Raw genomic sequence first — 72,089 nt, 5'->3', positions numbered from 1 at the left:
AAGCAGGAGGAATTGAGCTCTAAAACTTTCACTGAAGTTTTCTGTTGCACCCCACAGACACTGAACTCTCCTGGGTGATGGGCTGGAAGGAAGGAGTGGGAGGCAAAACCAAGTCTGCTCAAGGTAGCCAATTATTATTTTTACCCCTTTCTAAGGTTGGCTGCATATAAAGCTACATATAAAGCTGGTACAACAAAGGGCTATAATTCACTTGTAGAGAAGAACTAGAAATTAATTTGTTGTTCAGAAGGGGAGTATCTGAAAGGGGGGAAGGTGAGTGGAAGGTCTTAGAGCGAAACCCAGACTCTGTGACCCCTCTTCCCATTAGGTGATGAAGCCTACTTGCTTTCAGATGTTTTATCCAGAATACCTCCAAGCTCCAAGTTCATGTGAGGTTTCTTCCCAGTTTAGTGTTTTAGCTCAAGGATTAAAAAGTAGAGCAGTGCACTCATTTTAAGGAAACAGCTTATCTTTCTTTACTGTATCAACATTTGTTTTCCTTTGCTTAACCACGAATATGGAAAATGGTCACCTGCTCAAGATTCTCTCTACTTTATAGAAATCTGCTGCCCTTGATTTTGGTGTGATTTGGTGAGAATAGCACATTGCTTGGAGAAGCCACTGGTGACTGGCTATGATGGTCATTAGGACATCACACAGGGGTTTGCTGTCACGTTCAGAGTGTGTTGAAAACTCAGCCCTGGGTTTGACAGACACTTTCATAGTATTGGAGAAATTACATCTCTTCATAATCAAACTTCAGTATTCTATTGATGCCTCCCAGGGACAAGGGGTGCGATTAAAGTTTCTGCCAAAATAATCAACTTGCTATAAACAACAGAAGAGGACATTGATATGCCAGTGAGTAAAAGGGAAAGCAAAGGAGAGGAAATAGATTTTCAAAAGGCACCAGGAAAAAGAGCATTCAATTCAGTTAGACTCTACAGAAATCTACTGAACATCTACGTGTAGGGCACAGGACAGGACGAAGCCTGGGCGTAAAAAAAAAAAAAAAAAGACCAGATAACATCTGGATGCACACACTCCATTCTAGTGCCATAATCAGTGCTTCTAACAATCCATCCCACATTTTTGTAAATGTCCTTATTGAAATATAGCTGACTTACAGAAAAGCCCATGAGTGTACAGCTCTATCAATCTACACAAGGTAACCCCTACCTGGATCAAGAAACAGGATATTACCAAAATTTATTTGCTGCCTTGGTTGTCCTCTGATGCCTTCAAACAACTGTTTCTGTAATTTTTCCAGCTTGGCTATTTTTGCTATTGGCAGGGTTAGTCTCTTACCAGCTAGCTGTGCCCTCATCCTTCAGCAGAATTTCATTATGTACTACTGAATTCTCGCAAAACCCTGTAAGGTGGCATCATTATCCTAATTTTCAATTTTAGGATACTGAGTTTCAGAGACACATACTTTACTCAAGAACACCAGCTGGTAAGTATCAGAGCCAAGGTTTAAACTCCAGGATTGACTCAGAGTACATGCACTTAACCACAATAGTACAGTGCTTTTCAAATAAGACACAGCCTGTGCATTAGAAGCTCACAGTCTTGAAGATATATTATAATATTACATGTAAATTTGGATACCAACTTCTTTCTCTATCATATGCACACATATATTGTATACAGATGAATTACACAACATATATTGTCTCATTTAACCATTACAGTGTATTGTCTCATTTAAGCACTGTATCAACCCTACGAGGTAGAAATCATTCTTCATATATTATGGTTGTTAAGCGACTTTCCTAAGCATGTCACCAATAAGTAGCCTGACTCCAGAGCACTGGCCCCTCCCAGCTCTCTGTCAATCACCTGTCCCTCACCCACACCACCCATGTAGTCAATGGATGTCTGTGGAATAAAAGAATGAAAGATGTCAACACTCACTGGTGACTTAAGTTGACAATAAAACAGGACAATACCGTTGTTCTGAGATCATTCACAAAAATGGAATGGGATGTGCTTAAATGTCAGCCCCGGTGAGAAGAGACAAAACCCCTTGATCGAGTTGCCTTCTCATTCTTTATCAGCAACTAGGAACTGGCGTGACCTATTTGTCTTGATGCAACCCTCTTCTTACCGGTCCAATCAAAGTCATTCTTTAATCTAAGAAGGGAGACATTCAGAGAAAGGGAACTAGCAGGTTCCTGAAGGCCAGCTGTGTGTGCAGGAAACTATCAATAGTTTCATCATTTCATCCCCACAAAGAACCTGTGAGGTAGGTGTAAGCACTCCCATTTTACAGATGAGGAGTCTGAGAATCACAGGGGTGCAGTAATGTTTCCAAATTCACATAGATAGAAGCGGAAAGACTTGGGAATTGGATTCTGCCATCCACTTCAGAGTCACATTCCATTGTAGGTGCTCCCCACTGTTCTGGAATCTTAAGGTCTTCAAAGGCAGTAACTCTCTTGAATCACCAGGATACCACGCAGTGCTGGCACACAGGAGGACTGACCAGTTACCACTAATAGATCTCTGATGCCCAGTGCTGGCATCATGCCAACTCCCTGCCAGCTCTGTAGACGTAAAACTCTGCCTCGTATTCACTTCCCATCCTAAAACGACTCTTGATTAGTTTGTCCTCTTGATAAGTACCTGTTCTCTTAAAACTCAAATTCTCTTTCATATTTTATCCTTCTGCCCCTGGGGAAAGGTTTCTCATTTCCCTGCTCAGACAGCCAGTTTAGGGAAGTTGTACACGGGAAGGTTGTCCACTGCACTGCCAACCACGCACAAACACGAGCTACATTTGGAATTCACAGCACAGGAAAACATCCAGCCCGATAACAAAGCATCTGCAGAGGCTCAAAGAAAACCAGATACAACATAATCCTTTTCTTGTGCTAATTACACTCTCATTTACATCCTCACCAAATTAATTCTCTTTGTTTCAACCTTAACTAAAGTCAAGGAAGCCTTCTTGGGCAACATTATTCACATGTATTTGACAACCCTAAAATGACAAAATGCTCTAATTCCATCCGCTGATAAAAGCCAATTTGACACCAACACTAACCTGTTATTTTTCAAATAACAATGGTAGCATTTAATTAGAATTTAACTTGGCTGCTTGCTTTCACTTAACAATGTACGTACACTGGTGGTTCCCTGACCAAAGGAAATATTGACATTCATTGTAAATGCTGCATTTTTAAAAGAGCTGCACACTAGTCCTGTCTAATTATGCATAACGTTCTGCTATTAAGTGCTAGTATTTCAAGCGGCTTGAAGGGTCACCTGGTCTTTAGTCCTTCCTATTATGATCGCAGGTTATGTTAAGTCTTTGTGGGGCTACCACAATTGCCTTGTAAAGCTTACTTCTATCGGGGGGGCTTCGCTGGTGGCGCAGTGGTTGAGAGTCCGCCTGCCGATGCAGGGGACGCGTGTTCGTGCCCCAGTCCGGGAAGATCCCACATGCCGCAGAGCGGATGGGCCCGTGAGCCATGGCCACTGAGCCTGCGCATCTGGAGCCTGTGCTCCGCAACAGGAGAGGCCACAACAGTGAGAGGCCCACATACCGAAAAAAAAAAAAAAAAAAAAAAAAGCTTACTTCTATCGGCAGACCCTACAGAAACCCTCCCAAATGACTGATTATATCTCTTGATCCCATTTTAACTAAAAAGATAATATAAGAAAGCATCTAGCATCATGCCTGGCACACAGTAGGTGCTTAGTAAATGGTAGCTATTGGCATAGTAAATGTTTCATAAGTACTTTGGGATTCAATCATTACCATAGTCTTGAGCTACATATTGATCAGAGAAGTTCTCTTTCCCCTCCTGGAACTCCTTACATCATCTGTAACATCCACCCACTGGTTTATTCATGCCACACACATTTACATAGCACCTGCTCTGTGTCAGGCACTCATTCTCTCTAGATATTGATCCCCAAGGAAATGCTGCATGCTGTATCTCCCTCTTGGAGATTCCCATTGATATATTAGAGGTTCTAAGAAGTTCTATAAGGAATACATAGACAGATAAATGAGAGATAGGCAAAAAATGGATGGATGGATGGCTAGATAAATTGATTCTCAGTATTTTCCTTACTTGTGGAAACTTTAAAAATATCTTTACCATCTCTGTTTTTTTTTTTTTAAACACGAGGCCTTCTGTTCCTTTTTTTTTTTTTTTTTTTGCGGTACGCAGGCCTCTCACTGTTGTGGCATCTCCCGTTGCGGAGCACAGGCTCTGGATGAGCAGGCTCAACGGCCATGGCTCACGGGCCCAGCCGCTCTGTGGCATGTGGGATCTTTCCGGACCGGGGCACGAACCCGTGTCCCCTGCATCGGCAGGCGGACTCTCAACCACTGCGCCACCAGGGAAGCCCTACCATCTCTTTTTTATTGAAGTATAGTTGATGTACAATATTATATAAGTTACAGGTGTACAATATATTGATTCACAATTTTTAAAGGTTATATTTCATTTATAGTTATTGTAAAATATTGGCTATATTCCCTGTGTTATACAATATATTCTTGTGGCTTATTTTATTTTATTTTATTTTTATTTATTTTTTTTTTTGCTGTATGCGGGCCTCTCACTGTTGTGGCCTCTCCCGTTGCGGAGCACAGGCTCCGGACGCGCAGGCCCAACGGCCATGGCTCACGGGCCCAGCCGCTCCGCGGCATGTGGGATCTTCCCGGACCGGGGCACGAACCCGTGTCCCCTGCATCGGCAGGCGGACTCTCAACCACTGCACCACCAGGGAAGCCCTACCATCTCTTTTTTATTGAAGTATAGTTGATGTACAATATTATATAAGTTACAGGTGTACAATATATTGATTCACAATTTTTAAAGGTTATATTTCATTTATAGTTATTGTAAAATATTGGCTATATTCCCTGTGTTATACAATATATTCTTGTGGCTTATTTTATATATAATAGCTTATACCTCCTAATCCCCTACCCCTTTTTCGCCCCTCCCTCCCTTCCCTCTCCTAGCCAATAACCACTAGTTTGTTATCTATTATCCGTGAATCTGTTTCTTTTTTGTTACATTCAGGAGTTTGTTGTATTTTTTATTTATTTATTTATTTATTTTTGCGGTACGCGGGCCTCTCACTGTTGTGGCCTCTCCCGTTGCGGTGCACAGGCTCCGGACACGCAGGCTCAGCGGCCATGGCTCACGGGCCCAGCCGCTCCGCGGCATGTGGGATCTTCCCGGACTGGGGCACGAACCCGTGTCCCCTGCATCGGCAGGCGGACTCTCAACCACTGCGCCACCAGGGAAGCCCTGTTGTATTTTTTAGATTCTACCTATAAGTGATCATACAGTATTTGTCTTTCTCTGACTGACATTTCACTTAGCATAACGCCCTCCAGATCCATCCATGTTGCTGCAAACGGCAAAATTTCATTCTTTTTCATGGCTAAGTAGGAACGCTTTTTGTCATGAAGACCTATTACCACCCTGAGACAATGGCGTTCTTAGGAACACGCTTTGGGAAAAAGTGCAGGTGCATATCCATTACAATGCCCCATACCCCACGTACAGGCATAGTTATCCATACATTACAAATTTTCAGAGCATACTCATTAAATTTGATACTGGACAATATAATTGATGCAACAATGAGTTTCAGGTGAGGCCTGAGCTCTAGTATCAAGACCACCCTATCTCTAAAAATGCTATAACCAGGCATGTTTGCCCATGACAACAAATTTGAGAACTGGCCTTCAACCCAACACAGACATGACTAAAGACCCAGCTGGTCCATTAAGTCCATTGCATAACGTCTCTGGGTCTCAGAGTGTCTAGTGGGGATTAACTGAGATAATGCACAAGGAAGACCAAAACTTCCCCTGAGATATTTGCAAAGGCTTTATTCTCTCGGGTCCCTCTACTTGGTCCAACCTATAACACTGTCCTGACACCTGTTCTGTTCACAATCTGTCCCTCAAGACCTGAATGTGTAAGTCAGTCTTTCCCTTAATTGGGAAGAGGATGGGCCAGGGATAAAATGTTGGCCAGTGGGAGCCAATAACGTTTTTCAAGCTCAGGTTCACACACGTATAAAGCATTTTTATCCCACCCCAAGCATGAGACCAGACAAAGGAGAGACAAGGCAAGAATGAAAACAACTCTAGTTTAAATATCAACATCCTGTTCTTTAAATGTACCTCAGCCTCACACCACCTGTACAAGGCTCTGCATCACCCTTCCCAGTAATTCTTCTCATGCTTTTACACAGAACAAGTCAGCTTTTTCCAGCACCCACTTCCAAATTAAACTCCACATCTACCTGCTCTCAGAAGGGCTTTCCCATGGCACGACCTGCCCTCATTAACAGACAATTATACATAAACAACAAGGGCCTACTGTATAGCACAGGGAACTATATTCAATATCCTGTGATAAGCCATAATGGAAAGAATATGAAAAAGAATGTATGTATATATATATATATACACACACACATATATATATGTATAACTGAATTACTTTGCTGTACAGAAGAAATTAACACAACATTGTAAATCAACTATACTTCAGTAAAATAATTTAAAAAAAAAACAACAGGCAATTATGCCCTCGGATAGCAAAGCTTTCCTCTACCTGACCCTTCAAATACACAAATCCCTAAGGAAGCTGGTGTCATGGTTGTAAATGTTCTCCAAGGAAGCAGCTGGGATGTGAGACTGTATTTCCCAAACTTCAGTCATTCAAAGAAGACCTTCGTGATTTCACCACATATTTACACCATCTCTATTCTATGACAGAATAATGGTCCCCAAAAGGTATTCATGTCCTAATCTCAGAACCTACGAATGTGTTCCCTTACATGGCAAAAGGGATTTTGCAGATGTAATTAAATGAAGGATCCTGAAATGAAGAAATTATCCTATATTATCTTAGTGGGCCCGAGGTAATTACAAGGCACCTTATAAGAGGGAGACGAGAAGGTCAAAGTCAGAAAAAGGAGACATGACAACAGAAGCAGAAGTTGGAGTGATGCAAGGAAGGGACCTCAAGCCAAGAAAGGCAACATTAGAATCTAGAAAAGGCAAGGAAACAAATTACACCCTTCACAAGAATTAGCTCAAAATGGATCACAGACCTCAATGCAAAATGCAACTTTAAAACTCCTAGCATAGGAGAAAACCTAGGTGACAGGTATGGTGATGCCTTCAATAGGAACCTATTTTAGGTAATGTATTTTTTCAAGACTATCTTTTCAAGAGCAGGGTTAGGTTTACCTAAAAATTGAAAGGACGGTACAGAGATTTGTCATAAACTCCCAACCCACACACATGCATAGCCTCCCTGTTAGCAAGATCACTCCCCAGAGTAGTAGCTTTTTTTTTTTTTTACAGAGGATGAACTTACATTGACACATCATAATCACTCAAAATCCATAGTTTATCTAAGGGTGCTATGGGTTTGGACAAATGTGTAATGACATGTACCCATCAGTATGATATCATACAGAGTATTTTCACTCCCCTCAAAATCCTCTATGCTCTGCCCATTCATCTCTTCTCCTACCTCCCCCCGCCACCAACACTGATCATTTTATTACCTCCATAGTTTTGTCTTATCCCAAATGTGATATAGTTGGAATCATACAGTCTGTAGCCCTCTCAGATTGACTTCTTTCATTTAATAATATGTATTTAAGTTTCCTTCATGTCTTGTCATGGCTTGACAGTGCACTTCTTTTTAGCTCTGAGTACTATCCCATTGTCTGGATGGACCACAGTTCATTTATTCATTCACCTACTGAAGGATATCTTGGTTGCTTCCACGGTTTGGCGAGTATGATTAAAATTGCTCTAAACATTCATGTGCAGGGTTTTGTGTAGACGTTAAGTTTTCAACTCCTTTGGGTAAAGACCAAGGAGGGTGATTCCTGCATCGTACCTGAGAGTATGTTTAGTTGTGTGAGAGACTGCCAAACTGTCTTCTAAAGTGGCTGTACCACACTGCATTCTCACCAGCATATGGTGTCGTTGTTTCAGATTTTGGCCATTCTAATAGGTGTGTGGTGAAATCTCATTGTTTTAACTTGCATTTCCCCAATGACATATGATATGGAACATCTTTTCATATGCTTATTTGCCAGCTGTATATCCTCTTTGATGAGGCATCTGTTGAAGTCTTTGGTCCATTTTTTAATTGGGTTGTTTATTATCTTATTGTTGTTTTTTAAGGGTTCTTGGTATATTGGCCAACAGTCCTTTATCAGATGTGTTTTTTGTAAATATTTTCTCCCAGTCTGTGGCTTTTCTTCTAATTCACTTGATATTTTTGTATTTGAACACAAGTCCATGTGCCTGAAGCACAGTGAGGCCAAATACCAAAACGTCAGAGCTGGGAAAAGAGAAAGGCTTATTGTAGGCCAATGAAAGGAGACGGGTGGCTCATGCCTTAAAAACCCTGCACTCCTCGAAAGCTTCCAGCAAAGCCCTTTTATAGGAAAGATGAGGGAGGGGCATGGTTAGTTGTTGCAAACCTCTTGGTGTCAGATCCTTTTTTTGAGGTCAGGTCACAGTCAGGTCACAGAGTTCACATAAACCTCCTCCAAAACAAAGGTTATTCTCTGTTCTGACAAGCTAACACATATATATGGAATCTAAGAGAAAAAAAAATGTCATGAAGAACCTAGGGGTAAGACAGGAATAAAGACACAGACCTACTAGAGAATGGACTTGAGGATATGGGGAGGGGGAAGGGTAAGCTGTGACAAAGTGAGAGAGTGGCATGGACATATATACACTACCGAACGTAAAACAGATAGCTGGTGGGAAGCAGCCGCAGAGCACAGGGAGATCAGCTCGGTGGTTTGTGACCACCTAGAGGGGTGGGATAGGGAGGGTGGGAGGGAGACGCAAGAGGGAAGGGATATGGGAACAGATGTATATGTATAACTGATTCACTCTGTTATAAAGCAGAAACTAACACACCATTGTAAAGCAATTATACTCCAATAAAGATGTAAAAAAAAAAAAAAAAAAAAAGAAGGGGCTAGGTCCCAAGGCTCAACTTTTCCCCTCTGAGGTCCAGGCCCTGGCTAAGAGGAGAGGGTCACTGCACGGGCCGGGTACCCGGCCCAAGAGCATTTGTCCAGCACCCAGTCTGGATCCTCCTGCCCGGGCCCAGGCCTGGCTAAAGAGGCAGATGTCAGCTGTCGGCGCCCTCAGGGCCAGGTCCCCAGACCCTGCCCAGCCGTCATCACTGAGGGAGCCAGGCACCCAGGATCTACCGGTCCTTAGGCTTTTCATTTAAGCTGGAGAGAATCACCTGTATAGGATCAATAGGAGCAAATACCCAGCAGGTGAATTCCCAGCTCCCAGCAGCCCTTCTCTGAGAAAAGCCCTAACTACAGGGGTGGACCTGAAGTAATGCTGTGCAGTGTCCTTACGCCTTAACCCTGACCTCTGGCCACCTCCTGGGAGCAGACAACTGATCTCAGCTGTACCAAATTTTGAAAATTGAACAGAGAGACGGAAGCTGGTTGAAAATGTTACCTTAATGGCAGTGTCCATATACTCCAGCTGCTGAGGCCTCCGTGGACTGTGACCCATGGTGACTGCCACCACCATTAGGTCGACGAGGTGGGGATGGGGGGGAGAAGGGTCGCTGCTGCTTCAAGGCCTGGGCCCGGCCAGAGGGCGGCCGTGGTGAGGGCTCTGGAGCTCTATAGGACACAGCCCTCAGGCTGCCCCCGGGCCCCCCAGCTCACCCGCCGGCCCCAAGGCCAGAGGGCCCGGAGGGCCCCGGGAAGAAGGCTGCAATCCGCCTTTTGCGCACTCTGTGCCGCGAGAACCACACAGACTGCCTGCACAGCCATACTTCCGCCCGCGAGGCTCAAGGTCTCGCGATAACAGCTGCGTGCCCGCTCCACCTCTATTACATTTCCTTTCACAGAGCAGAACTTCTTAATTTTAATGAAGTACAGCTTATCAATTATTTCTTTCATGGATTATGTGTTTGGTGGTGTATCTAAAAAAGCATCACCATAACCAAGGTCATTTAGGTTTTCTCCTATGGTATCTTCTAGGAGTTTATAGTTTTGCATTTTACATTTAAGCCTGTGAAATCGGGAAATGATCCTATATTTTGAGTGAATTTCCTGAAGGATGTAAGGACTGTGTCTAGATTAATTTTTTTGGTCCAGCACCATTTTTTTGTTTGTTTGTTTGTTTTAAATTTATTTATTTATTTATGGCTGTGCTGGGTCTTTGTTTCTGTGCGAAGGCTTTCTCCAGTTGTGGCAAGCGGGGGCCACTCTTCATTGTGGTGCACGGGCCCCTCACTATTGCGGCCTCTCTTGTTGCGGAGCACAGGCTCCAGACACGCAGGCTCAGTAATTGTGGCTCACGGGCCCAGTTGCTCCGCGGCACGTGGGATCCTCCCAGACCAGGGCTCGAACCCGTGTCCCCTGCACTGGCAGGCAGACTCTCAACCACTGCGCCACCAGGGAAGCCCTGTTTGTTTGTTTTTGGTTTTTTGGGTTTTTTTGCGGTACGCGGGCCTCTCACTGTTGGGGCCTCTCACTGTTGTGACCTCTTCCGTTGCGGAGCACAGGCTCCGGACGTGCAGGCTCAGCGGCTATGGCTCACGGGCCCAGCCGCTCCGCGGCATGTGGGATCTTCCCAGACCGGGGCACGAACCCGTGTCCCCTGCATTGGCAGGCGGACTCTCAACCACTGCGCCACCAGGGAAGCCCCGAGACTGGGCTTTTAAGACGTCGCAAGCTTGGTCATGTTTAGGAAGTATCTACTACTTTTTTAAACCTGACTTTCCACTTCAGTGAAGAAAGTACACAAGAGGATGCAGGGGAGAAAGGGTGAGAGGAAGGGAGAAAGGGTGAGAAGAAAGGAGGAAGGCAGGGAGAGAGAAAAAAGTCAGGATGCACAGCAGCTAGTCTCCAGTGCTTGAGGTTATGTATCCATCTTAGACCTACTCAGAGAGCTGAGCAGAGGCCCCACAAGGAACAGCAAATTGAACCAGTTTCACACGCTGGTTTTCCTCACCAATATTCCCATCTATTGCCAACGCCTGCCCCCTTGTGGACATTCTTCACACTGCTCGGATTTTCTAAAATGCAAGGAAGCGGAAAGCCTCACAGTGGAAAAAAATGTTTAAGCTTTCAGAGGTTCCCCAATGCCTGCAAGACAAAATTCACTAAACAAAGATCCTTCATGATCCAGCCCCTGCCAACCAAGACAGCCAGAATGGACTAAGACAGGGATGGATACTGAGCTTGGACATATCATGTTCAAGTTACCTCTGGGACACCCAAGTGGAAAGGGTGAAAAGCAGCTCCTAGGAAGATTTAGCGCTGGAGTGTGGAGAGATGGAACAGGATGTTGAAAAGGACCTGGTGTGTCAGTTTTTCTGTTGATGCCCACAGGTGAGAACGTGATAGGTACTAGGTCCCCACATGCCCAGACACAGCATTAGATCATTTATGCAGGGCCCATCGAGAGCCTGGGAAGTCATTACCAGAGTCCTTGACACTGACCTCCAGTCTGTGACAGAGGAGAGATTGCAGAGGGGGAGACAACGTCTTGGGTGAGAACTACTGGAGAGCTATGGCACTTCTCTTCCCTTCTCTGTAAGTGAGAGGAGGCAAAGGCTTATGTTTTCCCACAGGCCAGATGTGGGCCATGTAAGAAGGAGCCAACCTCGAGGCACCTTGTAAAGGACACCACCCAGGAGAATGGCCTGGAAAGACAAAGTGGCCCAGCACAGAAGGGAACCATGGCAGGTTAGCAGCCGAGGGTTACACCTGCTCAAGGAACAAACTATATTCAGGGTTGCTGGTCAGAGGACTCCAGCAGGGATGCACCCAACAAAAGAACTAGCATTTAAAACTCTGCCATTCCCAGACAGCACATGTGGCTGAATATATCTGAGCTAGTCCAGCACATACTTCCTGTCCTGTACCGTTCCTGGAACCAACTTCCCAGCACCTTCGGAAGTGGATACTCCAGCCCCAATCAAGCCTCCAGATGAATGTAGCCCCAGATGACATCTGACAGCAACTTCATGGGAGACCCTGAGCCAGAATCCCCAAATTAGCCCCTTCCAAATTCCAGACCCACAGAAACTGTGGGAGATAATAAGTACTGTTCTTTTAAGCCACTATTCGTTATGCAGTAGCAGACAACTAATACATGACTCTACCCTACAACTATGATTCAGATCTGGGGAGGGTCCCAGGAATCCATTTTTAATAAGCTCCCTAGATGGTCCTTTTGACAACTAACTAAAGTTAGAGGAAGAAGAGGACTAAGGCAGTATCTGGGAGCCCTGACATTCAGTGCCCCCATGAAGCTTACAGTCCTGTGGGTGCAACAGGCAATAATCACACATAATACTGTTTTAGGGTTTTGGATTTTGTTTTTATTGAAATATAACTGACATATAACATTGTGTAAGTTAAAGGTGTACACCATGGTGATTGATACACTTATATACTGTAATATGATAACCACCATAGCTTTCAATAATATCTCTATCACATCACAGAATTATCATTTCTCTTCCGTGGTGAGAACATTTAAGATCTACTCTTTTAGAACTCTGAAGTATATAATATAGCAATATCGACTACAATGCTTATGCTGTGCATCAGATCCCCAGAACTTACACATCTTCTTGTTGCAAGTTGTTTAGTTATTATTGTAGACTCTGAGTTTGAAGGAGCTAGGAGTTGTCTGGGGCATCAATTTCCAAGAGTCATTGAAATAGCACTGAAAATTACTTGCAGGTAAGCAAGCCAATCACACTTCCACCTAAGCTGACAGCTCCACCAAGTGGATATTTCAAAAACTCCTCTCATCTGAGTGTTTCCCTTTTCTACACTTGAAGTCACAAGCAGCTAAAAGCCCAGTGTCACCACGGGCTGAAATGCTGATTCAGAACTTGTTCGCCTCTCTGCTGCTAACCAGCTATTGGCCTCCTAAACTGCAAGCCCCTCCATCTGCCTCCCGAGAAGTCTGCTTTAGAAGATCAGACAGGAAAACTGTGAATTCAGAACAAACACTACAAAAAAGTGATGTTGCAAAAGTATCTTCAAAATATTGGGTCTGCTTCTGCCTGTGGAAATAAATATGTTTAAAAAAAAAAAGCATTCTGCATGAAGTTTTTATTAACCAAAAATCTATTTCTCCACAACAGATAATTTTCACATTCCTTGAGGATTGTCTCATATCAATAAGAATTGTTTGAAAATGTGGTCTTTGATAATGGTATTATATTTGTTATTGGCATAACTAAATTGTGCTAATCATATGGCTTATTTGCAGGCTGCTGTAATGTAGTGGCTGAGAACACAAACGTTGAGTCGAAATGCCTGTTCAGATCCTGGCTCTCACTACCTCCTAACTGTGTAAACTTGGGTGAGTAACTTCTCTCTATGCCTCATTCTTCTCAACTGTAAAATGGACTTAAAAATAGGAGTTTCTTCAATAGAATTGTGAGGATTTGTTAATCCTTGTAAAGCCGTACCTACAGCATAGAAAGTGCTCAATAAATGTTAGCTACAGTGATTACTTAACAATACTTTATTGTTGGTTTTTTGAGTTGTTTCAAAGATTGCAGTAATTAATGATGCAGGAATTAATATATTTGTTATATTTCTTGTCCTTGTTTCTTTTTTTATTTTATTGAAGTATAGCTGATTTACGATGTTGTGTTCATTTCTGCTGTACAGCAAAGCGATTCATATATATCAACATATACATTCTTTTTCATATTCTTTTCCATAATGGTTTATTACAGGATATTAAATATAGTTCCCTGTGTTATACAGTAGCGCCTTGCTGTTTATCCATTCTGTCTTGTTTCTGATTATTTCATAGAATCTAAGATATGGGATTACTAGATCAAATGGTGAAAAGTTTTAAGAGTATTGATAGAGTATCAAGTTATTCTCCTAAACAGTTCTATGTGGCCCTCCCATCAACAGGGTTCAAAAACACATATCAGCACGTGCTTTAAACATAGTTGCTAGTTTGTGTTGGGGGGTGGGGGGAAGAAATTTTCCTCTACCCTTCTAGGTTCTTCTAGCTGGTCTAAGAATTAAATTGACATGAGACATATTAAAAGGAGAAAATCAAATAGAAGTTTAATAACATGTATGCATGGGAGAGACCCAGGAAAATAGTAGTAACTCACCGAAATGGCCGAAGTCCTCACCTTAAATACCATCTTTAGCTAAAGACAAAAGAGAACATTGAGGGTAGTGGTTGGGGACTTCAAAGGGGAGAAAGACAATTCACATGAAGATGAAAAAGAAAATGTTTGATAAACAAATGTTTGCTAGGCCCTGCAGAGACAAGGGACACAGAGTGGACTCTGATCTCTCTCCCACCACACCCGGCCCATATTCTTTGCAGATATCTCTGGTGGTAGCTCTATTCTGGGAACAGTCCCTTTATCTAAATTCTTTAGGCAGCTAAGGGAGAGGTCAAAAGAAGGAATTCCTGAATCTTCTTCTTCTTAAAGATAATCATCCTAAAACAATCCTCATGCCAAAGATATACATGTTTCCATGGCAAATTTGCTCCCCTGCATTTACCTAGTACAACTGCCATCTCATTGTTTCAGTTTGCATTTCTTAAATAACCAGTGAAGTGGGACATTTAATTTTTCTCTCAGTCAGACTTCTAGTCCAAATTACTTTATCCAGAGATAACATAATTTGCAAAAATTTTAGTAAGAAATTCTCCCTGAAAATGGAGCAAATGTATCTCTAGGAAACTGAGGCAGAGGCCAGAAAGGGACTTGCTTAACTTGGGAGTATTCCTCAGGACACAGTCTCTCAATGCTAAGAACATTCTAGAAACACAGCAGGTTTCTACCCATAATCCCCTGCACACAGGCTGGTCTGGACCCCAAGACAACAGAAGCCTCTGGCTGAGCAGGATTCTCTAGCTAATGTGCTTCCCTTAGCCTCCATGGAGCTTCTTCCCCCTAGAATGTCCCAAATGGTATTTATTTTAAACTAAGTGATAGAGTGTCACAATAGAATTGATCTATGGGGAAAAAATTGGACTCAACCCCGATTTTTTTCCACCAACAGAGACCCAGAAGCAGAACCCTCCCAGCCCTCTTTCCAAGCCCCAAGAGAGGCTCTCAGCTGCACTTTGGATGAAGTGTCTGCCTTTGCATTTTCCTTAGACACAGTACTTCAGCCTTTCCATTTTCTAGGGTTGTAAACAGCTGTGACTTGAACACACTTAGAGTAGCAGCACTGCTCTCCCCAGGTCCCCGGCTGAGCTGACCTGCCACAGAACGAACATGGTCACACTGGGAGGGTCTCTCTCCAGTCCCAGGTTATTCGGCTGCACTGATCCAGCCCCTCAGGAGTGTCTGGAAGGGTGAGTGGTGATACTGCCACCACCTCCCTTGAGTGAGAAGTGAACTTGAGGACCAATGACTTTGAGGCAAAGTAAAAATGCAGAAGTCAAAACATACTCTTTCCTAAAATAGGCCCTGAAGTGAAGTATGATAATAAGAATAAATAATCATGTACTATTTCACTGAATACCCACAGCTACTCCATAAGGCAGATATGATCACTCCCATTTCACAGATGAGGACCAGCCAGCAAACAGAAACTACTCAAACAGGGGGGGATTTAATAAAGGAAATAAGCCATATGGGAGGTGGAAAAATCCAGAATCCAAATATGGGATGGTGAGGTGACCCAAAGATTAGCAACAGTGGCAAGCCACTGCTTCCCCAAGGGCTGAGAGCCAAAAAGAAGAGCCCAGTGGGCAGGTCTGCAGGAAGCCACAGGGGAGGGGCTGGCCGGTGGGAGCTGGGGCTGTGGAAGTGATACTGCCATGGCCCAAGATGCCACTGCCCCCAGAGATGCCACCAGAGGCAGGAGGGGACATGGAGATACTGTGGTTTCTCCCCTCTCCCCCACTTCAGTCTTCCACAAGGGACCCCACTGCCAAAACCTATAGGAAGACAGTTGGCAAGGGAGCCTGGGAAAGGCAGGTCCCTGCAATACAGAGCAGGAAAGAGAAGGGCAAGGAACGGGGCTGAGAAAAGAGACCAGTTCTGGCCCATTGCTCATGGTCCTTCCACTACCATGTGGCAGAGCCAGGTATGCAAACAAGGTGCACTTGAGTCCATCAGCCTGGGAGAGGCAACAAGGGAGATGAGAGGTGGACAAAATAGCAGATGGAAGAAATAAGATGGTTTAAAAACTGGCTGTGGGGCTTCCCTGGTGGCGCAGTGGTTGAGAGTCTGCCTGCCGATGCAGGGGACATAGGTTCGTGCCCCAGTCTGGGAAGATCCCACATGCCGCGGAGCGGCTGGGCCCGTGAGCCATGGCCGCTGAGCCTGCGCGTCTGGAGCCTGTGCTCTGCAATGGGAGGGGCCACAACAGTGAGAGGCCCTCGTACGGCAAAAAAAAAAAAAAAAAAAAAATGGCTGTGGGAAGGGAAATGACAGTCTTATGTCTCTAGCCAGGATATCATACAAGCAACAAGGGGTGGGGACCTGTGGACACCTGGCTCCATCACTTACTTGCATCACGTACTAGGAGCACACTGATTGGTTAACTTCTCCAAGCCTGCCTTTCTTCCACTCATTCAACATTTACTGAACACTGAGGATGGGGTGATGCAAAATGGAAAATAATGCTTTAGGAGTTCAGGGGAATCTAACCTTCATCCCTCCTCTCCTCTAAGTTCCTAACCTTTGGGAACAGGCAAAAAGAGACAAAAGGTGAGAGAGAGGGCAGGGGAGTGGGAGACCTACACTGCCCACAGTCCATGTGGTGGCCTGGCCCCTGGTCCATATGGCCAGCCAGTCACTCTTCATGCCCAGTCTCTCCAGTTGGATAAATCCCTCATCCTCCTCATCCTCCTCCTGCGGCAAGGACCTCAAGAGAGGAAAAGATGTGTCCCTGCAAAAACTGTCCCTGGATGTGGACCCCTTAAGAATCCGTTAGGAAGAGGAACCAGGAATGCACAGGCTGACCTCCGAGCTGGTGAGAGCCCATCTGCGGAGGCAGCAGAGGCCGACCTCTGGAGTGTGGCAGGAAATGAGCACCTGGGACAAGGGTGCTTCAGGTGAGCTCAGGTGAAGGCAATCAGAAAATGCCATAAACCAGGCTGCAAATTACATGCCTCAGATCAGCTCCCCGAGAAAGGGCTTCAGCAATAAAGTAAATCTATGAGAACAAAGCAGACCCAAAAGCCTGGTAGACTTTTTTAGATTCTGTTCAAGGATAAAGTTTAGAAGATTCTAACAAAGTTAACTCCTTTAACTGAGTTAAAGTCGTCTGTACACCCATTCCTCTTCTCCCCTGCTCTCTTTTTTTGTTTGTTTTTGTTTTTGCGGTATGTGGGCCTCTCACTGTTGTGGCCTCTACCGCTGCGGAGCACAGGCTCTGCACGCGCAGGCTCAGCGGCCATGGCTCACGGGCCCAGCCGCTCTGCGGCATGTGGGATCTTTCCGGACTGGGGCACGAACCCGTGTCCCCTGTATCAGCAGGCAGACTCTCAACCACTGAGCCATCAGGGAAGCCCTCCCCTGCTCTCTTAAGCTCACTCTAATCTTTGACCCCCACTGATCTACTGGAAGTCCTTATCAGCACCATCCGTGAACTCCCCACAGCTAAGTCCAATGGTCAGTTTCTAGCCTTTATCTTCCTTCACTTCTCAGCAGCATTTGGCATTGCTGTTCATTCCTTCTTTCTTGGTACACTTTCTTCACTTTACTCCCAGGACTGCACATTCTGCCTTACTGGTTGCTCCTTCCAGTGTCCTTTGTTGATTTTTCCTCTTCTTCCCAATCTTAGAGAGCTCAGTCCATGGTCATCTTCTCTGCACACATTTAATGTTTTGCTAGTGTCTTAGTTCAGGCTGCTATAACAAACTACCATGGATTGGGTAGCTTATAAAACAACAGAAATGTATGTCTCACAGTTCTGGAAGCTGGAAGCCTGAGATCAGGGAGTCAGCATGTCTGGATCAGGGGTCCTGGTTAGGACCCCCTTCTCAGCTGCAGCATGCTGACTTCTCATTGTGTCCTCCCGTGGCAGAGAGCAGAGTAGAGGGAAGCAAGCTGTCCCATGACTCTCATAAGGGCACTGATCCCATTCATGAGGGTTTCACCCAATGATCTCATCTCATCCTAATTATCTTCCCAAGGCCCCGCCTCCTAACATCGTCACATTGGGAGGGTAGACTTTCAACATATGAGTTTTGGAAGGACACAAACATTCAGTCCATAACAGCCAGTGTTTTGCCGCACTGCTCCAAGGTCACCTTCATGGGCTGCTCTGCAGTAATGGTGGTAGACCCTGTGAGCCTTCCTGCACAGTTGACATCAGGCAAAGTTTTGCCAACAGAGAGTGTTGGAAACCCTGCAAGAAGAAGGGGCTTCTCCTCCTGGTTCTGGCGTGTTTCCTTTCTGCTCCTGCCACATGGATACCACGTGCATGTGGGAGACATGAAGCAGCACTCCCAGGGACAGCTTTGCCTTGAGTTTCGGCAGCACCCCACGGGCAGGATCCCCAGGGAGTCTCAAAGGCACCCCAGTGGGAGTGCTTCTAGCCTCGGTCTACCTGCACCTTGACAGGGTGTTTCCTGCTTCCCCAGTGATTGTAGAGCAACACTGGCCCAGGAAACCCAGCGAAGTTCTCTGCCATCCATGGAGCCACAACCATCCTGGCTCCAATGAGGTTCAGATCCCAGCCTTGGGGAGGGGTCTGTCTTCCAAATGTGTCTTTCCTTGAGTACTCTCCCCCAGCCAAAAGGTATTGTTTGGGGTTCTCTTTGGTCCTTTATAGTTAATCTCTTGTTATTCAATAATTCTTCATGTTAAACTTGCCCTGCTTACATCGCTGTGTGGTTTCCACCTCCTAGATGCCATTGACACACTCCCTTAGTGATCTCAGCTAGTCTCCTAGCTTTAAATGTCAACTGTATGCTCAAGACCCCAAGTTTTCATCTCCATCCCAGTTCTCTCTCTTGAACTCCAGACTCAAAATACAATTCGACATCACCACCGGGATAGGAAAAAGCAAACCTGTAAGTCCAAAACTACATTCCTGATATTCCCAGCAAAACTTGCTCTATCCACAGCCTTCTCCGTCACATTTGGCAAAAAACTCAATTCTTCCTTCTGCTCATGTCAAAAACCTTGGGAGTCATCTCTGACTCTTCTCTCTCACCCTCACATTCTGTCCGCCAGGAAATCCTGTTGACTCTACCTTCAGAATACACTTTCCTCTCACCACCTCCACTGCTACCACCCTAGCCACCATCATTTCTTGCCTGGATCATCACAACAGTCTCAGGATTATCTTCAACATAACAGCTGGAGCAATCTTTTAAAATATATCATGTCACGCCTTTGCTCAAAATCCCCACAACGGCTGCCAAAAGTCAAAGCCAAAGTCCTTAAAATGCACACCACCTTACATTTTCCATTTTCAAACTGTGCACCAGGCACCCCAGGGAATTCACAGGGTCATCACAGGATAGTTTCCATCTCCTAGGTTAACATAGCAATATCTGTCCCACTGTGACTATTAGATTGTTAGGATCTAACTATTTATAAAGCCACTGTTAGGTATTTCCTTTGATGTAGGGGCACCATGAAAAATTGCTAAGACACTAATGGCACCACGGACCTAGGAAGTTTGGGAACCTCTGCACCACACGATCATGTCTCTGGTCTCATCTACAACAGCTCCTTTATTGACCCTACTCACTCCACTCCAGTCCCCAAGTTCTCCTTAAGCTCCTCAGCCATACCTGGCACACTCATGTGGTGGGGCTTTTGTCTAAAACACTCATACTTCAGATATCCAAGGAGCTAACTTTTGCACCTCCTTTAAGATTTGCTCAAATGTCATCTCTTCAAATGAGGTCCTCCCTCACTGTCTTAGTCAGCTCTGGCTGCCATAACAAAATACCACAGACCGGGCGGCCCAAAGGACTGAACTTAATTTTCTAGAGGTCAGAAGTACAAGACCAAGGTGCCAGGTGATTTGTTCTTATAAGGACTCTCCTGGCTTGCAGATGGCCACCTTCTCACTGTATCTTCACGTGGCCTTTCCTTGGTGTGTGCACTGAGAGACAGACAGAGAGAAAGCAGTCTCTGGTGTCTCTTCTTATAAGGACACTAACTGTATGAGATCTGGGCCCCACCCTTGTCACCTCAATCAACCTTACTTACTTCTTTAGAGGCTCCACCTTCAGCCACATTGGGGCTTAGGGTTTCAACATAGGGATCTGCAGGGGGGGACACAAACATTCAGTCCATAACTCTACACTGTCTGAAATTGCAACCTCACCTCCTCAACATTCCTTAACCCCCTTACCTTGCTCTTTTTTCCTCACAGTTCACACCTTTTTCACCTACTCTAACTTATATTCAGGCTGTATTTCATTGTTTATTGTGTCTGCCCTCAGTGAAACTCTATTGAGGGCAGACAGAGAGCTTTGCCTACTCCATTCATTACGTGTCATACATTAGCACCTATTACATAGCTGGCACTCAAAACTTACTTGTTGAATGACTGGCTAAAGCATAAGAGGAAAAACATCCCACCTTCCTCACACCCGATCCAACTACATTCTCTTGGCATGTCACCAGATTGTAAGGCCTAAGGAAAGGAAAAGAAACACATCTAAATAATCAATGATAAGCTCTGGTTTCTAAATGGAATGAAAACGTCTCCTGAAATTAATTGTATCCTCAGCAAGTCACTTAACTTATGGGACTGTTTCTTCATCTGAAAATGGCAACCATCTATCTCAAGTATTTTGGGGAGGATGAGATGGAAGACTGGGCAGGTAAGGTGCTGTGGCTTCCAGCTGTACTGCTCTCTGGCTGGGGGTCTTGGGCCACTTGGGATGCTATAACAAAATACCAAAGACTGGATGGCTGATAAAAAAAAAGTTGATTTCTCACAGTTCTGGAGCCTGTAAGTCTGAGATCAAGGTGCCAGCAGGGTTGGGTGAGAGCCCTCTTCCAGGTCACAGACTTCTTATTGTGTCCTCACTTGGCTACAGGGCTAGGGATCTTGCTGGACCTGCTTTTAAAAGGGCACTAATCCTATACATAAGGGCTCAGCTCCCAATGGCCCCACCTCCTAACACCATCACATTGGGCATTAGGATTTCAAGATATGAATGTATGAATTTTGGAGGGGACACAAAACATTCAGACCATACCATTGGGTGACTTTGAAGAAACGAGTCCTATCTTTCTGAGCTCACATCTTCTTTCCTATAAAAGTTGGATAATATCTCCTTGAAATGCAGTGTCAAGAATCAAAAAAGACTCCTCAAATAGTTACACACACGGGGCTTCCCTGGTGGCGCAGTGGTTGAGAGTCCGCCTGCCAATGCAGGAGACACAGGTTTGTGCCCCGGTCAGGGAAGATCCCACATGCCGTGGAGTGGCTGGGCCTGTAAGCCATGGCCGCTTAGGCTGTGCGTCCAGAGCCTGTGCTCTGCAAAGGGAGAGGCCACAGCAGTGAGAGGCCAGTGTACCGCAAAAAAAAAAAAAAAAAAAAAAAATATATATATATATATATATATATATATATATATATATATATATATATATATATATATAGTTACACACAGAATTACCAGATGACTGAGCAACCCCACACGTGGGTATATAGCCAAAAGAACTGAAAAGAGGTACTCAAATACCTGTACAGGAATATGCATGGCAATACTATTCACAGCAGCCAAAAGGCAGAAACAACCCAAATGTCTATCAACAGGTGAATGGATGAATGGAGTGTAGTATATACAAACAATGGAATATTATTCAGCCACAAAAAGGAATGAAGTGCTAATAGCTGCTCCAAAGTAGATGAACCTTGAAAACATGCTAAGTGAAAGAAGCCAGACGCAAAAGGCCAGAGAGTGCATGATAGTATTTACATGAAATATCCAGAACAGGTAAACTCACAGACAGAGAACAGATTGGTGGCTGCCAGGAGCTGGAGACAGGGGGAATGAGGAGTGACTGCTTAGTGGGTATGGGGCTGGATTTTGGGGTGATGAACATAGTTACAGAACATTGTGAATAGACTAAACGCCACCAAATTTTTTCACTTTAAAATGGTTAATTTTATGTTGTGTGAATTTTACCTCAATAAAAGAATTTTAAGAATTGAAAAAGAAAACACATGGTAAAAGCCTTTATGAATAGCAGCCATCTGGTGACTGGGTTCTGGGCTTATAGTTCTGCCACTTACTGGCCATAAGGATGGAAAGTCATTGCTCTGGGTCTCAGTTTCCTCATCTGTAAAATGATGGGGTGCACTAGACCACTAATTCTCAATCAGAATGGCCGGTATCATTCACGTGGGGCACTGCTTCTAAATGCACAGGGCCATCCCCCCAGCTTCAGTTTCTGATACGCACAAGAAGGAAATGTGCCTCTGTCACTGTGCTGAGAACACTTACTTCAGGATTTGAGTCCACCCCCCTTTTCGAGAACGTCAGGAAAGACCACTAGCAGCCTGTGATTCTAGTACCTTCATCTATGACTGCTTATAAGATACGTTTTGATTAAAGAAGACAACACAGTAAATGAAGTCCATTTATTAAGAAGATAAACTCCCAACAATCACAAGTAGTTCTCTTGCACACTTGGCAAATGCACAGGAAAAAGGTACCTTAACAGAGTCCACAGGATTTTGCTTACACTACAGAAGGAGTTTTATGGCAGTTTAATTCGAGGCTACAAAAACTACGGCTGTGACATAAACATAACATTCAAAAATAACTCAGGGTCCAAATGTCCCTGACCCAACAAATCTCTGAACTAGTCAGGTCGACACAGCCACTGGCAGGGACACAGAAACAGAGCCTCAAAATCAATTCAACATGACGCTGGAGCGGAGGGGGCCGTCCTGAGACCTCCTAAATTCCATGGTTAACACAGACAGACAGTGCTATCTATCTGTGGGCTCCACATGTTTTTATTTCACATAAACCTATTACACTGTCCTAGGAGAACAAATGCACATTAGATGAGAGAAAGATAGGACTCACTGTCTCGTACCACGAACAGGACTACAGGAAATGCAAGGCCGGATGTGGCTACACTAATAGATTAATGACTTTTCTGACAGGCACCTCACAGGCAATGAAACGTAGCTTAAAAATACGCTGGGGTAAGCTCCGTCCTTCCCTTTGTGGTTACCACCTGGATTAGGCTTCCTGAGCTTGGTCGGTTTTTCTCTGTGATCCAGTCATGGAAGGTTCTAGAACAAAGAAGAGAAGCTTTACATTTTAAAAGGAAAAATCTGGACACATGCTTAGAGTCACATTACTGGTTGGGCGGGTCGGGGGTGAGGGCACAGCAGCAGCTGTAAAAAAGCCTCTAAGGTCTCATGGACACACACTTAGGTCCCTGATCATTTCAGAACTTTACTCCTAATTCCTGAGTGGTTAGATTTGGCAAGGTTTTTATTTTGCTATTTTTCTGCATTGTTGGAATCCTTTATAACACGGTGGTACGATTTTATGTGATTAAAAAAAGATTTTAATTAGTTCATTCTAAGAGACAGACATGGGCACAATACTTGACACTTAGTTTATATCACTTCCCAGAATTTAAGAAGAGAAAAAATTTATTATTATTTTTTTAACAAATATTTGTGGAGCACCCACAGCTGTGCCAAGCAATGGAAAAAGATGAAAGAACAGATTATTACAATAAAACGCGTTCGGTGTTGGAATGGGGCATTTAATAACCAACTCTGTGTGGGGAGGGGCAACCAACCATGCCTGGGGAAGACGGGAGACCTCGTCTAAGAAGAGAGGAATGAAAAAGGGCACAAGGAATTCACAAGGTTTAACAAGTAGCTGATCATTTTTTAAATATTTACTCTTAGTGCTGAGTATACCATCCCCTCCAACAAACCCCAGGTGGGGCCTTGGCCCTTCCTTCGCCGGAGAACTCTCAGGACCTCCCGGGATCTTTAACGCGGATAAGCAACCTGTTGGACCACAGCTGATGTTCAGCTGTCCTGTCATTCGAGTTCCCCCTCTGGGGGTTGAACACGTGAAGGGAAGTCACGCAGGCTCAAAAACCCAAGCGCTGCTCCAACTCCCTGAAGTACTGTCATGTGTCCTGAGCTGTCTCTGGGGGCAGGGCTCAGGGGACAGCTCTGAAGGAGACCAGTCACAGCTGGATGTGCAGAGGCGTATGTGTTACTTAGGCAGGTTAATAAATGGTCTTACGTCTCCCCTCCTCCTCGTCAGCCGTCTGGAGTGGGTGGGAGAGAACGCCATTCTAACCATGGACAGCCAAGAAGGTAACATGCTCACAGACATTGCAGAGCCAACTTTATATCAACTTGTCACGTGAGTTTTCAAATACCACAAATGGGTGAGCATGATTTCTGGGGCAAGGCATGGCTGTCCCAGCCCACCCTCTGTCAGTTGTGGCCCAGCACTGAATTACACACATGGCCCCAGATGTTCCATCTAGGGTCCTGGGTCAATGTCTCTGTCAAGAATTGCTGGCAGTAGTGGCCTTTAAAAAGACACTCAAATGCAAACACCATTCAAGAGTTGTTCCTTCCACAACTTCAAATTTTTTTTTCTTTTGCAGATCCAGCGTTAAGCATGATACCGGCAAAGACAGGAGTAACTGTTGGGGCAGTGGTTAAGACCGAGGGCTCTGCAGCCACACTGCCTGGGTCAGATTCTGGCTTTGCTGTGTGACCTAGGGCAAGTTCCTTAGGTCCACACTCCCCATGCCTCCGAGCCCCCAAACCTTAAATAAAGACGACGGCACCTCCCTCACGGACCTGCTATGAGCATTTAATAAGATCATGGTTATGAAGTGCTTAAACGGTGCCTGGCATGTAAGTGCTATGTAAGTGCTTGTTCCAAACACAGAAGTCCCAAATACCTCCCAATTCCATTTAAATAAGATGTAACCTCAGGCCAGAAGCAAGCTTCTTCTCAGCCCAAGCTTTAGAAACATCCTGTGCAAATAGCCGTCAAAGCGGCTCAGACACTGGCTCTGCTGGGTGAGTCCGTCCCCACTCCATGAAGGCAGGGCCTGCATCTTATTCCTCATCGTCCCCGGGCCCAGCAGAGCCCCTGGCCCGAGTGGGTGCTGAGTGAACACATGCTTAACACCCCCTTAAATAGAGGAGTGCGGGAAACTGAGATCTAGGCAAAAACAAAAGAGCTCACTCTCTCTGTGACCTTGCAGTGCCACCCATACTCACAAAGGGCTGAATGTGATTTCGGGGACAAAGGATGCTTCCTGTGGGTTTGTGGCCTGGCATTAATTCAGGCATGTGGGCCCAGATGTTCCACCTAGATCAGCGGCAGACTCCATGCAGCTACTCCTCTTTAACAGACAGAACACGGTTTACAGGCTCCAGGTTTACCTAGCCCATGCTATGGGTCACACACAGTGCTCAGACCTTGGCACACACTTCCACGTCTTACTCTCCTAACGATTATCACCGACCCCCATTATACAGGCACGGAAACTGAGGCCTAGAGCAGTTAAACAACATGGTCAGATTGGCCAGCTGGTGGGTGGAGGAGCCAGGATTCAGGTCGGCACCATCAACCCCTCCACCCCCTGATATTGACAATGAGGTACAAGGTGCCCTCAGAGGTCAGGCCCTCACGAACCCCCCAAGCTGATAAGCCAAGATAACACGGGCCTGTCCTTTCTCCCTCAAGAGGCAGAGAATGGAAGCTGCTGAGTCACCGAAATGATTGTGATACTCACTCGACTAGGAATTCCAAGGGCGTCCAGGAGCCGAAGTCGGCCTCAGGCATTGATTTCCTGTTCATCGGTGTGTCCAGGGTAACCCTGCGAGCACAGAGATAAGCATGTCACGTGTGCCTCCCCCTCAGAACAACAGCTGCCCGGCCCTCCTTGGCCAGGAAAGTACATGGAGAGATCACACGAAGATAATCGGAGAGAGGCCGGGAAGCCGTCCACGGTTACAGAGATCACATCCCAGCCTGACTCAGCCAAGCGCTTCAGAACTCACCCTTCAGGCAGACAGGAACAAAATGAAAGGGCCACGTTTTGCCTTTTTTCTAAAACACTGTCTTTACTAAAGTAAACTGTTCTGCTGTTTATGTCTCCATTCACTCCCTAAAATGCGGCAGACTCATTTCTCAGGTTTTTGTAAGTGTAATCACAATATTCCTTTAAATATGGGGAAAAGACAGCCTCATCCTTCATTTTGTGGCTGTTTTCCATGAAATCTTCCAATTTTCAGCAAGGGAAAACAGAATTCAGATATGTATGACTTTCCCAAGAACCTTCAGGCCTCGGAAATCATTTAAAACAGCCGTGAGACCAAGTCACAGAATCACAGAAGCCCACAAATGAATACGTGGACAGCCCAGTCCCCTAGCAGACAGACATCCTCTTTACAGGAGCACAGCTAAGAGACAAGCCATTTGGTCCTGGAATCCCTCCAGAAACGTCTCCCCGTAGTTTCCCATATTCTTCCCCAAGCTCCCCCTCCCCCATCCCACAAACCTAATACAGTCTCTCTTCCACACCGACCTTATAATGACTTGAAAGACAGAACTACAAATAATAAAATTAAATGTGTAAACTATTTTTTAACAAGGATGGAGGGAGGGACAGAGAGAGGGAAGGAAAGAAAACAAGAAAGAGGCAAGAGAGACCCATCCCATTAGCCAAGCAACCATTCTGGAAAGGCCAGGATAATCCAAAACCTAAACAAGTATCTTCAGGGCCTCTGGTGAATTTCAGAAGCCAAGGTGATGGCACACATGTGCCCCTGGTGTAGAGTGACTCTAGGACACATGTGAACTCTCAGCCGTGGGGCAGAGGTGGGGGAGACTCCCCAGCACTTACGGGAGCACGGCGATGGCAGCAGAGCCCGACGGCATGCCGCTGTCCTTCCCGGCCAGGCTCTGGCAAAGCTGGTGAACCGCACCCTTGGCCATGCCATAGCCAATCATCCCTGGGAAATAAGGAGAAAGCATTTCAGTGACCACTGGCCGCCACTGGTATGTCCAAAGAACACCACGCCAGGGTCCAGAGGAGGACGGGAAAAGAGAACCAGGGACGTTCATGGAGAGAAAGTGGAAGGGACATAACCTTCTATTTGCCTGGTACTTAACATTTATCACAGAAGCCATGAGGTTAATCCTATTTTTATTGCTAAGGAAACAGAGGCTCGGACAGGGTGAGTAATATGCCCAGGCTCACACACAGACTCGCAACGAGGCCATGGAGAGGTTAAAAGCCAAGCAAGAGTTCTGAACCCTTGTATCGCTTGTGAGCAGCCTGCACACACCCACCCTGGGTGCCCCATGGGTCAGCAAAACCGAGCAGTCATTTGAAGCGCAGGCTTTAGAGTCAGGCTGCGCAGGTTCAAAGCCCAGCTCTTCCACTTACCACTAAAGAAATCCAGGCCGGTTCTCAAAACCTTTCTAATCCTCAGTTATCCCAGCTGTAAAATGGGGATAAAGTACTTAATTCTAGGCTCAGGACAGGGTAGGACTTCCTTAAGTGTTTCCCATCAAATTAACAGAAGTGCTATGGCCTGGAGTCCAACTCCTTGTTTAAAGTATACCATCTGGGGAAATTCCTTAGCGGTCCAGGGTTAGGACTCCACGCTACCACTGCATGAGGCACAAGTTCGATCACTGGTCCGGGAACTAAGATCCCACAAGCCACGCAGCACAGCCAAAAAATAAAAAAATAAAGTATACCATTTGAGCAATTGTGACATATGGGCATACAAGCTACCTATTAGCCTTCCTTTCCTCCCACCAGTCAGCAAATGCTTGCTGACAGAAGTAAGGCATGCTGTCTTTTATTGAAGTACAGTTGATTTACAATGTTGTGTTAATTTCTGCTGTGCAGCAAAGTAATTCAGTTATACATCTATATACATTCCTTTTTTAATATTCTCTTCCACTATGGCTTATTACAGGATGTTGAATATGGTTCTCTGTGCTTCACAGTAGGACATTGCTGTTTATCCAGTCTATATATTGAATACAATAGCTTATTAGGACAGGGGGTTCCGTGTGAACCCCCAGACACATGGCAAGTGAGGTCTCTCTCCTCTCCAAAGTTCCCCACAGCACCCAGCTGTAGGTGCACTAAATGCAGCCATCACAGTAAGGAAGAATGGTTAATTGCTGTCAACACCCCTCCACCTTCGGAAAACCACTACTTCCAAAGGTCAGCAGTGCCCTTAAAAACCCCAGCAGGCATGCTGTTTAAAGAATAACAACTAAGGAGGCATCAGAGGTCCAGGGGGAGGTGGGGCTCACAGCCCAGCCAAGAAACCAATCACTGAACCACTTCCACAGTAACCTCAAATTGCAAAAGAGGGTCAAGGTTTCAAAAAGTTATTTAGAAGTACAAGAAGAATATTTCACCAAACCTGGCTTCTCTGTTTAATTAGGGGCAGGAGGCCAACAATGGCAGGAAGATCTAACAGTAATTAAAATAAACCAGTGCATGAATCTCATTCGTTCAGCCCCTGTCCCCAGCAAACTCCTAGGACTCTCTCTTCATTCCACTCAAACAGCATGAAAGCAGGGAAAGAAACAAGCAGCCAGCAGCCAGCAGCCCTAATGGTTTAATTCCACAGAATTCTACACAATGCGGGTAAGGGCATCATTGGCAAGATATGGAAAAAAATGTATTTCATTAAGAAGATAAAAACTGTCTTTCCAATTTCAAAATGATCAGTGTAGTCCCTAAGGGCTGATTTCCAAACATAAAACAGATCCTTAGATGGTAAACAAAAGTGATCACCATCACTTCGATACAGTTTATGCTCCAGTGGACAGTCTACAAATACAACCTTGGAAATAGGAGGGTGAGGGTTTTCTCAGTATCTTTCCAAGTGAAAAATTTTCCATTTTTGAACAACTCTTCTTAGGTTTGAGGGACTCTTAAGCCTGTTCATCACCTGCTTTCACAGAGTTCCCCAGATTTTTCTGGGGTCCGAATCAGTTAAAAGATTTCATGACTCAAAAAAGTTTAACAACATCTAACTAACGAGCTGAAAGAGGAACAAATTTATTAATATCTGAAGCAAGAGTAAGTGAGAAAAAGTAAGCCTGGAGTAAATAATAATAATAGTTCACATTTACTACTGACTCTAACACCTTTTCTAAACCATTTACATCCACTAAGATGTTTACAAGTCACAACTACCATATAAAGGAGGTATTACTATTTACCTTCATTTTACAGATGACAAAACTGAGGTTCAGAGAGGTTAAGTAACTTGCCAAATATCACACAGCAACTAAATGGCAAAACCACAATACAAAACCAATCCGTGTAGTTCCAGATCCCATAGTCTTAATCAGTATCTGAAACTATAAGCAAAGAATGATATTTACAAACCAAAGGCAAGTAGAAGACTGTTTTGTCCTTCAGAAAAATTAGTCTTTCAGTCCTAGAGTTTTTTTTCAATGCCAAACTATTACTCATTTCTCTATTTACTTTCTAGTACCTCTGCTCTATGTCACCTTTAATAAAAATCAGATCTTAACCCAACTAGCATCTAACATATGCATAGCTTTAATCATTGCAATAGCCACGGACTTGTAAGATCACATGCTCTGAGAAACATGATAAGAAAATGAGTGGCAAGAAATTACTAATTTGTAACAGCCTTACAGTTAAGTTAGTTACATTAAAATCGAAAAAGGTGCTCAAGGTTTCCACCACTTACTAAAGAGATCCCAAAAAACCTCCCCCCTTTTTTTAAATAAGAGTTCAATGTAGGTAGTCGAGATAAGACAGTTTCTGCCTCCCTGTGCTAACTCCCTGACCCCCTGCTTAAATTCTTTTAGCCCGATCCCAAAGGGAGAGTGATGGGTTGAATTGTGCCCCCCAGCCAAATTCAGATATTGAAGTCCTAACCTCCATACCTCAGAATGTGACTGTATTTGGAGATGGGAGTTAAGTTAAAATGAGGTCATTAGGGTGGGTCCTAATCCAATACGACTGGTATACTTCTAAGAAGAGGAAATTTGGACACAGACAAACACAGAGGGAGGACAATACAAAGACACAGGGAAAAGACAGCCATCCACAAGCCAAGGAGAGAGGCCTCAGAAGAAAGCAACCCTACTGACATCTTCATCTTGAACTTCTAGCCTCCAGAACTGTGAGAAAATACTTATGCCACCCAGTCTGTGGTACTTTGTTATGGCAACCCTAGCAAGCTAACACAGGGAGTACAAAATGCAAAGGGAACTTGGATCTGCATGATGTAACAAAAAAAGCACAGAATTTAAAAATGATCAGGGTTTCAATTCAATGTACATTTGCAACTTATTTTTTGCATAACCCAGACAAATTACTTACCCTCTCTAAGTTTTAGTTTCCTTATCTGTAAAATGAAAAAGATAATAATGATCTCTACCCCAGGATTAAATGCGAATATATAATAAGACTTACCATGCGCCAGGCACTTTGGACATATTAATACCTCTAACACCTTATAACTACTCTTCAAGGTAGATATTACTGTCACTATATTACAATTAAGGAAACTACAGCAGAAATATCGTCAAAGAGAACAAATGATTTGTTCTAGGTCACACAGCTAGGGTGAAGAATCTACCTCAGCGTCTCTCGCTCTACAGCTCACACTATCCTTGGGACACATGAACACAATGTGACTACTACCTAGCTGATAGCTACTGCAACACCATTCATTCCCTGAGTGCATCACAGATAAATAAACAAGATGAGGGGCTGCCAGATTACAGCGGTCCTTCACCACTGCGAACATGAGGACAATGCAAATGAAAAGATCAGGAGTTTTTCCCCTAAAAAAATCTGGGCCTAAAAGGAAGCAAAATCCATCAAACTGTAAAGCACCTGAGAGGGTAAAGGGCTTTAATAGTCCTCATGTCACGGAAGTGTCCAGCAACCCCAGCAAGCGTTAGCATTCCCATTTCACAGACAGGGAAATGGAGGCTCACCCGGAGTCCCATCCAGGGCGGCCTTGGCCCCTGCCAAGGTCAGGAGGCCTCCTTCTTTGAGGTGCTTGGTGGCCAGGTGGCTGGAGATGGTCGACGTCCACATGCTCTGCTTCCACATCAGGTCACAGTTTTTAAAGAGAGCTGAGCAAAGAAACACATGAGGTGAGCATTCTCAGGGAAGAAAATGACAGGTGAGCTCGACTCATGGCGCCCAACACTCCAGGAAGCCCTCACGGCCACTCCGTGTCTACAAGGAGATCTAATACAAACAGCCCAGGGCTTGCGGTCAGAGACACGGGTTCGAATCCAGGCCACATGATCACCTGAGTCTCAACTTCCTCACCTGTAAACTGGTAAACGTAAGCCAATAAATGAGGACTGTTGACAAATATGCAGGACTGGCTTTAATTCAAACATTGTCCTACTTTATAAAGGGCATTAGATCTATAATTAGAACCTATATATCTAAGTCAGGTTTTATCTGTGATAAAAGTCTCAGGGACTATTACCATCTGGACATAAAGAGGGCTTTTATGGAGCTACATTTTTTTATGGCTGAAAGTTTAATGCCAGCTTTAAAGACTCTTTAAAAGAAAGCTGAAATAACAACCATTTTGCAGTTGTTTTAACCCTCTGGCCTTCCAGAGACGTGAAGAGGAATAAGTGGTAAGGAGTGTCCCATCACCAGCTGAACAGTTGTCCCCTTCCTCCCTCACAGGACACACAGAACCCAGTGAAGCTGCACCCATGACACAGAAAGAGAGCCCTCCTGATATAGGAAGAGGGGTCTTCAGTAGGTGACAACCAAGGTACTGCATTTCCCTGCTAAAAAGAACTACAAAAAAAAATGGATGGACCCACATTTATCACTTCTCGTTACCAAAATACACAAAAGGCCATCAGGGTGTTTTGCCAACCTGATCACCACACAAAATACCAATTTCACATTTAAGTGTGGTTCACAGAAAATCAAGTCCTTTTTAAATGGCTTTGGCTGATAAATGTAGAAGGAACGATAGAATTAGAAAACTACCATTCTCCAATCCCCAATGGGATGACTGACTCAGGTAGAGATTACCAATGGATGCTTATAACCATTAGGTTTCGGGAATTTGGGGTTCTCAAGGTGTTTGGGAACAGGATATTCATACATGATGCCAAAGTACCATCCCATAGGTCACTTATAATTGCAAACAGAAAAATGAACCTTTATGATGGAAATCTATCAGCTTGCCACCTTAACCAAGCATGAAATTTGGCATCACTCTGGATGGAGAAGGCCATGTGACATGGTAAGCTCCCTAAGTGATGCAGTGTGAAGTCCACATCACTCAGGAAGCACTCTCACCTCAAAATATTTAACCTGAATCTAAGCAAGCCTCTACACCTACCTTCCAGTTCACAGGAAATACCAAGGACAGAGGAACAAGGTAAATGATACCTTAAAGAAACAGTTTGACAAATTCAGTGTGGGTGACAGTCTATATGAAAACTGCCCTGGGGGCTTCCCTGGTGGCGTAGTGGTTGAGAGTCCGCCTGCCAATGCAGGGTACGCGGGTTCGTGCCCCGGTCTGGGAAGATCCCACATGCCGTGGAGCGGCTGGGCCCGTGAGCCATGGCCGCTGAGCCTGCACGTCCAGAGCCTGTGCGTCCAGAGCCTGTGCTCAGCAATGGGAGAGGCCACAACAGTGAGAGGCCTGCGTACTGCCAAAAAAAAAAAAAAACTGCCCTGGACCTGCCAAGTCTGTCACAGGAAAAAAAAAAAAACATTCTAGATTAAGAGACTAAAAACAACAATAAAATGCAGTACATAAACCCTGACTGGAACAAATTTAGAGAAAACAACTATGAAAGATATGGAATAAACTGAGGTAATCAGAACATGAGCTGATACTATTAATCTTATAGAATCACTGTTAATTTTCTTAGGTATGAGAATGGTATTACGATAACGTGGGAGAACAGCTTCATCTTTGGAGGCGCATGTTGAAATATAGTGAAGTGTCAAATTACTTTCAAATGATCAACAACAACAAAAAAATACACACACAGAGGACACACATGTAAGAAAGCAAGAGAATGCAAGTATAGCAAACGTTAACAAGTACTGAATCTAGACGGAGGACATAAGGGTGTGCGTTGAACTGTTCTTCCAACTTTTCTGTATATCTGAAAATGTTCATAATAAAAAATGGAAAATATACTCAGCTTTAACAAAAGCTCAGTTTTGAGTCCTTTTGATCTTCAGAATGATCTCTCCATTCCATTCACATCCCCCAACTCCCAGTAATAAGCCCTGAAAGACTGGGGTAGAAACAATGCTGATTTCATTTTGTCTCCTTTTTAAATGTCAGTCTCAAGGTCCCTCTGCCCTAACCCCCTTCTATGGGAAGTTTTTTCTTTATCTGTAAAATGGGGTGTTGATCCCTACCTCACAGCTATGGTAAAGCTTCTGGGAGACATACAGGAAAACACCTGACCTGACACATAGTATAGACCCATCCCCACGCACCTGGACAAAGAGAAGAGCAAAATGACTAACTCAGAAGAGGACTCACACTTGGACTTGGCATTGCCCCCAGCCCATCCTCCAGCCACACAAAGGATCGCGTCCACCTTCTCTGCACCCAAGAGCTTTCCAACTTCAGCGGTCACCTGAAATAAAAGGGTTGGGAAGATGCACAAACAGTCAGGTAAACCTCAACAGGCTGACATCTTTACAGTCACCTCCATTTATTTTTCACTTCTTTTTAAGTCAGTTCACAGTACTTGGCAATTAATACTTTGAAAATAAGATGCAGGACCAATTTATAATGGACATTTGGATAGTGAAGCTCGACTACATTTCAGTGTGATTTTTATAAAGCAACCTAGTCTTCTTCTGAACATCTAAAGGGTGGAGACATATGCATCCCTGGAATAAAACAATAAATAAAGTAGGAAAAATTTTTTTAAAAATCACCTAGGGCTTCACTGCCTACAGCTAGCCTTCTGGTATACTTCTTTGCCGACCTTCTTTGCAAATCACAGAATCATAATCTGAAACAATCAATTCCACTCTCCTGGAATACAAGTATCCCATTAACTGCAACTCCAAGAAAAAAAAAAAAGCCAAAGAGAAATTATTTTTTTTAAAAAGCAATAAAAAATAGTCAACGGCAAAATGTTGGTAAATAATGAGTATATGGGGGTCATTTTAATTCTCTATTTCTGTCTGATTAAAACGTTTAAAGTGTTGAAAACATATACATGTCCTTTTGTTACAATTTATTAAAACAAAAGTCTGACAAGACAGACAATCCTGGTCATTACCCATGACCCTTTTCCATATTTTTCTAGAAGGTATCTATGCTCAACACTATACCATATTTTTCTGGAATGGCTGAAAGGACCACAGCCTCTCAATAGCTTTGTTAAGATCAATCTTCTTAAGACTTAACACAATGGTGTTAAGTGTAAATGGTGTAATTCTCCCAGCAGTAACATTTCAGTCTCTGACTGCTTTCCCTAACTATTTCTGAGCCTTAAATTACTTTTTCAACGGACTTCCCTGGCGGTCCAGTGGTTAGGACTCCGCACTTTCACTACACGGGGCACGGGTTCAACCCCTGGAACTAAGATCCTGCAAACCATGAGGCCCAGACAACAACAAAAAAATTACTCTTCCAAAGAGACTGCTTTGGCAATGGAAACCAATCTTTCCTCTCCGTACATTCTATACCTAAAGCTTTCATTTTAAGAAGATTCCTGAATATCCCTTGGCAAGTATCTCACCTAATCCTGATTTAGCTTTTGTTGACCTTTCTCCTGTTACCCTGGTTCCCCGGCTGCCCCTCCCTGATTTCTAAGCCACACCCTGTCCAACAGCCCAGATCCCAGCTGCAGGAAATTGGATCATTTCCCCTGACCTCTGTACAGGCACACAACCTGTGCTCTCTACTTTTTAGGGAAGCATGGAGCCCATACCAACAATGTACCTGCTTGATTTGTTTTCTTACAACCTCTGTCTTCTATTTTTATAATAAAATTTTAACGAGGCATTTTAAAACTCCTTCCCCTTAAATTCTGCTTTCTGCCCAATAGTCTTCTAAAGATTTAGTACTTCTCTCACTTCTTCATCTTATCACTGTCATCGTGAATTTCCAATCCAGGGGGCCAATTTTACGTGTATTAGGATTGAACTTCCTCTTCTGGAGCTTTAGAAACAAAAACTGGATGTCATGTTTTTGTCCAGAAATTCTTAATTGAGTGACTGGGAGATGAGAAAGTCTCCTACAGGAGGGGTTAAAGATTTTAAAAGCTAAGCTTATAATAACAAAGGCATTTCCCAATCTTCATCGTAAAGATGCACTGTATAGTCAAGACCCAGATGCGGACAACTTCACATTCAAAAAGGGATACAGACATCAGAAACCTGCAATTAAAGGAGCAGGAGAGATGCTGATTACAGAGAACCACGTCTGGAGGAGCTGCTGCTATCCAAGCCCAGATGCCTTCCTAGCATTTGGTTTTAGTTTTCATTACTTTATTCACATGAAGCTATTTTGCTGAGAACCAGCTTAAGGTACAGTTAGGAGCACAGACATCAAACCCCCACCGCCCAGGTTCAAATCCTAGCTCTGCCACCTACTAGCTTTGACTTTGAGCAAACACCAGGGACTTCTATGCCTCAGACTCCTCATTTCTAAAAGGAAGATAAAATGAGAAACTGTTTTACAGAGACTGAGTTAATGCAAATGCAAATACGGCACTTAGTATGGTATCTAACACACAATGAAGCCACATCAAGTTTTACTATTAGGTCCATTAAAGACAATAATATCCTTAAATATAGGAAACACTGGGAGCACATTATACAAAGTAAGGACAACAAAAATCTACATTTTGGAATAAGTCAGCTGGGTTCCTATATTCTAAACTATGCCAAACTGATGCTTTAGGAAGAGCAAATGAGCAGTTACAGTATAGTCATAATTTATTTGGGCTTTTTGCGGGGGGGTTGCCACACTGTACAGCATGCAGGATCTTAGTTCCCCAACCAGGGATCGAACCCAGGCTCCCTGCAGTGGAAGAGCAGAGTCTTAACCACTGGACTGCCAGGGAAGTCCCAGGGTTTTTAAAAAATTTTTAGATTTATACATGTATATGTTTGGAGAAATGGACTGTCAGAAAATATAACAAAATATTAACTGCACCGTGAGAACAGAAATGATTTCCTTCTTCTTTTTGCTTTACTGTATTTTCTACATCATATATGCACTACTTTAAAAATTTTTTAAATTTGTTATAAGAAATAGCTGAGGGGTGGCATGAGAATGATATAAAGCACATCCTCATGCAGCTGGTGGGAACAGCTCTTTCAGAAAGGCAGAACCGCTTAAGAGCATCTCAGATATATACACCAAGATATCCATCCAATTGTTAACAGTGCTTCCGTCTGGGTGGGGGGAGGTGACACTATCACAGAGAGAAAGAGGGGTATTTCACAATTTACCTATATATTTGTATAGTTTTGTTTGACTTCTTATTTTACAGTAAGCTTATAATTTTATAATTAGAAACAATCTGCTTTGTTAGTATTCTTGCTTTGAACGGGGGGAGTCCACTTTTTAGAATGTATGCTAAATAAATAATCAGATAGAGACAACGAAGTTCACCACAGTATTCTTGATAACGGTAAAAAAAGAAAACCTTGCAAAAAACTTAAATGTATAATTAAGTGCAACCTAAACCAACTGTGACCAATCCACACAAAGAAAAATTACATGTCAACACAGGTATTATTAAGTGATCTGAATAAGTATCTAAGTTAAATGTTAAGTTTAAAAAAAAAAGCTGACCATAACATATAAAATACGAATTTATCTCAACTTGTAAAACTAGTAACATATAGTATGCATAGTTTATAAGACAAGAAAATGGGCCAAAATGTGATCTAACTACTGAGCTAACTAGACATGAATTATGGGCTATTTATCTTTGTGGTTTTTTTCATTTTTTCCAAATTTCCCTTCATGAGCACAAATGGCTTTCATAATTAGAGAAATAATACCTGAAAAAAAGGAAGAGCACACAGCCGGTGGAACCCTATCCCCAGCATTCCCCTACCACATGCACGGTAGGGCCTTCTCTAGACTTACCTGGTCAGCCTGCTCCGTAAAAGAGTCTGTCATTTTAACCAGGACGCTGGCACTGGCCTCTTCATTCTCCACGACATCGATGCTGGCGACCCACTGGATCAAGGAGAAAACAGCTTCGGTCAAGAGACAGTCAGTTGTTAATGATCCATGCCCAGGAACTCGGGGAGTGGAGGCACATAAGAGGCTTACATGAAAACCCCCTAGAGAAAGGATCTAGCAACCGACCTCTCACACTCTTTGAAGGGCATCTGATCTGGCTTCAGCCAGTGTACCCCTTACTGAGCCCCAGGCTAGCCCATTCTGCTCCCAAACACCTCTTCCTCTTCCACTCTCACCTCTGAAAGCCAAACCTTGATCGTGCAGAGACCCCCTAGACCAGGGGTCTGCAAATCTTTTCTGTAAAGAGCCAGAGAGTAAATATTTTAGGCTTTGCTGGCCATACAACATCTGGTGCAACTACTCAACTCTGCTATTATAGCTGGAGAGCAGCCATAGACAACAGTAAATGAATCAATGAATGAGCGTGGCTTGTGTGCCAATTAAACTTCAGACACTGAATTATGAATTTCACATAATGTTCACATGTCACAAAATACTACTCTTCTTTTGATTTCTTTTCAACCATTTAAAAATGGGGAACTATTTCTAGCTCTTGGGCTCTATGAAGAAAGGTGCCAGGCAGGATTCAACCCACGGCAAATTGGAGTTTTCCGACCACTGTCCCAGAGCATAAAGGGATGACTGTGGGTTCAGAAATCAGATCAGGCTTTGAATCCTGGTTCTGCCCTATAGCGGCTTTCTCGTTCACCCACTCTGCAGAGGTTCCTCACCTGTAAAATGGGGGTTGTCAACAATGAATGGTATTAGTGTGAGAAGTAAATGAAATGTAAGATTCTACAGCTGCTGGCACAGGTGACACATGGTTCTTACTCAGAAAGCTCCAAGGTCTGGGAGTCTGAAGGTCCCAGAGATAAGCATCTCCATCACAAGCTTTGAAGAACACAGCATCCTTTCAAAACACTCACTATTTCTGTGTCACAGCCATGGGGGATACTGAGACAAAGAAAAGGTTCTATCCCCGCCCTCCCAGAGCCCCCAGGAAGGAAGGCAGAGAAAGACAGGAGAGTCACAGGTAAATCAGCTCTGCAGATTCACCAAGTCAAAGGGCCAAAGTGCCCCCACCGGGAGGAAGCACAGCCCTTGTGTCTATAATGTAGGTGGATACAGGAGCCCTGTATTAAAGTTACAGGAAAGAGCAAAGGAAACTAAGAGTATGTAGGAGCACAGTGCTTGGCCTTTGGCTGGCAGTCCTTAAATGTTCCCATTGTCACCACCATCCACGGCTGCAGACCTGGGAAGATACCCCAAGACAGGTAAATGGTGGGAAGGTGATGTATTTCGAATCCTTCAAAGCATATTCCTATACCAGACTGTGAGTAAGAAGAAAACCCTGGCACCCTTTCTCTCTGGCCCCAGCGCACCCTTGCTCAGGCTGCTGCTAAGTAAACACCCTCGAAAGCTCCCCAGAGTGGGGTCCCTGAGTAAGAAACAGCTGCAGCGAGAAAAAACTGTGGGCGTGCGCGCGGAGCCCTGTGGCTGCTGGGGTCAGGGTCCGTGACCCCGCCACAAGCTCAGCGACAACCTCGTCTCTTCCTTGCTGCTTTCCGGGGAGCGGCTACTGATTATGCAAAGTAGTAGAAGTAATCTTTGCAAAACAAAAGGCATTTGCGGGGCTTCAAAGTATCACATACAACGGAAGCAAATGGAACAGGGGTATATATCAGTAATATATATGTATATATATCAATAATAGCTAACATTTAAATAGCTTTTACCACGAGTCAAGCAATTTACAATTTATGCGCAACGACGCCATTCATCTCATTTAATCTTCGTAACTCCCCTAAGGGATAAATACTATTATTATCCCCTTTTTACGGATGGGGAAACTCAAGTTCGCTGACGTTAAGCAATCCGTTCATGGTCATAGGGCTAGTAACCCCAGGCAAGCAGTGTGATTCCAGATCCTTCCCTCTCATTACCTCTTCCTCCGTCTCTGTTCTTTCTCGAGTCATGCCAGACTTTCCGGGCCTGGAAGAGGCCGACGGAGCAGCCGCCGCATGCCCCCGAACCCTTCTCCTTGGAGAGCAAAGGCCCTGCACCTCGGGCCCCGGGGTACGCACGCACTCGGAGGCAGAACAGACGTGTAGACGTGTGCATACATGTGCAAGCACCCATGTCTGGGGGTGCTCGGGGGCCCGCAGCTTCCTTCCAGAGCGCGCTCCGGCGCTGCACCTGCAGGCCCCTCTGGGCCCCAGTCACCACGGTGCCCGCCCGCAGCCCGCCGAATTACCCAGTTGCGGGCGCGGAACGCCTGCACGCATCGGGAGCCCAGCGCGCCCCTGCCGCCGTACACCAGCACCCGGCGCGTCTCGCCTGTTACCGCCGCCATCCCGCTCCTCCGGCTCGGCTTCCGCTGCTCTGAAAGCGCTGAGCACGAACGTGGCGCTCCGCCCCGGCCGCCTACCCCGCCAAGAGGGACCGCGCGTCGGCCGCGCCCGGAGCCGAGCCCGCTGCCGCCGCCTAGCGCGCAGCCACACTCGGCAAGCAGGGCCGCGCCCCCTCATCCCCCGCCCGCTGCCCCGCCCTAGCCCCAAATAAACAGCCACGCACGGCGAGAAGTGATCTCCAAGTGCCATTTCATTTTAGTTTGCACAACAAGCCTATGACAAGTTAGGAAACTGAAACAGGAGAGTCTCAGCCACTTGCCCAGAAGAGTAAGAATTCGAACCCAAGTCTTTAACAGGGTTCTGCCTAACCACACCTCCATTCAGCCTGGAGGAGCATGGGCTTGTTGAAGATCTGTCGATTCACGCAGAATTTTTCGAAAGATAACTGCTTAACCCCTAAAACACCAAAAATTGACATAGGTCCATCATTTGGGGCAGAGATAGGATGCAAAGGTATTACACATGGCCTGCCTTCTCAAAGCGTGCTTCATGTTACAATAAGGATAACGAATGTTATTGGTCACTTACTAATGTGCCAAGCGCTCTCCTAAGCCTTTTATAGGTATTTTGTTGTTCATTACCAGAAAAACATTTGCTATGTCAAGGTTATTGTGATGAAGACAGCTGTTGCATTTCAAAGACCTGATCTCCAGCCCCAACGCTGACATCCAGTTTTCTCAGGAGAGAAATGTCTGGAATAGCACATCCCCTGCCTACCACAAAGGGTTGCCGCACCATCAGGGGTGCGCAAGCATACGGTAAGAGCCTTTGTACACCGCACAAGCTGTGGAGACACTTTATTTTCATTGCGGAGAGACCACAGAAGTGAACTCCCAGGAAGAAAACTGTTTCCATCACCATGTCTCTCTGCCCCTCTGTGCTCTCCAAGTGAGATTCCCAGAAGTCCTGTTGGTTAACAGGGCAACCTCCTGAACTCCCTCCAGAGCTCTGTGACCAAATAAGGAATTTCAGTGCCACTTCTGCCCCACTTTGCCCCCAAAGCTACTGACAATGACTGTTACCAGTCTCACATGACGTGAAGTTGACATTCAGCAATAGACTAAAAGTTAAAATTTTAAAGCCACAGTATAAGATAGAAATTGTGGAATATTTCATTCCTTGTGCCAGTAAATCAAAAGAAAAAGGTCTGCACTCTTAGGAGAGACAAAGACCCTAGCAGGGTAATGGGAGGTTATTATTTGCTAACACTTTAGAAAAACACTTTCCTTTCCCGTTTCAGGTGACACAACAGGTGGGGGCAGGGGGGAAGGGTGGAGATAAAGGGGGGCTGTAAGTGATGGGGTCCAGGTTTCCCCAACAGTCACAAATTGACTCTGACTCAGGCTGCAATTTTACCCGCAGCAGATTAACCCAGTGATAAATTTAAGAATCATAAAGCCTTGTTTACACATTTCAATTAAAAGGCTTGAGAACAGAGGTCATTTTGTGGTATTAATAACACTTCTAGGGATTCTGACAGCAGTGACATTTTAGAGAAAGAAATGCCAGGGCATGCATCAAAGAGATCAACATTTGATACGGTGCATTGTTGGCAATGTTCAAGTGCTAATCATTCCATTTTTGTTTTCCTTCTACCGTATGCATTTTTTGAGACTGGTTAGCATCTCTTTATAGTCAGATCTACCTGGTTATGCCTGCTAATAACTTCCTTGTCATTAAGAGGTCCACACCAGGGTTATTCAAAAACTTGAAACGAGGAACAATTAAGCCCTCTGCTGAAACCTTAGTCTAGTGGGGGATATAGGGTTACTTCCTTCGGTAACACACTCCTCTACATTCCAGTCAGGTGAAGACGTCTCTGTAGAGACTTCCAATGCAGTTGTAGTAAACATGGGCTGCGGAGGCAGGAGCTGAGGGAGGACCAGGAAATGGACCTGAAATCTTGAAACAGTGTGTTTGGGAGAGCTGACCCTAGAGCAGGGGATTGCCGAGTGTCTGGAAGATGTCAAGGACCCCTGCTGTTGCTCAGACACCTGGGGCATGACCTGCACCCACCAGGATGCCTGGATGGTTCAAAAAGACGTGGTATGGGCTGGCATCTTTACTCAGCTTCTCCTCCTTCATCCTGATCATCGTTGCCCTGGCGGTGCCCCACTGGCTGAGTGGGAAAATCCTTTGTCAGACTGGAGTTGATCTTGTCAATGCCACAGATCCAGAGCTGGTCCAATTCATTGGGGACATTTACTACGGACTCTTCCGCGGTTGTAAGGTGCGGCAATGCGGGCTCGGGGGCCGCCAGTCCCAATTCACGAGTGAGTATACTGGGGGGCACGAAACCTGCTTTAGAACATTTATATTTAAATATTCGTAAGGGTGCTTGTGTCTAAATGCGAAATTCAAGTGCCACTACAGTCTAAGGCATAATGACTTAATCCACAGTAAGCCAAGGACTTACTCTTGTTCAGCACCCAGAAGAGACCTTTTTTTTCTGTGGCGGCTTATAGAAACATTAGAAATAGGGATTTGTATATCTTTGTAGTTTACATCTATGAATAATGACTAAAAATATGGAGTGCTTACGTGTGTCAGACATTCTACTAAGTGCTTTACATGGTTTGTCTCTTTTAAGCCTTATAACAAATGTATAAAGAAGGAATTATTAACATTCCCATTTTGCAGAGGACTACACCGAGGCTTGGAGAGGTTACAAAACTCGCCTGAGGTCACCCAGCAGAAAACTTTAGACCCAGGTCACGCGACTTGGGTATGCTCAGCCAGTGTGGCCTGCGGGTGTAGACGACCTGCTGAAATGAACCTTCCACTTCTATTTATATAAAAGCGTCAGAGTCCGTGAAAAAGCAAAAGGGCTGTGTGTCTGGGCTCTGGAATCAGACTATCTGGGTTCAAAGCCCAACCCGGATGTTTCCTGGCAAGGAGACCTCGGGCAAGGCTGCTGTCCATGAACGTGAGCAGGTACTGACGTAGGCGGGCGGCCATCCAGCGTCACAGCAGAGCTGCTCAGCAGGCAGATAGAGCAGGAATCCAAGACCAGCTTATGAAGGATCTTCTGGGAAGGAAAAACAAAAACAAAAAAGGCAATATTCTGCACATCTTTAGATTCATACAATTAGATTGCTGGTGAGAACAATATCCTACAAAATCATAATTAATCAACATAATGCAAATGCAAGCGGATAAGGGATTTATTCATTAAATGATTTCTATATTTCATAACTGTGGTTTTTAGAATCCTGGCCAGGGTATCTTATTAAACGTATAAAGACAGAAAGCTGGAACCATTGACAAATATAACGATACAAATTGGCATCATTTATATACGTGAAAGATATATATATTTTTTATGTATAGCAAGAAAAAATATCGCTGGGAATATATTTATATTTACCCAGAAATTAAACTGGACCAGGGATACTGAAAAGCTCCGTTAAAAACATAACATAAAAAGCTGAAAACACACTTAACATAAAGAAATAAACAAAAAAATAAAACAAAGAAATAGGACATGCTAAAAGGGGATGATGACAGCTGTATGCAGTACTTGGTTCTGAGCTGGGTCAGTTTACTATAAAGGATGTCACTGGGACAATTGGTGGAACTTGAACGGGGTATCAGGATTAAACAGCAGTCATATGCCAGTGTTAACCTACTGATTTTTGTTATTTATTTATTTTTTTTGCGGTACGCGGGCCTCTCACTGTTGTGGCCTCTCCCGCTGCGGAGCACAGGCTCCGGACACGCAGGCTCAGCGGCCATGGCTCACGGGCCCAGCCGCTCCGCGGCATGTGGGATCTTCCCGGACCGGGGCACGAACACGCGTCCCCTGCATCGGCAGGCGGACTCTCAACCACTGCGCCACCAGGGAAACCCAACCTACTGATTTTGATAGTTGTATCGTGGTTGTGAAAGACAACGTCCTTTTTGAGGAAATTGACCCTGAAGTGCTCAGGGTTGGAGGGGCAATTTACCCTCAAATGGTTCCGAAGGAAAAAAAAATTTCTTTGTACCATTCTTACAATTTTTCTGAAGTTTGAGGTTGTTTCAAAACCACAAATACACACACAAAAAGGGGGAAATGGCACAATTTTTTAAATAATTGTAGATTATAGGGGTTTTTAAAATTTTTATTTTATATTGGAGTATAGTTGATTTCCAATGTTGTGTTAGTTTCAGGTATACAGCAAAGTGATTCAGTTATACATATACAAATATCCATTCTTTTTCAGATTCTTTTCCCATATAGGTTATTACAGAGTATTGAGTAAAGTTCCCTGTGCTGTACAGTAGGTCCTTGTTGATTACTTTATATATAGTAGTGTGTAAGTTGTAGGGAATTGAAATTAACAAACCTCACAAAGGAAGTTCCAAAGCTTGAACAAGGGAGCAATAGATTCAATAGCAGCAATACTCCAGAGACTTTAATAAGCAAGCCAGTGCTCAGGGAACATAATAAAAATAGCCCATATAATTATGTAATTATATAGCATGATATACCACGTTACCATCATAACCACCTTCTTACACACTAGATCATTTATTTATCTGTTATGTTTATTATTTATTATGTCTCCACCCCTTTGGTATATAGCACCATTAGGGCAAGGATCTTGTCCATTGATGATCCCAAGCCCCTAGAACAGTGCCTGGCACACATTCAAAAACATTGGTTGAATGAATATCAATAAAGTACTTTTAAACTCATTTGTACTGAATGTTCATGTACAAGATGCCAGACATGTGACTTATGCTATACTAATCTTCCACAAACCTGCCACATAGACGAATAAGGCTCAGAGAGGTTAAGCAATTTGATCAAGGTCACAGAGCCATGAGTGCCAGAGCCAGGCCCCAACCCTGGTCGGCCTTACCCTAAAGTTCCCACCCTCCACTGTGTGTTGCTCCCTCGGGAATCTGTGACTGGCAACTTTCCCAAGGCGGCGGGTTACCCTAGTAGTCTTTACTGTTCTCCCGGAATTCAGCAAATTCTGGATATTGGGGAGGTGGTGGATGGATGTGAATTCCCCAGGATGGGAGGATGCAGGTGGATGGCTCCTGTCCGAAATGACTGAGGGGTCATTTGGGAGGGTGTGTTAGTTCCCTAGGGCTGCCATAACAAAGTACCACAAACGGGGTGGCTTAAATAACAGAAATTTATTCTCTCACAGTTCTAGAGGTTAGAAATCCAAAATCAGGTTGTTGACAGGGCCGTTCTCCCTCTGAAACCTCTAGGAGAAGGAGTCTTCCTTGCCTCTTCCAGTTTCTGGTAGCCCCAGACATTCCTTGGCTTGTGGCAACATTACTCCAGTCTACACATGGCATTCTCCCTAAGTCTCTTTACATGGTCTTCCCTCTGTGCACGACTGTCTCAGTGTCCAAATTTCCCCTCTTTTATAAGGACACTAGTCTTACTGGAATAGGGCTCACCCTAAAGACCTCATTTCCACTTGATTACTTCTGTGAAGACCCTATTTCCCAATAAGGTCGTATCCTGAGATGATGGCGGTTAGGACTTCAACACATTTTTTGAGGCTGGGTACAGAATGCAACCCATAACAGAGGGTGTGGAGTGGCAGATGGTGGGCCTAGGATAATTAAGGAGGTCACCAAGCACAAGCACTGTTTCTGGAGAAGCAGCTGAAGCAGAGACAGGCTTTGCAGAAGGAGGAGGCCAAAGGAGGGCAAGACAAGACTGGGCCCTTCCACTGTGATGCTAATTAAACCCCTGCCATCCCAGCTCACAGAAATGCAAACTACCTCTAGCCCTGGAAGCCATAAGCTAAGCAAATGAGCACTTACTGTTTGCCCACTGGAGGCAGTCAGTACATGTTCCTTTCCCTCCTCCCTCTTCCTTCTCAGAGGGGTGACTATGGGAAAAAGCCCTCTGGGTTCATCTAACATGGTCTGCTCTCTGAAACATCAGAACTGTGTAAGAATCATAAAGGACTTTTAAATATTAGTTCTGAGCAGGATAATACTCAGGAAAGTTTTATTTCTGGCTGCCCTGGGTGGTGTCCCAGAGGAGGGTGTATAACCATGATGTGATTCTTTTTGAAAACTTGCACCACCTGGCTTTGGCTGGTTTTAAACCAATGACACCCAGGGACACCGCGTCTGTTACCACATTCTCTAGCCTCAGAGGTGAGTCTCTCTACCTTTAGATGTGCAGCTCCTAGAGCCAGTACCACCTACTTGTGTGAGGCAGCTATGGGGTGTATCAGAGCCCCCAAACCCCAAGTTGGAATCAGGATTTTCCTGCTACTGTCACTGCTGTTCCGAAGAAAGAAAAAAAAAAAAATCCCTGCTCCCAGGGCCCATGTGCAGATCAGCGGAGAAGGCGGGTGTGAAAGTGCTTTGTAAACTGGAGTAGGAAAGTTTGATTGGGTCTCGTGGACAAACAGCCTCAATTCGCACCTTCATAGGGGTCTCCCTTAGAATCACCCAAGAGAGTTAATTTCCAAACCAATCATGGAGAAAAACAGAGAACTGTACAGCATAATCATAATTAAGATCCATTTTTATGCCCAGACTTTCTGAAATAAAAACAAATCAATCTAGCAATTTGAGCGGCTGGGGAAAGAAAGGGACAAACGCTAATTTAGCAGTGTTCACATATTCAGCTGTACTGTATTTATGGGCCTGGCGCTTTTAGGAAAACAGGGATAAACTAAACAGAGGAGTGTCTGCCCTCCAGAAGCTTTCCATCTGGGAAAGAGAAAGGCAGTAAATGAGCACTGGGCAGTGACACATTAATGTCTCAAGCTGTCACCTCTTTGTTCATTTCCTTCAACCCACTCTGCGCTAGAGGAGAGATTTTATTTGTGCCCATTTTACTGATGAGGAAATTGGGGATCAGAGAAATCAATAAATGAAATAATTTCTGTAAAAGCACCTGATGTGGTGCTTGATACATAGTATGTGCTTGATCATTTTTAATTTACTGCTTCCCCCCTCATCTCCCACCCCCAAGCATTCCATCAACAGCCAGACCTGGATCTGACTTCAAATCTCAGGCTTTTCTTATCATTGTCCATTTTAGATAACAGTCCTTTCTCAGATGTGTCTTTTGCAACTCTTTTCTCCCATTGCAGTGGCTGTGTTGTCATTTTTTTGACATTGTCTTTTGCAGGGCAGAATTTTTGCAGTTTAGTGAAATCCAATTTATCAATTATTTCTTTTTTAAAATTAATTTTTGCCTTGCTGGGGCAAAAGGGACTGCTGGACTTCTCTGGAGTAGGGAGCAAACAAATTACCTAATAATTAGATAGTTAATCTAATTTGAGTTGCTGACAGGATGATTAATCACTTCTGGGATTCACGTGAGTTAGCTTTAATATGTACACCATAAGAATATTTATTCAAATTCAAAAAAAGACCTCTAGACCTCCAGCTGTACTAGGATTAAACTTTTAAATCTTTGCTTATCCAAGTTATCTGATTTTCTGGCAATAGGTCCTGCGGCAAAATCCTGAAGCCAACACTTCTTGGCTGGGTGACCTGACTAAGCTATTTAACTTCTCATTTCTAGGACTCTAACTTATGCATCTGTAGGATTGAGAGGAGGTTGCCGTGAGCAGTGAAAGAGAGAAAGTGTATATGTGCTGGCACACAGTCTGTGGTCAATATGTGTAGCTATTGTCACTTGTCACCATGGATCATATGCATTTATGGTCATGGATTTCAAGCTGGAAATTTAAATGTAGTCCTTAATTCAGACGTGTCTCAAACTTTTGGAAACTGGGTACAAATATGAAAGGCAAGCAGGCAACAGGTCTCCTGGGATGGCACTTGTGTGACAAGAGCAAAAGTAGAGTCACCGCTTAAAGAAATTATTAATAGAAGGAACTGATGCATGAAAACTCATGAGGAAAGATTTGAATTTCTAAATAATGACATATATAAAAAATAATAAGATCTCAATTAACTGGGAGATCTAGAGCCTTGGAGTGTGGCCCATGATTGTGGAGGCTGAATGAGATTCAGCCCTTTGCCAGTAAAGATTTGTTTTTTTAATATAGTCAATACATTTCCTACTGCAGAAGCTAAGGATTGGGTATTCTTTCACCATCCCTCTCCATATCACTCCATATGCCCCAAATCCCCTCGTCCCATCATCATAATATGGTTATTTCTCAATTTTTTTATTAAATCACACCTGGAGATGAGTTCATATCATTATATGGATATGATTAATTCTTTTTATAAGTTGCTTTGTGTGATCGTGCTTTAATTTATTAAATCAATCTCCTATTGACTCACGTTTTGGTTTTTTCTCCAATCTTTTGCTACTGTAATGAATATCTGATATATACAGCTTTGAGCACACGTGGGAGTGCTTTTCCTAGAAATGAAATTGCGTGATAGATGTTGCCAAATTGCTCTCTAAGGACATTGTATGAGTTAATATCCCTACAAGTTTTGACAACTGCCTCCTTCCCTACACCTTCATTAACATGGTGTATTAGCAAACCTTTTGATCTTTGCCAATCACACAGGTGATGAGTTTCTATTTTAAGTGTTTGGTGAGGATTATTATGCTGGTCATGTGTCTTAAGGGTTGCATGGCAAGAAAGAAGATTATGAAACAATTAGGTAATCAGGCATAAGCTACCATGTTTGGAATGAAAAAGTGCTGCGAGTTTGCAATGAAAAAAAAAATCTAAAGGACACTGAAATGTAAGGAAAGGAAATGGAAGAGAGAAGTCCTACAGAAAAATATCCCGTGAGAAGGAGTTCATTTTCTGGGGTAAAGTTTCTGATGCTGATGAGATAACCACATGGAGATAAATATACATGGAAATACAGAACTGGAAAGAAAGCTAGATCAGAACTGAAGACATAACTGTGGAGTGTCTGGACACTTCTGAGTGGAAAGGACACTTCAAAGGAAGAAGGACAAAAATTCTTGTTCTCAGGCTTGCAAGACACCAGCCTTCTATGAATAAAAATGGACAGGTGAGCCAGCAAAGGAGCCAGAGCGGGAGGGGGTCAGGGAGTGAATGGAACCTGGAAATCTTTGAGTCCTGGCTCCCAACTGGGGCCAAAGACGGATTGGTCAGTTGTATCAAGTAATTAAGCAGGGAGGTTGGAATTCACAAGATGGACCCAGATTTGATGAGGAGGTATTCAGTAGAAACTTTGGAGTAGTTGCAGAGGAAGGGGTTTGCCCAGGAGTTTTTTAGCTTTCATCATTTTAAACCATTCATTTACAATAACTGAAATCAGTGACTCTAAACTCTATATACCATGTGATATATAGGACTTTGGTCCTAGATAGAGTTCAGGATCACCTTGCCCAAAGACAAGGAACTTAGTGTCTCCAAGCCTTTGGGTAAGGGCATTTAATACAATCTTCATATCCTTGTCACAAGGATTGGATGAGATAACAGACGTAAAGGGCTTGGCCCCTGACTGTGCTCAGTAAATGTTGATTACACTCAACTCCTATGCAACTATTACTATCCCCATTACACTGATGAGGAAACTGAGGCTTGAGAAGTCACATGACTCTTCCCAAGTCAGAGGGTAAAATAACAACAACAACCACAGTTGCCATTTTTGAGAACGGACTCTTTCTTGGACAATATTTAGACACTCTACTATGATATATCATTTAATCTTCACATAGAGAGAAATATAGAGAAAACAAATCCAAATTAATATTTCACTAAATTATCCTGCCACATTAATATGGCAAATTAATATTCTAATAAAGTGCAACATGAGAATTACATGCCCATCATACACAGGGAATTAATGTCTATCTTACTGAATCATTATGGGGAATGCAAAATGATGCTCCTAGCTTTGCTTTAGTGCCCACAAAGTGGACACTATGATTATTCCTATGCCCTTCACTTGACCCCCTCAATACTGTAAGATGGGTAGGAGAAGTAGGGTTTAGATGATTCTAAATATTTTATAATTGTGGCAAATCAGCAAAGCTGGGATTTGAACCTGGAACTTTGGATGCCAGATCTAGGCTTCACTTTGCTGCACCCTTCTATAGTCCTATGATATACGTGAGACCGCTTCTACTTTTCTGATTTAATGAAGGCTACTCTCTGACCCAAATGAAAGCTTTGTGATCGATCAGCCTTCTTTGACTGATTCTCTTGCCAGCCTCCTTTGCTAAAGCAACACCAACTGGAGCTTGTACGGATTAACTCACACCAGATCCCAGAGCTGCGAGGCCGATGCAACTTAAATGCCCAGCTGGGGCACATTCTGATTTTGCATCCACCCCAAGGAAGAGAAGATTGTTGGCCAACTGATAAGTGGTAAATCTGGGGGCCATGAATTCATCTCAGGAAGTCTCCTGCTTTTTGAAAACCCAGCACTTGCTGCCTTGCCCTCACTCCCCTTTGCTAAAGCCTTCATGGTAAGCAAGCCTGGGACGTACGAACTGGAGCCAAGCTCTGAGGCTGACATCTTGGCTGTGTCTTCTCTCCCCAGTCTTCCCACACCTGGTGAAGGAGCTCAATGCAGGCCTCCACGTGACAATTCTGTTGCTCCTCTTCCTGGCCTTGGTGCTGGCTCTGGTCAGCATGGGCTTTGCCATTCTCAACATGATCCAGGTTCCGTACCGGGCAGTCAACGGCCCTGGGGGCATCTGTCTATGGAACGTTCTCGCAGGTAAGGAAGACCCCTGGGGAGAGAGATTCCTGTCCATGCCATCAGGAGGCTGAGTTCCAAGTAGATGGGCAGAAGGCATGAAGGAATTAAAATGCCCCACCTCAGCCTTCACTTCCCTGGGTCTGTTACTTCCTTGATAGGCATGAATATCCTTTTTACTAAAAGTTGAAGAATCTCTGTCATCATAAAGAACTGAAGTATTAGCGTGCATGAGTGGCTGAGGACTTAGAGCAGCGAAGAGAGGTCGGGATGAGAGAAGAGAGAAGACAGAGAGCTGTGGGTGAAGAAGAGGGGACCGTGGGATGAGTGAGGATGTGGGACTGCTGCTGTGATTCTGAAGGAACATCACAAAGGACAGAAGAGAAGGGACCTGGGGGGCTTACACGCCTTATTTCGTGTAAACCTCACAACCTCTCTATGAGGCGGTATTGTTAGACCCATATTTACAGGTGAAGGACCTGAAGCTCAGAGAAATTAAAAGATGCACCCAAAGTCACACAACGATGAGTAACAGAGGCAGGATTCCAACCCAGGTATAACTGAGTCTAAGCCTTTTGTCCTTTCTTTAATCATCTATGACCACCATGACCTATTTTCCAAGACAAAAAACAAGACAAAAGATGTGTGTGAGTGTATGTGTGTGTGTGTGTGTGTGTGTGTCTGTGTGTGTGTGTTGATTTGGGAGAGTATCTGATATACAGAAATTAATTCACATTTAGTTTGGCACTGAAAAAATCACCTGTAATGAAAGTAACAAAATCCCAAGAATTGATTTCAGAAAACCCAAGTCAAATGGTCAAGGTATCCTGATGGCAATAACCCCTCACTACCTTTTACTTTATACAGGATGACCATAAGGTATAGAAACAAGTAATGTTGTTTTATCATGCATTAGAATGTAATGTCAGTAAATCACTTATTATGTATTTGCCTATGTTTGCAGACTCTGGCCATCCTGTAGAATTTCTTATAAATGTGGCTCACTCTCATGTAGACTTGTTTATCTCTGCCTGAATGCTCACAGTGGTTGGCATGTAGAAAGTGCTCAATCCTGCTTTTGAAATAAATGCTTATCTCTGTCAATTCCCTTCCTCAGAGAGACAGTACCCTCAAGCTCTATTGACAAGAGTATTTTAAAAAACGCAATTTGACAAAACTTTACTCTCAAAAGGCATAAAAATATGAGTAGCCTTTGATTAAACAATTCCAAACATTAATTTATGCTAAGGAAATAACAGGAAAAGAGCACAAAAAATGTACGTTAAAAGGAGTTTCCTTCAGCACTTTATAATATCAAAAAATTAGAAGCAATCTAGATATCCAGAAATTAGGTCACACTTAATTAAACTTAAAATAATTAGGTGTGTCGCTAGTATAAAACATTATACACAGTTTAAAGTGGTGCTTTAACAGAATATTTAATAACATGGAAAAATATTCAAGTAAGGGAAGAAAATCAAGTGTAAAGCAGTAAGAGTACCATAATACTAATTTTGTTAAAGAGATGGAAATGTAAAGAAATATACTAAAATGTTCAAAGTGTTTATATTTGCCTTTTAGGAAAAAAGTAAATTTGTCTTTTCATCTTTTTGATTTTCTCTGGAGTCCAAATTTTCTTCAATAAGAAGTAATAATCTAAACAAAGGGCATAATAAATGTGTTTTTTAAATGTTAATTAAAATCAGGGCAAGAGAAAAGTAGAGAGAAAGAGAGAGAGAAAAATGGAGAGAGAAAGAGAAACAGAGGGAACCCGGAAGGTCAAAGTCTGAAGCAATAGGTAGGGAAGGACGTGAAGTTTGGAATCCTTCCAGTTTTCTCCTCTCTCCTTTCCTTTCCTCCTTCTCTTATCTCCTCTTATCATTAAGCTTGGAAACAGGATAACTGAGGAGGAGAGAACAGTCTAGCCCTCCGTTCTGATCCCCCAATCTGCCCAGTTAAGATGCTCTTGTGTCTTCCCTCAGAAGCCTCAAGGTCTACATACACAGGCTGAAATACTTAGAGACTGAGCTTATCCAAATGTGCACACACACCCCTGCCCCGCCCTGGGTAAGGGAAAAAGTAGCAGGGTCGAGACTCAAAGTAGATCTGATAGGAAGCTTATTCCCACACCTCTCGCCCCTCACACAGTGGATTATCTGCTGCTTTTAAAAGCATTTTAAAATTTGTGTTGTCCTAAGCGTGTTTTACACCGCAAGTTTGTTGCCTGTGCCACAGAAAAGCCACCTCACATCTAGTGGTTGAATTGCAAGGAAAAGAGCTGTGCATGAGGGTGTCCTTTCTGGGTTTCAGGCGGAGTCGTGGCCTTGGCCATCGCCAGCTTCATGGCCGCGGTAAAATTTCACGACCTGACAGAACGAATCGCCAACTTCCAGGAGAAACTCTTCCGCTTTGTGGTGGTGGAGGAAGAGTATGAAGAGTCGTTCTGGATCTGCGTGGCCAGCGCCTCAGCCCACGCCACTAACCTGGTTGTGGTGGCCATCAGTCAGATTCCCCTCCCGGAGATTAAGACCAAGATAGAAGAGGCCACGGTCACGGCCGAGGATATCTTGTATTAATAACCTTCTCCTGAAATCAGTTCTTAGGAGAATGGAAACCTCCTTTTTCTTTTTTCCAGCTTGCACAGTCCTGAATGTCTATGTTTTCGCAGTAAGAAGAAGGAAGTGGAAGGGGGAAGGGTAGCTACCTGGGCCAGAAAAGAAAACTTTCCGAATTTCTGGCATCCCTGCACTTTTTTCTCACTGACCTTGGAGTTAGAGACTCTGCCACTTGCCAGCCCTGTGTGACACTGGACAATTCATTTAATATCTACTTCTCAGTTTCTTCATCTGTAAAATGGGGATATTAACGACCTCGCAAGGTTGTAATGAGGTTTAAATGGGCAGTAACGTTGCCAGCCTTTGTATATTGTGGAGCACCCTACACGTATAAGGTTCTGTACACTCCAAGAAATGTCTATAGACCCTTGGTATACCCCCACAATATTAGGAGGAATGCAAAGAGGAATATGATAATGTCCCTGGCCTCCAGAAACACCTAGTCTTTCCACACGACACAGGAATCAGAGAGCAACAATAACAGTAAGAATGAAAATAACTACCATTCTTTGGAGTGGTTACTACATGCAGTTCTAAAAGTTTTACATATAGTAAGTCATTAGGTCCTCACTACAACTTTGTTGGCATAGTACTACTTTAGTCCCATTTCATAGATGAAGAAACTAAGGCATAAAGCAGTTGGATAACTTGCTGAGGTCAGGAATTAAATGGAGGGAAGTCTGGAGCCAGAGTTTACATTTTTAACCCCTTTGCTGACCTGATGTTTGGTGTACGAGCAATTGCAAGGCAATGTGATCAGTGTTATAACAGCACATGGAGAAAGGACCTGAGAAGGAATTAATGCTTCAGGATGGGATGCGGTATTAAAGAAAGTATCTCAGAGTTGACAGTTGATCTGAACTTTGAAAGATGAGGAGAGTTTTTCCAGTGGTAAAGGAAGCAAGGCTGGAGAAGGGCATTCCAGGATAAGTCAGTAATGAGGAGGAAGCACAAGGTATGAATTTACAAAGGGGGCATGGAAGTATGTGAATACCCAGTGGGGTTAGAATATTGCTCTAATGCAGCTGTTGGATAAACCCAGATGTTTTGTGTTAGGTTTTCCTGAGTGGTACTGTGACAGTTAATTTTACGTGTCAACTTGGTTAGGCCATGGTACCCAGATATTGGTCAAACAATATACTAGATGTTTTTGTGAAGGTACTTTTTTGGACGGGGTTTATCAGTAGATTTTCAGTAAAGCAGATTGCCGTCCATAGTATGGGAGGGTCTCATCCAATCAGTTGAAGGCCTTAAGAAAAAGACTGACCTCCCCCAAGGGAGAGGGAATTCTGCCAACAAACTTCCACTGGACTCAAACTGCAACTCTTCCCTGGATCTCCAGACTGCCCACCTACCCTGCAGATTTTGGATTTGCCAGTCTCCACAATCAAGTGAGCCAGTTCCTTATAATAAATCTCTCTCTCTCTCTCATACACACAGACACACACACACAGACCCACACACAGAGACACACACACATTCCTATTGGTTCTATTTCTTTGGAGAACCCTCACTCATGCAGGTCCACAACTCTCTTAATTCATTTTCCCACCATGTCAACTGGGGTGAATCCTTTCCCAGCTCTCCTGTCTTCATGCCAAGTAAAAGTTATCTAATCCCCCCAGATTAGCTTCATCTAAAATGACACTTGATTCGGACTCACTCTACTTTGCTTAACACTGAGTTTCAGAAAGTTTCCATGGAATCTCTTCTGTTCTAACTGCTTCTGCTTCCCTGCTGTGTTCTTCTGCCCCTTGCAGCCCTCTATCCCCACCCCAGACACAGCTGCAGTCTTACTTAGCAGACTGATGTCACTCATCAAATATGCAGATGGCACATGGCTGGAAGGGAGAGTTAACGTGATAGGAGATGGGTCCAAAAGGTAACAGACACAGTGCAGTGCTGTCTTGAAAACAAGTGGAAAGGTCAACGTTCTATCAAGTTTAACATAAAGTCCTGCTGACAGTTTTTCTTTAAGCTCAATAATATAAACACAAGACTCTGGCAACAATTTATATGATAAACATCTGAGGGTCTTAGTACATTTATTCATTCATTCAACAAGTATTGAAACTTCTGGAAGTAGAGCAGTGAATGAACAGACAAAAATTCCTGCCCTGCAGAGATTTCATTCTCCGAGCAGCTGGGGGGAAGAGGGGATTCATACTGAGACAGCATGTGAGCTACTAAAAATGTTATCCCAGCCCAGCCGTAGCCTTCACCCTGATCACTGCCTCAGATCTGTGCAGGCCATCAGGTGGCGTGGCGGCAGAGTGAACTGGTTTTGCTTCTAATAATGGAATTACCTTATCAAGGTGGTAACCTTGATCAAGCTGCATATGTTCCATGGTGTCAAAGTGCAAGCTTTTGTATGAGTGTGTATTTTTCCAGTGACAGAGTCTATAGCTTTACAAAATGTTTCAGAAGCATCTGTAACACCTTAAAAATTTCAACCCCTGATCCATCAGGTAGCAACCTTCACGTTGCTGGAGATAATCAGGTTCCGTCTGAAAGTCATCTCTCAGGGATACTGTAGAAGAGATTCCTATATGGAATTTCACGAGTTTTGTTAGGCGTGAACGAATGAAGGAAGGAGGGAGAATACATATCTGGGTCACAATGCACTCGCATGGTACTCAAAGATATGGAGAAATTGTAGCTCATTTATTTTGACTATAGTTAATCTGGTCACTTTATGAATAAAGAAAAACTAATAATAAATGCCTGATTCAGTCTAAATTTAACCCGATCTGATTGTTTATACTTAGGGATAATGCTGACCTTCTCTGGGATAAAATGGCTGGCTCCTCAGATAAGCTCTCTGCCCCTGCCTCTCTCCTGAAGGTCCTGGGGTTATGGGAGAGGAAGGTAGGCACACATATACTCCCAATCTCTGGGAAGCATCCCCTGGTATCCTGATGGTTCTTGGGGGGAGGGTGCACTGGCTGGGCTCATTGGGCTTCTGTCCCCCTGGCTGCTGCTTGCCCTGCCAGCCTTCCCAGGGCAGCCTGAGGGTGGAATAATTTATGAAATGTTCTTTCAACTGGTCAGAGCCCGATCACTGCCTGGAAGACTTGTCCTCATCTTGGATCCTACCAGCTGCAGACCCCCGAGTGACCACAAAGTCCTCCCTCCGGCTCACCTGTCCTCTGGTCCACACCCAGGCTTCACTGCAGAGCTGCCCACCTGCTTTGGCAGCCTAGGAGCCTCACCTGGTGTCAACATAGCATCCTGCCCCGGGGGTCCTGGAGACACGTCTCCATTCATTCCCACGAAGTAACTAACGTGATTTATAGGCTCTTATTTCCCCCAAAATTGCAGACTTGAGAGGTTCCTTGCTGCTAATGTGGCTTAGTCTAAATATGAAATAAACTTTATTCAAAAAATTAAGTATCTGCAAAATCTTAACAATTGTTAAACTCAGATGATGGATATTCATTATATTATTCCATCTTCATGTTTGAAAATTTTAATAAATAAGAAGTAAAATAAAGAAAATAAATAAAGAAAATAAATAAATAAATAAAAAAGAATAAACACACACACAAAAATTAAGTCTTTGTTTTTTAAAATCACCAGAAAGAGCTGTAAGTATATAATTGGTACAAAGTAAAACCTCAGACTCAGAGCCCATTGAGATGGTTATATTTTTCCCACACTTAGAAAAAAAATTCACCAAACTCACTTCCTGCCTCACCAAACTCACTTAATGCTTCAAGGAGGCGCAACAGTGGCTGCAGGTCAAACACGGAAAACCTCTTAATATGTCTTAGGTGAGCCTGGCCCTTTCGAGGTTTCTATTTCCTCATTTTTTAAATGAGAAACTTATACTGCATGATAATGACCACCATCTAGTGTGAGTCAGGCATTTGACATACTTTGCCCCTAATTTTGAACACAATTATTAAAGATACATATTACTGTCTGTATCTTACAGATGGGCCATTTTAGGTTCAGAGAACATAAGTAACTTGCTCAGGCCACATTACTAATAAGCAATGGAGAAAAGAGTCAGCTCCCATCTATGTAATGTCAAGGTCACCATTTTCCCACTACAGGATTGTGCTTCTTGTAGGACTTCTAAACCACCTTCCCAGGGCTCCGGCAGATGGCTGTGCAGGTTGCACCTCACCCAAGGGATGGATAACAACTCAAATCTAGCGCATCCTCCCCTGGCTCCTCATGGCCTGAACCCTCCAGATGCTTCCACCCAGAGAGGGTGCCTTTTCCTCATGCTCACCAAGGTGTCTGGTGGGCTCACCGTGCCTCATCCCAGTCCATGTAAAATCAAACTGTTAATCATAATATTATTTTATGACATTGGTTATCAGCTTGTGATAATGATGATTAATTTCCATATGTGCATACATTGTCAGATTATTACTAACACTAAATGTAGGGACCAAAGCCAAGGAAACTTAAACTGTAATTCAGAGAAGTAATTAGTTATCCATGAGATGAAGCCCTACTCTATGTTCACTCTGTGAAATCTGAGTAATATGTGATGTCTCAGCCCATTCAGGCTGCCCTAACATATCACCATAGACTGAGTGGCTTAAACAGCAGGAATTTATTTCTCACAGTTCTGGATGCTAGAAGTCTGTAATCAATGTGCCAGCAGATCCCATGTCTGGTGAGGACCCTCTTCCTGGCTTGTAGACAGCCACCTTCTCATGGCATCCTCACAAGGCAGAGAGCAGAGAGCTAGAGCAAGCTCTCATGTCTCTTTTGTAAGGGCACTAATCCCATTCATTAGGATGCCACCCTCATGACCTAACCTCTTATAGGCCTCACCCCTCAATACCATCACATTAGGGGTTAAGTTTTGGGGGGATACAAACAGTCCACATCACATTGGGATATAGTTGTTTTACAATGTTGTGTTAGTTTCTACTGTACAGAGAAGTGGAGTTCCCTGTGCTGTACAGCAGGTTCTTATTATGTATCTATTTTATACATATTAGTGCATATATGTCAATCCCAATCTCCCAATTCACATCACATTTTCATTAATAAAAATATACCAATAAATATACAATTAATATTGGGATATTAATTCTTGGGATAGCAAGAACCCTTCCATATCAAGTCAGAACCCTTCCATATCAAATCAGAGTAGACATATTACAATATGCTTCTTTCTCTTTTGAGAAAAATATGAAATACTATGAAAATTAATTAAACAATTTTTCGTACTTCCAAAAGCATGTAATAAAAAATACTAGCTCTTCCATTCTAAACAAAATTCATTTTCTAAATCATAAGGGCACTTTGCAGTAGGTGAGAAATGAACAGGGTTAATGGTTGCTTTAACAAAAGTCTACAACATAATCCTAATGACAATTGGATACATTTCCTCTTCTGACTGTAGCAAATTACACAAACTTGATAGTTAAAAACAACAAGAATTTATTATCTTAAGAGTTTTGGAGGTCAGAAGTCCAAAATGTGCCACTGGGGTAAATAAATCTGTGGGCAAGTCTTTGTTCCTTCTGGAGGCTCTAAGGGAGAATTTGTTTCCTTGCTTTTCCAGCTTCTAGAGGCTGCCTGCATTCCTTGGCTCCTGGCCCTTTCCCAGCAATCTCATCTCTCCACCCTCTGCTTCAGTCATATGGTGATGATTCTGATAACTGCAACCCTCCTGTCACCCTCTCAAAAGGATCTTTGTGATTCCATCAGGCCCACCCAGATAATCCAGGACATCTTTTGGGGGGCATTTTTCCACCTATCACAGCAGTGTTTCTCAAATTCAGTGTTTCTTGTTCTAACAATATTCCTGAAAATATAATGTTTAATATAAAATAAAAGAACAAAATATTGTATTATTAATCATTACTAATAGATAGGCACTACAATGTAGAAAATTCTTGCTGGGAGTGGAGTGTTTACCTATATCACCTACCTGAATTTCAAAAGTTATATATTATGCCAGGTATATATTTGGAAATCATAAGTGGGTAGAAGGAGGCTAGGCAAGACGCAGAGAATCACAAAAGTGAAAAGCAATTTCAGGATACAATGCTGGAGAGGGACACAGCCACTCAGAGAGGTCCCTGTGCCTGTTTTAGACAAATTTCCAACACTGTCTATAACACAGCTTTCTTTCTCATGCTTATTTATAAACAAACAAGTCTTTCTTGGGTAGTTTTTTTTTTCTGGTTTTTTTTTTAGGGAAAATTTCAAATATATTCAAAAGCAGAGAGACTACTATAATGCAGTCCCATTACCCAGCATCAATGACGATCAATTCCTAGCTAACCTTGTTCGATTTGTACCTTCACCTCCACTCCCCATCTCCTTTACCAAAAGCTTCTCACTAAAATTCCTTGGAAATATTTACCTGGACACCCCTGTTCTCCCATAGTTCTGGTTATGTTAACTTTATTTGCAGTAGATATTTGGGGAACATTACTCTGTGTCCAGCGCTGGGTCCTGAGGACACAAAGATGAATAGGACATTGTCTGGGCAGTTTACACACCAGGAACACGAAACACAAATATTCCATTTAATTACAGCACGAGGCTGGGGGATGGACAAAGTTGGTTCCTGACACAGCTTCACGCGGGTGGTAGTGGGGTTTGTAAATAAAATCATTAATAGTAATCACATGCCGGAGAGGAGGTAACATTTCCGATAAAGTTGCTGGTATGGAAGTGCTTACATGATATTATTTTAAAGGTTATACAGGGTTAAAGGAGCTACTACAATGAGGTAGGAGTTGGTTAAAATGTGAAGGCAGAGCCATTTCTCTGACTGAATGCTTGGGCATGATTCACAGCCTGGAAAACCCCCGGACTGGAAATTCACCCTGATAACCCTCCTGTGTTCCATGTTGTCACGATCCTCCCCTGAAGCCAGGAGATCTGGGGCCTGCGATCGGCTCGAAAAGGCAAAGAGAAAGGGTTGGGGAAAAGGAAATATAAATTAATATCGCCACAAATGAGTACCAACCTCACAGGTATGAGTCTAAGTTAAAATGTATATAAAATAGAAATACATATGTAGCCAGCCATAAATGGGAAGAAACGGAGGCATCTAGGTGAAACCATGAAGAAGCCTCACTTGCCCAGGGGCTCATACAAGCCACCTGATCCAGAGCAGCTGTCACCTCCAGAAGTGAGGGGGACAGCTCTTTGGGGCAGTGAGTTCCCAGTGTCAGACCTGGATCATCATTTCCTTAACAAACTGATCCAACAATCAGTGATATTGATCGTCCCCTATTCACTCACTCATAATGCACCAAGGTGCACTCACGCCCACAGGTTGCTCTGGGGGCCAGAGCTTTAATCGGCATGAAGGAACCAGAAGAGGCTCCCATTTTCTGTCCATTTTGAAGAATGAGGAAGAGGCAGGCAGGTGAAGAAAAAGGTCTTAGGGTGAGGGCATAAATATAAGCCAAGGCGTTGAGGCATGAAGCAGCATGGCCTGGTCACGAAGCATTTTAGCATCAGTGGAGGTCGAGTGTGAGACAAGAGGTGTGGAGAGAAAAGAGGCAGGTGAGAAAGGCAGGGCCAGGTCCAAGAGGTCTTCTCTTGTCCTGTGAAAGAATGGGGCTCGGTTGACGGATTAGAAGCAGGGGAACTTGCACGATCAGACCCGTATACTGGATTGATCCCTGTGGACAGTGAATTGGGGCAGAGGATCCAGGTGGAAATATGTTGCATAGTGCAGGGATGAAGGGAGGCATCCCTCAGCCAGTCCAGAGCTGAAACAGGGTCGTTAGGGGCTGAGTTGCACCCCTCCCCCAATTTCTTATGGTGCAGTCCTGACCCTCAGTATGTGACCTTACGTGGAGATGGGCCTTTAAGGAGGTAATTAAGTTAAAATGAGGTCATTAGGGTGGTCCCTAATCCAATATGCCTGATGTCCTTTTAAGAAGAGGAGATTAGGGCTTCCCTGGTGGCGCAGTGGTTGAGAGTCCACCTGCCGATGCAGGGTACACGGGTTCGTGCCCCGGTCCGGGAGGATCCCACATGCCGCGGAGTGGCTGGGCCCGTGAGCCATGGCCGCTGAGCCTGCGCGTCCGGAGCCTGTGCTCCTCAACGGGAGAGGCCACAGCAGTGAGAGGCCCATGTACCGCAAAAAAAAAAAAGAAAGAAAGAAAAAAGAGGAGGAGATTAGGACGCAAACACCTATGGAGGGAAGACCACGTGGAGAAACAGTGAGAAGATGGCCGTCCACAAGCCAAGGAGAAGAAACCAACCCTGCTGACACCTCAATCTCAGACTTCCAGCCTCTAGAACTGCGAGAAATAGATTTCTGGTGTCTAAGCCACCCAGTCTGTGGAACTTCACTATGGCAGCTCTAGGACAGTAACATGAAGGTGAAACAGGATGTGGACAAGGGTCACGAAACTCAGCAAGATTTGTTGATTACAAGTGGGGACGGAAGAGGAAGAAGGCCAGGAGGCCTGCCAGACTTCTCGTTTGATGAGATTAGTGGAGGCAAGGTCACTCAGTGTGACAGAGATCCTGGAGAAGGAGCTGCTCAGGCTGAGTTACATCTGAGAGCATGTGAGTGGACGTCCAAATAAAAATGCACAGCCGAACACTGAATGTTGAGTCTGAAGCATCTCACAAAGAGTGGGACAACCATGGTTCTTATTCTTGTCCCATTTCTGAGACTGTTTTGTTGTGTGCTCTCTGAGCCTCAGTTTCCTCAACCATTAAAAAAAATAAGGTAGGATAATAATACCTTCCCTTCTACGTTGGAGAGTTGTTGAGAGTGCAGATGAAAAGGACATCACCGTATGCTAACACATATATATGGAATCTAAAAAAAAAAAAAAAAAAGGTTCTGAAGAACCTAAGGGCAAGACAGGAATCAAGAAGCAGATGTAGAGAATGGACTGGAGGACACAGGGAGGGGGAAGGGTAAGCTGGGACGAAGTGAGAGAGTGGCAGGGACATATATACACTACCAAGTGTAAAATAGATAGCCAGTGGGAAGCAGCCACATAGCACAGGGAGATCAGCTCGGTGCTTTGTGACCACCTAGAGGGGTGGGATAGGGAGGGTGGGAGGGAGATGCAAGAGGGAAGAGATATGGGAACATATGTACATGTATAACTGATTCACTTTGTTATAAAGCAGAAACAAACACACACTACTGTAAAGCAATTATACTTCAATAAAGATGTTAAAAAAAAAAAGAAAAAAACGAAAAGGACATCAAAGGATGATTTAGAAACCTTACTAAGTTCATTGAGTTTCTTAAGAGCAATTTGTCTCAAAATGACAAAGTGTTTTCTAGGCATGAATTGTTTATCAGATCCTGGTAGTAAACTGTCACAATCCTTCTTTTGTTTTGTTCTGTTTGTCACCAAAGGCTATAACCACATGATGGCAATTTGTGTTTCTAGAAACTTAATCATACTGACTTATAATGCTGTCTAGTTATAAGGGCTGACTTAGAACAATTACATGCATTTATGTAAGATTTCTTAATAGTAAGAGTATTATAAATCAGAGATAAGTTGTTTCATTTGAAACAATTAGTCAGAAAGAAATTAGCGAACAGGCTACGACTTCTTAGATGTTGTTGCTTTGGTTGTTAAAATCATGAGCTAATGGTTTTAGCATAGATATTATGTGATATTATCACTAAAGCATAGATTGCAATCATTGTCATCAAAGAAATCCATGATGTAAAATAATTTATAAACTATGTGAGACTAAAAACTTTAACACTAAAATTGAAGTGGTATGAACACCTTTCACCACTAGAGGGAAGCAATCCACTGAAATAAATAAATTGTGCCCTTGGGGTGTTACTACTGGTTGGGCAGGGAGCCTTAAATGGTTCTTCCAACACAGATTCTAATATGCTAGATTACAATTTCAAATTCCAATGTTTTATATAACATTGCTGGCTGAGGATAATATGCATCCTTCCTCCAGGGGTGTTGCAGAACCCTAAAGAACAGAAAATGTTAGAACTTCAGAGGTCTTCTGCCTTACCAGGAATCTGTAAGTTTTCCTTTCTAGTCCTCTGGGGAACAGACAGTCCTAAAAATTAAAATACTTGGTTAACTGACAACTCACTAAGCATAAAATAGTACACAAGCAGGGCAACCCTGATAAGTAACTGGATCAATTTTTTAATCCATAAAAAATTCAGTCTTTTTTAAAGTTATTATCGCTATAATAATACATGGCAAGAAAATTTGGAAAACATAAAACTATGAGAAAGTAGATAAAGATTAAACTATTATTGATCTTTTTATCTATTTTCTTAAATGGTTACTTTCCTATGTGACTATATTAACTAAGACAGTACCTTAAATCTTTTTTAGAATAAGGAAAGGAGGATAATGGATGGATAAATAGAGAGAGATAGAGAGATAGATACACAAGAAACCATCTCAATAGTTTCCAAAGCTAGCTGATAGTCAAAATTACCTAGTGAGCTTTTAAAAACTAAATCAGAATTTATTGTTGGAAAGGGAAAAGAATAGGACAGTGGATCCCTGAGTGTGTGTGTGTGTGTGTGTGTGTGTGTGTGTGTGTGTGTGCGTGTGCATGTTTGTTCTGAGTTCCCCAGTTGATACTTTACAGTCCACATGTGGGTGATGCCATGGAAAATATAGAGTATCTGAATGGTTAAGAACTTAAATTTAATTAACCCAACTTGTGGAAACCAAATTGGAATTAAACTACTTTTCAAAAAAATCATTTTGCAATAAGAACAATTGTGAAAGGCATACAGCTGACACGTTGACAACTCTAATAATACATTTAAATCTATGATACTTTAAAGAAAAAAGTTTATTTGAAACTACTCAGCTACTCAGAACAGTTTGTCTCTGGAAGTGTATAAAGATGAACAAACTGTTGAACAAAGAAATGAGAGTTCTTATTCACTAAAGACCCTCACAGTAAAAACAAACAAACAAACAAAAATGCACCTTACAGCATCTCACAGGACTGTCACTTATATTACAAAGGAAGATTACTCTCCAAGAAGATAAAGTTCTGGGGTTACTGAAGGAAGATCTCAGACCTGATAGATATGAGAATAAGATAAAAGGATTAATCTTCTTTACTCTTAGCTCATGGAGGCAGAAGAATGCAAGGAAGTTCTTTTTTTAATTTTTTTTTAAATTTTTGGCTGTGTTGGGTCTTTGTTGCTGCACGCGGGCTTTCTCTAGTTTCAGTGAGCAGGGGCTACTCTTAGTTGCGGTGCACAGGCTTCTCATTGTGGTGGCTTCTCTTGTTGCAGAGCACGGGCTGTAGGTGCGCGGGCCTCAGTAGTTGTGGCTCGTGAGCTCTAGAGCACAGGCTCAGTAGTTGTGGCGCATGGGCTTAGCTGCTCCACGACATGTGGGATCTTCCCAGACCAGGGCTTGAACCCGTGTCCCTTGCATTGACAGGCCGATTCTTAACCACTGTGCCACCAGGGAAGTCCCTAGGAAGTTCTTTAAAAGGCATGTGGACACACGTTCAAGTATAGAGAACTTGGGATTTGGTTCTTATAAACAAACCATAGGACTGGATTCCCTGCTAAGGCTGAATGACAGCAGCCATGGAAGGGAGGCCAGTTGCCCAGGTGAGAGTCCTGGCAAAATAGATAATTAATACCAGAGTTGTCTGAAGCATAGAAAGCTCATTAAAAAAAAAAAATGGTTAGAGGACCTGAATAGACATTTTCCAAAGAAGACATACTGATGGTCAGCAGACACATGAACAGATGCTCAACATCACAAATCATCAGGCAAATACAAATCAAAACAACAAGATACCACCTCACACCTCTCAGAATGGCTATTATCAAAAGACAACAAATAACAAGTGTTGGTGAAGATGTGGAGAATAGGGAACCCTCGTGTACTGTTGGTGGGATTGTAAATTGGTACAGCCACTATGGAGGTTCCTCAAACAATTAAAAATAAAACTACCATAAGATCCAGAAATTCCACTTCAGAGTATTTTTCTTAAAAAAACAAAGACACCAATTCAAAAAGATATATGCACCCCTACGTTCATTGCAGCATTATTCACATTAGCCAAGATATGGAATTGACCCATATCTTGCCCACTGATGAATGAATAAAGAAGATGTATATATAAAGATATAGCTACATACATACATACATACATACATATATACATACAATGCAATAGTACTCAGTCATAACAAAGAATGAAATCTTGCCATTTGAGATAATATGGATGGAACCAGAGGGTCTTATGCTAAGTGAAATAAGTCAGACATAGAAAGAAAAATACTGTATGATTTCACTTATATGTGGAATCTAACAAACAAAATGCATGAATAGACATAAAACACAAACAGACTCATAGATACAGAGAACAAACTGATGGTTACCAGAGACAAGAGGTGGGGGGATGAGTGAAATAGGTGAGGGAGATTAAGAGGTACAAACTTCCAGTTATAAAATAAATGAATCATGAGAATGTAGTATACAGCATATGAAATATAGTCACTAATTAGGTAATATCTTTGTATGGTGACAGTTGGTAACTAGATTTATCATGTTGATCCTTTTGTGATGTATAAAGGTATCGAATCACTATGATGTATACTGAAACTAACATAATACTGTAAGTCAATTATACTTTAATCTTTTTTAAAAAATGGAAAATAAAGAGAAACAACTACTGTGGGATTCAGACACCACTGAGCCATTGAAGGCTTACGAGATGTTTAAGGGCAGTCATGGTCATTATCAACAGTTCAGGAGATGTGTGGGGGCAGACACGCCAGAATTCCAAATTTATGCTCCCAGAGAAAGAACTAGCTGGTTTAAAAGATTCACAGTTGAGACCTGGATCAGGTATGAAAGGGAGAGGATCTTTATCATTCATCAGCAGCCAACACAGCATTCATGTCAGGAGCTGCTGAGAGCAAAGTCCAGTGCTGCATTGCCCGTATGGAGTCTTCACCTCCTCCACCAGCAGTCCAGCTCAGAGATATCCAGGGACCAGAGAGTCTCAAAAAAGTCTTTCTGGAGGCCAGAAAGAAGACAGTGCTTCTTAAGCAATACTGCTATCAGTGTTGTCCATGGACCAGCATCATCAGCATCATCTAAGAACTTGTTAGAAATGCAGAATTTCAGGTGTCACTCAAGACACCTTGAATCCTATACTGCATGTTACAAGACACCCCCAGGCAGTGAATGTACTTGTAGTTAGGTCTCCTAGACCACCTAACCGGTAGTTAGATGAGTGAACGGTGAGTGAATGGCGAGTGAATGGCAACAAGAATGACCAAGACAGACTTGTTAGTTCATAAGGTTAGAAGGACCTTCAGCCTGGGGGCTCAGATGCAAGAGCAGAATTACCTGAATCTATACATTTATCACATACTCCCAACAGATAAGAAGAGTACCAGATCTTAAACAAAGTGCTTGAGATACAGAAACAGTCTTTTTTTTTTTTTTTGCAGTACACAGGCCTCTCACTGTGGTGGCCTCTCCCGTTGTGGAGCACAGGCTCCGGACACGCAGGCCCAGTGGCCATGGCTCACGGGCCCAGCCGCTCCACGGCATGTGGGATCCTCCCAGACTGGGGCACAAACCCGTGTCCCCTGCATCGGCAGGCAGACTCTCAACCACTGAGCCACCAGGGAAGCCCAACAGTCATATTTTTATTCATTTTTGGAATTGATAAAGATGAAATAAATCTATTTTTGAGTAATTCACTTCTCAGAGGCAAATTAAAATACTCTCTCAGCTCTAAGAACATCATGACTACAACATGTGCAGTGCTCACAGTGTTCTGGGCACTCTTCCACCCTCTTCACACAGCCCTTCTTCCTCGAATTTAATCCTTACATAGGTTCAACCAGTGTCCATTTTCACAGCTTGTATTTTGCTGTATCCTACTGGAGTTGTTGGGCATTCATATTCTAATTCTAGAAGCAGATTCTATGAGACTCAGTAATATACAGTTTGATAATTCTCAAATTTTAGACTCACTTAGAAAGCTTTTTTTTTTTTAATATTAACTTTCAATTGACAGTCTCAGAGACTCTGATTCCGAGGGTCTGGGATGAGACCTGGAAATCTGCATTTCTAACAGGTATCCCAGGTGAATTTTATGAACTTGAACCACAAGCACACTTGGAGAATCGTGGGTCTGGTTGTTAATGATCATTTCATAATCATACGCAGACCACCTCCCAAGGAGTTATGATGGGTTAATTAAAACAGCATCAGAGATGTGCTGGCTTTACAAGTGCTTCTGGTACCAATAAAATCCAGCTGAGCTAGGGCACAACTTAGAGAAAACTGCCTAGTGAACCACAGCCAAGGAAGCTGCTTCCCTGGCAGGAGGTGCCTTGAACTTGACTCTCTGCCACCCAGAGGGGAGAACAGTGATTCATAGGACAACCCATTTGGAAATGATAAAATTGAGGAAAGCATTTTATTTAAGACAGAGAAACATCTGTACAAATGTAAACTCATAACAAGGTAACGTTAGACCTGAAATGTAAGAGATTTTATATTCTCCAGTAATTATGTATGTATCTGTAAGAAAACTGTCCAAATATAATACTGGTAGAAGCAGTCACAGTTACTGGGTGAAGGAGAACACAGCCAAGCTCACTGCAGGTGCATGGTGGTTAAACCAGAATGCCTCTCAGTTACTATGGAAGGGTTGGGTGACATTTAATGCCATTACACCTCACTCGTGTGCACATGTATGCACACATGGCTGCTGTGTAATAAGAAAGGTGACGGCGCAACATGTCAGGGACATCAGTGATACTCACTCTGATAATGAAAGCACACTAAATACTAAATTCGCTGCATCAGGCTTCACCTTTCTTTGAAAACACAGAGGACACAGGATAATTGCTAACTTCAGTTGCACCCTTTTAATATGCAAAACTGTACTCAAAGTGTTTTATCTGTATTGGTTAATTTAATTCTCACAACAACTGTAGGAGGTGGGTATACTCTTATTCCCATTTACAGTGATGAAATGGAGGCAAAAAAGCATTGAATACTGTGTCCAAAGTCGCACCAGGAAGTAGTTATAGGCAGTTTTGTTACAGGGAAGAACAAAATCTCATTACATGTTGGATCTGTTTCTTTTACTTTAACCTTTTCTTCCCATTGCTTTTGTTCACTAAAAGGATACTGTCTATACATAATGGCCTGCCTCGGGGAACATTGCCCCTCTGCCTGAATGGTAAACCAAAGTGCCTTTGTTCAGGGAAGCATCCTGACCCTGTCCACCTGTGAATGGCTGCAAGAAAAGAAGAAATTAACACATCCCCTCCCTGAGGCTGGCCATTCCAGGAGATATTTGCAAGACTTATGGCCTTTTTACTTTACTTCTCCACCTCCTCCCCCTCCCTGTTCTATAAAAGAAACTGGCCTCCAAACCCCAATAAGATGGTTCTTTTGAGACACTAGTCTGCCATCTTCTTTGTCTGCTTGCTTTCCAAATAAAGTCTCTATGCCTTGCCTCAACACCTCCTCTCCCGATTTATTGGCCTGTCGTGCAGCAAGCAGAGCGAAGTTGGACTCAGTAACAGTCTAGCTCTATAGTCGAGTTTTCATTTTGCACTGTCTGTCTATAACTGGCTTATAATATTTATTTATTCTAGATACAAATCGTTTGCTGATTACATGGATAGCAAATGTGTTTTCCCGTAATATGGTTTGTCTTTTCTCTCTCTTAATGTCTTTCTGTTGAACAGGAGTTCTTAATTTTAATGTAATTGAATTCATCAACCATTTCCTTTATTGTTAGTGCTCTTTGTACTCTATTTAAGAAATCTTTGCCTACCTTCAAATTCATCAAAATAGTCTCCGATGTTATCTCCTAGGAGTTCTATTGCTTTACTTTTCACATTTACTTGTAAATGATTTTTGTGTTTGCAATGAGGTAAGGGTCAATACTCACTTGTTCCCATATGGATATCCAGCTTCATTTATTGAAATCAAAGGACTCTGTTTACTTAAAAGATTGCTCTTTCTCCATTTCTCCACTGTTCTACTTTTATAATAAATCAAGCATTCATCTAAGAATGTTAATTCATTTTTAAATATCCGCTTGGCATAATTAGTGCAACAACTAAATTATACTGGAATACTTTTTACATATTAGAAGATTTTACTAAAAATCTGATCATTATATTCTGATCCCACACATATTTAAATTTGGATGTATGCCTCTCGTGGAGAGGGTGAAATTCCATGTATTGCATGGAATACATGCAATGTTCCATTGTAGCTATATTCTATTCCAGAGCTTTCCAAATTGGTGTGAAGAGAAAATTGTTCTTTGGGGGTTGGTGTGGGGGAATTGAGAGGAAGGTTTAGAAATACATGTGGAGAGCAAAAAAAAATTCATTCTTCACCACATAAATTCATTTGTTCAAGCCACAGAGTATGACTGGTCTCTTTTCTACCCTAGGATTTTTCTAAATTTCTAATGTGCTAATAAGTAGGCTGTGACATTAAGAAACATTTCCCCACCTAGTGTGACCACAAAGCCCTTTGATGTCAAAACACTTCACTCTCAGCGTGGCCTTCATTCACTGTTTAATCAGAAGAGAAGCCGTTAAGTTCCTGCCATCAAACCCATAAAGCCACCAACATCCGACCTTGCTCCTTCTTCAGCAGGTAACTAGTGCACACCCTCCAGAGGAAGGAGCATCTCTTTACCTTGCTCCATGTTCACTTGCTTCCTCTGGACTTGGCTCTCTCCTCTGCATCCTTCCCCTTCCTGGGGGCTGGCTCCTCCCCAGAACACCCAAACAGGCTTTACATCGCCCCACCTTTAAAAAAAAAGACCATGAGGAATTTAAAATAGTACAGCTGGACTTCCCTGGTGGTGCAGTGGTTAAGAATCTGCCTGCCAATTCAGGGGACACAGGTTCAAGCCCTGGTCCGGGAAGATCCCACGTGCCGCGGAGCAACTAAGCCCATATACCACAACTACTGAGCCTGAGCTCTAGAGCTGGTGAGCCACAGCTACTGAAGCTTGCATGCCTAGACCCCATGCTCCACAACAAAAGAAGCCACCGCAATGAGAAGCCCACGCACCGCAACGAAGAGTAGCCCCCACTCGCAGCAACTAGAGAAAGCCCACGCTCAGCAACGAAGGCCCAACGCAGCCAAAAATAGATAAATTAATTAACTTAAAAAAAAAATAGTACAGCTTCTCTGGAAAATAGTTTGACATTTCTTTAAAAATGAAATATACATGTATCATAAAACCCAGTGATCATACTGCTGGGCATTTATTCCACAGAAATGAAACTTATGTTCACACAAAGACCCATACACAAATGTTCATAACAGCTTTATTTGAAACAGACAAAAACTGGAAACAATGAAAATATCTTTCAATGGGTGAATGGCTAAAAACTCCTGTGGTACATCCATACCATGGAGTACTATTCAGCAATAAAAAGGAATGAACTATTGATACACACAACAGGGTGGATCTCAAGAGCATAGGATGAATGAGAAAAAACAATCTCAAAAAGTTACATGCTAGGGCTTCCCTGGTGACGCAGTGGTTGAGAGTCCACCTGCCGATGCAGGGGACACGGGTTCATGCCCCGGTCTGGGAAGATCCCACATGCCGCGGAGCGGCTAGGCCTGTGAGCCATGGCCGCTGAGCCTGCGCGTCCGGAGCCTGTGCTCCTCAACGGGAGAGGCCACAGCAGTGAGAGGCCCATGTACCGCAAAAAAAAAAAAAGTTACATACTATATGATTCCATTTATATAACATTCTAGAAATGACAAAATTACACAGATGGAGAACAAAGTCATGGTTGTCAAGGGTTAAGGATGGAGGAGGGATGGCATGAGGGAGATATTTGTGGTGCTGGAATAGTTTTGTATCTTGATTGCAGTAGTGGTTACACAAACCTGCACATGTGATAAAGTAGCATAGACTTATATGCACATGTTATACCAATGTCATCTCCCTGGTTTTGATATTGTACTGTAGTTACGTAGCTGTAGAAGTAACCATTGGCAAAACTGGGTGAAGGGTAAATGGAACCTCTCTGTACTTTCTTTCCAACTTTCCGTGTAATTTTTTCAAAAGAAAAAATATCAGTGTACACTAAACAGATAAAAACATATAAATTTCCCTAGATCCCACGTTCCCCTCCAAGTACAACAATATCTTTCTCCACTTCTTTGCAGCCAAACTTATTGAAAATATTTACTTTTTTTTTTTTGCCGCACCACGTGGCACGTGGAACTTCCCAGACCAGATGTTGCATCTGTGCTCCCTGCAGTGGAAGCATGGAGTTTTAACCACTGGACCACCAGGGAAGTCCTGAAAATATTTTCTTTAACTTATATTCTCCATGTCTACCTTTTTCTGCACCATTGCTCGATTCACTAATTTATTCATCAAATATTTGTTAAGTGCCTATTATGCTGTATGCACTGTTCTAGGTTCTTGGGACATATGAGTGAAAAAGATCTCTTCCTTCATGTAGCTTACATTTGAGGGAAGGTGGGGAGACAGACAATAAATAAAGTAAGTAAGTAAAAGAGAAAGTATGTTCAATAGTGATAAATGCTTTCAAGACAAAGTTGGAAAGAGGGATAGCACTTGAGTGGAAATAAATGTGATTTAAATAGAGTGTCAGGTAATGCCTCACTGGAAGGTAACATTTGAGCAAAGACCTGAAGGAAACAAGGGATTGAGTTTGAAAGAAGGCTGGGAGCATTATTCCTGGTAGAGCAAACAGCCAATGCAAAGGCCTTGTGGTGGGAGCCATCCTGGCTTTTGCAAAAAGAGCAAGGAGGCAAGTCTGATAGGGGAGGGAGAGTCGAAGAAGATGAGGCCCAGGAGATAACTGGTTGGAAGTGGAGAGACCAGATCACTTGTCCAACACTGTAGTCTGAAAGGTGAGAGATTATGAAGACCTTGGTGAGTTTTGAACAGATCAATGTGATCTAACCTACACTTTTACAGGATCTGCTGAGGATGGAAGAGACCTTTGAAACTGCTCTGGCCAGGGTAAATAATCACCTCTACTTTGCATGATCCACTGGATTCTTCCCGGTCCTTATTCTTGCTGAGTGACCTTTCAGCAGCATCTGACCACATTGACTACTCTTGTCATCTAATCAGTATGTTTACATGGGCAATTTCATTCTTTCCCCTGGTTTCATTTCAGCTATATGCTACTGTTTGCAAAATCAGTATCTTTAGCCAGGATGTCTCAACTGAGCTCCAGACCCACACATCTAGCTGCCTACTGCATATTTCCACTTGGATGTCTCAAAGT

General features: G+C 43.3%; 2 protein-coding genes across 2 annotated transcripts; one reads left to right on the top strand and one right to left on the bottom strand.

Annotated features, from left to right (window-relative positions):
- Positions 1 to 22,585: 22,585 nt before the first annotated feature.
- Positions 22,586 to 39,690, bottom strand: QDPR (quinoid dihydropteridine reductase). The gene is made up of 7 exons (XM_081226368.1): positions 39,488 to 39,690; positions 37,135 to 37,227; positions 33,553 to 33,649; positions 30,995 to 31,135; positions 26,880 to 26,988; positions 25,767 to 25,850; positions 22,586 to 23,265 (listed from the first exon to the last, which is right to left on the bottom strand). The coding sequence occupies exons 1-7, from the start codon at positions 39,584 to 39,586 to the stop codon at positions 23,160 to 23,162; spliced, it is 729 nt and encodes a 242-aa protein (XP_081082494.1). The 5' UTR covers positions 39,587 to 39,690; the 3' UTR covers positions 22,586 to 23,159.
- Positions 39,691 to 41,664: 1,974 nt separating this feature from the next.
- CLRN2 (clarin 2) lies at positions 41,665 to 52,810 on the top strand (the record flags this gene model as incomplete). Its single annotated transcript, XM_081238868.1, has 3 exons — positions 41,665 to 41,917; positions 50,076 to 50,255; positions 52,545 to 52,810. 3 exons carry the CDS (start codon positions 41,665 to 41,667, stop codon positions 52,808 to 52,810), a joined length of 699 nt encoding a protein of 232 aa, XP_081094994.1.
- Positions 52,811 to 72,089: the final 19,279 nt, after the last annotated feature.

Source organism: Mesoplodon bidens, assembly GCF_964165515.1.
Source record: "Mesoplodon bidens genome assembly, chromosome: 1".
NCBI classification, from domain to species: Eukaryota; Metazoa; Chordata; class Mammalia; order Artiodactyla; family Ziphiidae; genus Mesoplodon; species Mesoplodon bidens.
The sequence above is the reverse complement of the archived record's forward strand: the minus strand, read 5'-3'. Positions and strand labels throughout refer to the sequence as shown.

Coding starts and splice junctions, on each gene's coding strand:
- QDPR (XM_081226368.1), bottom strand. CDS start 39,586: ATGGCGGCGGTAACAGGCGAGACGCGCCGGGTGCTGGTGTACGGCGGC. Junction 31,136..33,552: donor GGGCAATGCCAAGTCCAAGT/GTGAGTCCTCTT, acceptor TTCTTTGCTCAG/CTCTCTTTAAAAACTGTGAC. Junction 26,989..30,994: donor CGCCCTGGATGGGACTCCGG/GTGAGCCTCCAT, acceptor CTTATTTCCCAG/GGATGATTGGCTATGGCATG.